Source organism: Mesocricetus auratus, unplaced genomic scaffold (assembly GCF_017639785.1).
Source record: "Mesocricetus auratus isolate SY011 unplaced genomic scaffold, BCM_Maur_2.0 Super-Scaffold_100691, whole genome shotgun sequence".
Lineage (NCBI taxonomy): Eukaryota > Metazoa > Chordata > Mammalia > Rodentia > Cricetidae > Mesocricetus > Mesocricetus auratus.
Window position 1 is genome coordinate 14907109 of NW_024429267.1, and position 69573 is coordinate 14976681.

Here is a 69573-nt window from a genome sequence, read left to right on the forward strand (position 1 = left end):
GGACTTTGTGATGGACGGAGTGCAAACTGATGAAAAGTCACAGTGAATTCTCACCCACGTCTTTTCACGCTTCAATCATTGTCAGTTTATGGCCAATCTCATACTGATTGTACTTCACTCCCCATTTCCTACATAAGCAGCCCAGCCTCTGAATAGACAGAAGTACACGTGGTGGCCTTCCACGGCTTCCTTATTGCTGGTGTGACCGGGCGTGTTGGGTTCACCCTGTAAATCTGTGACCCAGAGGAGAATCAGTCACTGTCTTTAGATGGGAAAGAAACCTGGCCTCTTGAGTTCTGGGGGCTGTTTTGAGGTCACAGGCCCGCCTTGGAGTTCCCAAGCACTCCCGGCCTTTGAAGATTCTTAAATGCAGTAACCGTCATTTGGTCTTGACTTCACTTAGAAGAACAGGAATGTAGCACGCCAGCCAGAGCACTCAGCTTTTATTTAGCCCTTTAGCCCACTGCCCTTAAGGCACAATGAGCAAAAGCAGAAGGGAAGGCCCAGGGTAGGTAGAAGGCGACCAGTGCTGTAAAAAAGGAAACCCACCGGGTGGGGAGGCAGACACAGTGAGGGCTGGTCCTACCTCTGCGTGGCACAAGCTAGCGTCATTTGGGAAGAGGGGTCTTAACTGAGAAAATGCCCCTACTAGATTAGCCTGTGGGCGAGCCGATTTTCTTGATTGACGGCTGATGTGGGTGGGCCATGCTCACTATGGGTGGAGTCAACCCTAGGAAGGTGGTCCTAAGTAGTGTAAGAAAGCAAACAGCACCCCTCCGTGGTCTCTGCTCCAGGTCCTGCCTCCAGATTCCTGCCCTGACTTCCCTCCCTCAGTGATAGAGTGGGACCTGAGAGTTGTAAAACAAAGCTAATCCTTTTCCTTGATTTCTTTATGGTTATGGTGCTTTATCACAGCAATAGAAGCCCTATAAAAAGACAGGTGAAGGCGGGTGTCAGACTAACTAGGGCAGCGGGTTTCCAGGCCATAGGCTCAGTCACCACATGGAGAAGTGACCTCAACTTTAAATTTGCAGATTAATACAAATTTTAACTAAATTAACCTACAATATTAGCTACAAACCTGTGTGTTTATAATAGATATTGCTTGTATATTTCCTGTATTTTCTTTTAAGAATATTTTATTGAGTACATTTCAAGAGGATGGTGGGCTGCAATAACTAGACTAGTGTACAGCCAACTTCTGTGTCTTCATAGAAAAAATGCTAAGGGGTTGGAGTAGGAACTCAGGAAAGTGCTGGCCTTGCAAACAGAGCACCTGAGTGTGCATGTTTGTCATCTCAGCCCTGAGGAGATGGGAGACAGAGGATCTCTGAGGCTTGCAGCCAGTCAGTCTAGCTGAATGAGCCAGCTCCAGATTCTGTGAGAACCTGCCTTAAAAAAACCAGGTGGGGCCGGGCGGTGGTGGCAGACGCCTTTAATCCCAGCACTCAGGTGGCAGAGGCAGGCAGATTGCTATGAGTTCAAGGTCAGCCTGATCTACAGAGTGAGTTTTCAGGACAGCCAAGGCTACACAAGGAAACACTGTCTGGAAAAAACAAACAAACCCCCCCAAAAAACAAACAACAAAAAACAGGTGAAGAGTGCAAGGAAGTCATGTGACCTCTATCTCTAGCCTACACACACACACATGCATGCACACACATATGCACATACAGATTAACACAAACATACATATACACAGAATGACACACACAGAGACATACACACACATACATGCACACACATATACACACATAGATTTAACACAAACACATACATATACACAGAAAGACACACTCAGACACACACACACACACATACGAAGAAAGGAAAGAACTTGGGAAAAATACACCAAAAATACTACCTTTTGGAGGACGGGAATTATGGTGACTTTTTTCTTGACCCTTTATTAGAGTTCAGTACAATTGTTAAATTTTATGAGTAGGCACAGTTTTAATATCAGGAATAATATATATTATTACATTACACAACTTAAACAGTAATCTGCTCTGTGATCCCACTGCAGGGCACCATGAAGTTTGTCTGGTGTTTGGCTTTTCAGAAGAGACTCTGTGCTTCCACCAGGGGGCGCCTAGCCTTCAAGTGAGGGACTGGCGCCTCAGGGTTGAGGGGAACGGTCCAGTGTGAGTGGTAAATCTTACATAATTGCTGGACACACCTAAGAACCTTACTCAGAATGCTTTGGAAGCTTTTGACATTGGAATGCCCATCTCCTTGGTTACTAAGAATATAAAAGTCCATTTGTCCTGAAACCAGTAAAAAAAAAAAGTAGACTACAGCAAGACTTGGGCTTAGCTAGCCAGGGAGAAAGCACCTGCCTGCCTTTGTAAGGTTGACAATCTGACCAAAGAATCCAGTCACAGTTACCCTTCTCCATGTGAGCACCTGAGAGATGGGGAAACAAGGGAGGGACCTGATACAGGGTTACCTCAGGGGAGACGCGGAGGCCAGGGTATTGCACTACTGTCAAGCTTGGCCTACATAAGGCCAAAAGAGATGCCTTGGGCTCATGGCTCGACACTTGGCTTGTCAGTATCTATGTATGTGGGCAGAGACTGGGTACACCCCACCAACTATGTAGCAACAGTTATCTTTTTTGCAGTTGTGCAAGAAAAATGGAGTAAGATCTGACCAGAGGACTGGGGATATCCAAGCTTACACCAACACAAAGATGCCATGGGAAGATAGGGAGGAGCCACCCGGCCCAGAGTGTCAGGGAGGACTTCCTGAGGGAAGATAGGGAGGAGCCACCCGGCCCAGAGTGTCAGGGAGGACTTCCTGAGGGAAGATAGGGAGGAGCCACCCGGCCCAGAGTGTCAGGGAGGACTTCCTGAGGGAAGATAGGGAGGAGCCACCCGGCTCAGAGTGTCAGGGAGGACTTCCTGAGGGAGGTGGAAATTGAGCTTAGGCAGGGCCGAGGGGAGCCTGGAAGGTGAGAAGCCAGGCAGAGAGCACACACACACACACACACACACACACACACAGTCCAAGAGAAAACATGGCTTCTATCTGTGAAATCCTCCTGCATGGGTGGAGCCAGGGCTGAGTGTGTGGGCGTGCAGCTCTTGAGAGATTTTTTCTTTTTTTTTTCTTTTTCCTTTTTCTTTTTTCTTTTTTTCTTTTTTTGGTTTTTTGAGACAGGGTTTCTCTGTATTGTGTTGGAGGCTGTCCTGGAACTCGCTCTGTAGACCAGGCTGAACTCGAACTCACAGAGATCCGCCTGCCTCTGCCTCCCGAGTGCTGGGATTAAAGGCATTCGGCACCAACGCCCAGCTCTTGAGGGATTTCTACATTGAAGTACCTTCCAACCATGGACGTAGACATTCAATGAAGTCACTGTTGTGATCTTTATGTGGTCAGGTTGTTCTGCTTAGTTTTTTGTCAACTTGATACAAGCTAGAGAAAATGCCTCCATCAAATTAGCCTGTAGGCAAGTCTATGGGGCACTTTCTTGATGAACCTAATGCTAAGTCACACCCCTGTCTGTGCCTCCTCAGGTCTTTGCATGCAGGCGCTCTGTGTGGCTACCCTGGTCCCTTTTCAGCATTCCCGCTTGCTCTCATGCATTCCCATGGCTTTGGATGCTTCTGTCCTACTCAGTAGTGACAAGGGAGAAGGGGTGCTTCGGGGGCGAGCAGAGGATCACATCTCCTGGGTGTGGAGGCCAGGGGAGGCACATCCAGACCGTATCAGGAGCAACTGTGGGAGGATCAGAACATATTGTTCAGGGATAAGCGGAGACATGAAGTAGAGGGCTAAGAGCGCTGACAGAATAATGTCCTGGATCATTGTGAGGTTCAGAACTCACTGTCCTCAAGGGCTCAGGGATAGTCTCTAAAGTAAGGTCAAGTCCAAGGTCTGAGAACACAGTGAATTCAGGGAGAGGCAGGAAACACAGATAGGCCCAGTGGGGCAAGGGAGACTCCAAAGTCTGGAGAGTCACCAGAGGTAAGAATCCAGGCCATAGAGCTGGGTGTGGCTTCTGGCCCGGCTTGGCTCCCTAAGCCATGTGGGCATCAAGTGTCCAAGGATGTATGCAGGTCATGTTCAGCGCTCACCACAACACAAGCGATGATGGTAGGAAAGTCACAGTCTCTGCCCCAGTCCCGTTTCCAAACCACATCCCAAGAGGACAAAGAATTTCTTTTTTTGTTTTTAGTTTTGTTGTTGTTGTTGTTTGGAGACTGTCCTGGAACTCTCTTTGAAGACCAGGCTGGCCTTGAACATGCAGAGATCCGCTGGCCTCTACCTCCCGAGTACTGGGATTAAAGGTGTGTGACACCACCGCCGCCGAGCTGACAAAGAATTTCTTAAGGCTATAACATGCAGACCACTAATAAAGTCACAGGCAAAAACACCAAGATATTTTCACATTTACAATGGGTAGGAAGAGCTAAATATTGCAGTGTTAAGACAATTGGCTACCCCCCTTAGAAACAAACCATGTCATGAGTCTGTTTCAGCATCACACACACACAAAAGTAACCTGCTAATAATTGGTTTTAAAACTTTCCACAAAAAGGCAGACCCTGGCCACTGAGATGGCTCAGAGGTTAAAAGCTGCTGCCAAGAGCCAGGCGTTGGTGGCACACACCTTCAATCCCAGCATTCGGGAGGCAGAGGCAGGTGGATCTCTGTGAGTTCCAAGCCAGCCTGGTCTACAGAGCGAGTTCCAGGACAGCCTCCAAAACCCTGTCTCGAAAAAAAAAAAAAAAAAACCAAACCAAACAAAAAAAAAGCTGCTATCAAGCTTGAAGACCTGAGCTTGGCAGCCTGAAACCACATAGTAAAAGAAGAAAACCAACTCCCCAAAGTTGTCCTCTGGGTTCCACACACATGCTATAGCACGCACACAGCATAAATAAATTTTTAAAAATAAGTGTAATATTTTTTTTAAAGCTAGGCCTAGGTGGTTTTCCTAAGGAACTCCACTAAACATTCACAGAACTAATAAAAGTCCTTCACAAACTCTTCCAAAAGTATAAGAGAGATTTCTTAATCCATCCTATGGAAAGATTCCCTACCAAAGATGGGATGTTTACAAATCATACACCTAATAAGAGATCTGTTATTAAAATATGAATTTTTAGGCATGATAATAAGGCAATTTAATTGCAGAGTGAAGGAGCTAGAGAGACCATTCTCCCAAAGATAATGCATAAATGGCCGATTAGCATGGGAGTTCTCACCCTCATTAGTCACCAGGGAAGTAGGAATCAAGGCCACGGTTCATTCAGTGAGATGGCTGTAGCTAGGAAGAATGTGGAGAAACTGAAACCCTTCTTCCAATGCAGTCTATGTCCAAAAGGGTGTAGCACTTATTTCCTGAAACATTATCAAGGGACCTAGCAATGCCATGCTTCAGCATACACACAAGAGAATTGAGCACATGCTTCCAACAGACGCTCTTCACCAATATATACTTATAGCATCATCAATGCTAGCCAGAAAACACAAGTCATGAACAGGCAAACAAAGCCATAATGTCCACTCAGCAAAGTGTTTCTTGGGGGGGGGAGGGGGTGAAGTAATGATAGCAGAGGTAGCACCAAAGAACTGAGACCTTCTGTTGTGCATGAGTGTGGACCATGAAGCTAGAGAGGGGGGTCAATGAAGACGTGAAGTTGCTGTTTAGGGAGGGAGCGAGAGAGTAATGGTATGCATGTGATAAGAAACCAGAGCGGTTATCTGGAAGGAAGTAGTTGGAGAGAGGACAGGTGTGGTGGGTGAATAAGAATGCCCCCAGAGGCTCATGCATTTGAATGGCTGATCACCAGGGAGTGGCACTATTCTACAGGGATTGGGAGGTGTGGCTTTGTCAGAGGAAATGTGTCACTGGGGGGGGGGGGTGGACTTTGAGATTTCAAGGACCCAAGTCAGGCTCTCCTTCTTGTTGCCTGTGGATCAGGATGTAGAACTCTCAACTCCTTCTCCGGCAGGCACCATGTCTGCCTGCCTACCTTCCTGCTTCCTGCCATGCCGATAAACCTCAGAGCCTGTAAGGCAGCCCCAGTTAAATGCTTTCCTTTCTAAGAGCTGCTGTGGTCACATTGTTTCTTCACATCAATAAAACACTGACTAAGACAGCAGGGAACAGGGGAAAGGGCATGGATTACAGGGAAGCATGATTCTTAGTATGAAAATACCGGGAAGCCCGTTGCTTTGCATTCTAACCAAAGAAATTTAACTACATTTATTTTATCACATAATGCTTATTTCTGTGTGTGTGTGAATGAGAGAGACACACAGAGAGAGTATATGTTAAGACAGACAGACAGACAGGAAAGGGAGGGAGAGTGTGTGTACAGGCACACACATGCTTGGGTGATTATGTGGAGGTCATAAAACAGCTTACAGGATGTACAGGATGTGTGTGTGTGTGTGTGTGTGTGTGTGTGTGTGTGTGAGAGAGAGAGAGAGAGAGAAGACAGACAGACAGACAGATGGGAAAGAAGGGAAGGAGAGTGTGTGTGTACAGGCTAGGGTGACTGTGTAGAGGTCAGAGGACAGCTTACAGAGGTCAGTTTTCTTCTTCCACTGTCCTTGGGTACTGAACTCAAATCGTCAGGCTTGGCAGTAAGTGCCTGTACCCACCTAGCCATCTTGCAGGCCCAAACCAAAAAAGTTTAAGATTACATTTTATTATATATATATATTTATTATATATGTGTTATCTTAAAATTATGTTTGAAGAAAGAATAACCTCAGTGAACCTTGACAACATTAAGGTAACTAAAAGCCCTTCCTGAAAACCATGTGCTTTGTGAATCCATTAAGAGATATAATGAAGCCGGGCGTTGGTGGCGCATGCCTTTAATCCCAGCACTCAGGAGGCAGAGGCAGGTGGATCTTTGTGAGTTCGAGACCAGCCTGGTCTGCAGCGCTAGTTCCGGGATAGCCTCCAAGACAATACAGAGAAACCCTGTCTCGAGAAACCAAATAAATAAATAAATAAATAAATAAATAAAGAGACCTAATGAGCCCATCTACAGAGAAAGGAGGTACACTCATGGTGGCCGGGATATCGGAGGGAAGGGTGTGCACTAAAGCGTGACTATAACTGTCCTGAATTTAGAATTTGCTGACAGCTGCAAAGCCTATGCCAGACTGATGGTGCACACCTGTAATCTCAGCACGAGGAGGTTGAAGCAAGAAGTTCAGAAGTTCTAGCTCATCCTCCTGTGTATAGAGCAAGCCTAGGATATGTAAAATCCTGTCAAAAACAAAAACAACAGAAAAATATCAAAAGCACCACAGAACTAGGTAGCCTGGAATCTTAATTTCACTACCACTAGAACTTGGGCAGGCTGCTTAATTACTGAACTTTCCCAGTTTTGCATCACAGACGGAAATATGACCTACTGGGGTGGTTAACCTCATAGGGGAAAGTGAAATTCACGTCAAATGTCTTTTTTTTTTTTAAGATTTATTTATGTATTACATATACACCAGATTGAATTGTAGATGGTTGTGAGCCACCATGTGGTTGCTGGGAATTGAACTCAAGACCTCTGGAAGAACAGTCAGTGCTCTTAACCTCTGAGCCATCTCTCCAGCTCCTCATGTCAAGTTTCTAATATCAAAATGTGCCCTAGTGTCAAGGGGCTGTGACAGAAACAGCTATTCATTGTCCTGATGAACATAGCAGAGAGAAGTCAGTGACATCCATACCTGGAGGAACCCAGTGTGCCCAGTTAGAGAAGCCCTGCCCTGCAGAACAGCTAGTTAGATGTGCGATAAAAAAGAGCACTCGGGCCGGGCATTGGTGGCGCACACCTTTAATCCCAGCACCCAGGAGGCAGAGGCAGGCGGATCTCTGTGAGTTCGAGGCCGGGCTAGTCCGACAGCCTCCAAAATAATACAGAGAAACCCTGTCTCGTTAAAAAAAAAAAAAAAAAAAAAAAGAGCAATTGGGAGCCTGAGACTAGAGGAGGACCACAAGTTCAAGGTCAACCTGGGTACACATGAGACAGGAAAAGCAAAGCTACGTCACACACTGTTGAATGCTACAGGCACATTTGGTGACAATCAGCCACAAACAACCCTTCTGCCTGCCTTGCTCTCCCCATCAAGGCGAGGTGGACTTTCCCTTCCACCCTCCCATCCCGCTGACAGACAGACAGACAGACAGACAGACAGACAGACAGACAGACAGACAGACAGAGGGGTGGATGGACAACAAGATTCTAATGAGCTGGAAGGATCCTATCTGTAGAACTATGGGCAGCAGTCAGCTGTCTGCATCAGGAAACCTCTGGCTGAAAGCAAAGACAGCAGAGGGGAGAATCGCAGCTGGTGCCCCTCCCCCAGCCTGGTTCTGATTCTGCCTGAGACTGGGTTGAAGGCCCCTAAGAGCCATCTTGATCATAGAAATGTGCCCTTTTGGAAAGGGTAACCTGGGTGGTCTGCTACCAAAGGTCCTTGGCTAATCGTGTGACAGGGAGACGGTGCACAGGGATAGCACAAGACATTTGGAAACAATCTGTACTGCACCATCTTAACTAGGTCAGGGACATATTGTGCAACCTTAACAGGTACAGTCATCTGCTAGGAGCCGGGCAAACTGTGGAGCAGCTGACTCAAGAGCAGCGAAAATGCTAACCTGAGCTGCACCCACATTTGAAAATGCAATTAAGGGTAATAAACCAGCCAGAGCAGGCTGACGTTTTCCCAGAATTTCTAACTGCTTCTGAGACTGCGACCCAGAGCTTACTCTTCAACAGAGTCACATCTAAATAGCCCCAAAACCTCTGCGCCACCGACACATTAGAAAATCGAGAACTATGAATACTATAAGATGTCCCTCCAACAAGCAAGCCCCAAAACCGTCAGTAAAGCATCACCGACTAAGAAGGAATGCGGGACTCTTCTTCATGCCTTCAGCTAGCAAATGCCACGGGTTCATGTGCCTGACACTGCTAGGCAGTGAGGAGATAGTAAACAAAGCCCTGCGTCAGGGGCTTATTCTCCAATTAGGAGGGCGATGGTCTGTAACTGTGCTGCAGCAGTGGCTGTGGGCTAGCAAGGACGGTCATGAGGAGCCTGTGCATACACTGACAGGCTGGGCTGCAGTGAGAACAGACCTTTTCTTAATTAAATATGGTTGCATCATTTCCCCTTCCCTTTCCTTCCTCCGGCCCTCTCATGGCCCTCCCTTTCAAATTCATGGCCTCTCTCTCTCTCTCTCTCTCTCTCTCTCTCTCTCTCTATATATATATATATATATATATATGTGTGTGTGTGTGTAATATATAGATGTAGTTTATATATTTTGTTACATATTTACATTTAACAATATTTTTACATATTATATAACACATAGTAGAAATATATTACACACCAAAAAACCATAAATATACAAGTATAACCTGCTGTGACTGTTGTTTGTACATTTATGACTGCAGAGCTAATCACTTACTATTGGATAACCAATTAGGGGATTCATCCCCGGGAAGGGCTAAATTCTTCCTCTCTCAGAAGTCTTTGGTTGCCTAGGGCTGGGGCCCCTTGAGATCTCTGCCTCCCAAGTCAGTATACATACTGGCACGGTCCTTGATCAGGTCTAGTTTAGACAGCCATACTGTTGCTATATCATGGGTGTGGCTCCCTTGTCATTTTTAGGAGACACAATCTCACGACAGACTTTTATTCCTCTGGCTCTTAAAATATTTCTACCCTCTCTTTCATAACGTTTCTTGGGCTGAGTTTCAGGAGTTGTTTTGCAGAAGTAGCCCCTGGGGCTGGGCAGCCCAAGGTCAGTTGTTCTCCGCATTTTGACCAGTTGGGTTTTCCTGTAATGGTCTCTGTCTGCTGCAGAGAGAGGCTTCTTTGATGAGGGTGAGAGCTACGCTTGTCTGTGGATGTAAGGATAGGTATGTAGAATGCAGATAGGGAGTATGCTGGTCTAGTAACGTAGAGGTTGAAGGTTCTCCCCGGCGATCCATGACATCACTAGCCCCAGGTAGCTAGCTAGACCTTTAATAGCAGACATGCTTTCCCTCCTGTTGAGTGGGCCTTCAGTCCAAATAAGCTACCCGTTATCACCAAGATATAAGTGACACGTTGTACCTTTAGTGATATATCAGGCTGGCCACTGATGGGGTTCACAGGTGTCACCAACTGGGTGGGGTTATTGGTTGCTTCCCTCCCTTCGCAGGTTGCAAAATCTTGTGGTACTGTGAAAACTAGTCCTCAGGGAGGAGGCTTTGTGGTTTGAGCCCAGCTTGAATCCTCCAAGTCCTGTGTCCAAAGTGCGTGATGTCCTCAACAATAGGGACTCACCTTCAACCTCTGGGAGCCAACCAAAGGCAATAACCTACATCGTTTTAGGAGTCTCTTGGACACACCTAGACAACAACTTTAAAGGGAGTTTCTCATGCCTGGTACTCAAGTTTTTCCTAGATAGTCTCTGCCTCTTGTGGGGAGCATTGTCAGCCCAAGTGACTTAACTTCATTAAAATGTGTGTGTGTGTGTGTGTGTGTGTACATATATGCATGTACTGTATGTGACATCTTAGGATAGCATGATTCCTTACAGTCTTTCAAACATCCCTAGTGTTACCCTTCCCTCCTCCACCTCACATCTGCCCTGGTCCCCCTCCTTTCTATCCAATTAACACCCTACCGCCATGTTACCCATTTCCCCTCCTATCACTGTATCCTGCTATTCTCTTCTCTAGCATTCCCCCCCCCCCGCCTCCACTGCCCCTTTTAACTTCCCTGGATTCTGCAGTTACTCAGGGCTGCATCTGAGGATTTGGAGCTAGGGACCACAGATGAGAGAGAACACGAGTCATTTGTCCATCTCTGTCTGGGTGTCCTCCCTCGATATAATCTTTTCTGGTTCCACTCATGCTCCTTCAGATTCCATGATTTCATTTTTCCGTACAGCTGAATAGTGTACCATTGTGTATACGTTTTCATTATCCGTTCATCGGTTGAAAGACATTTATTTCCGTTCCCTAACAATGGTGAATAGGGTGGCTATGAACCTGGCTGAGCCAGTACCTGTGGAGTTGGATGTCAAGTCCTCTGGTCAAACGCTAGGGAGTGGGATAGCTGGGTCATAGGTCAATTTATTTTTAGTTTTTGAACGCTCATGACACCGATTTCCAGAGTGGCTGTGCCAGTTTGTAGTTTCCCCAACAGTGAATGAGTGTTCCCCTTCCTCCCCTTCTTCCCCAGCATTTGATGTCAGTTGCTTTGTTGGTCTTAGCCATTCTGACTGTGGTGAGATGAAACTTGAAAGTCACTTTCATATGTATTCTTCTATTTGCTGAGGATAATGAAATTTTTTTAAAGGTTTGTAGCCATTTTTATTTATTTTTTTGTTTTTGTTTTTGTTTTTTTTTCGAGACAGGGTTTCTCTGTATTGTTTTGGAGCCTGTCCTGGAACTCACTCGGTAGACCAGGCTTGGTCTGGAATTCACAGAGATCCACCTGCCTCTGTCTCCAGAGTGCTGGGATTAAAGGCGTGCACCACCACTCCCTGGCTATTTCTTCTTTTGAGAACTCTCTGTTCAGCTCAGTGGTTTATTTTTTTGAATGAGCAGTTTGTTTTCTTGACTCTGTTGAGTTCTTTATATATTATGGATCTCCACCCTCTGGCAGATCTACAGCATGGATGCACTCTTGTTTTGTAGACCAGGCTGGCCTTGAACTCACAGAGATCTGCCTGTCTCTGCCTCCCAAGTGCTGGGATTAAAGGCATGTGCCACCAACACCCAGCGAGTTTTAAAGTTTTTATAATAGAGGTATTCTCCCCTCCTTAGTTTAATTTATTCCTATTTTAATTTCTTTGAGACTATTGTGAACGAAAATGTATTCACAATCTCTTTCTCCACATGTCTTTTGTTGTTGTATAGAAAAGCTATTGATTTTTCCAAGTTGATTCTGAATCCTGCCACTTTAGTTAAATTACTTATTGTTTCTAGAAGTTTCCTGGTAAAAGTTTTGACATCTCTTATGTGCATTATCACATCATTTGTGTGCTGGCTAGTTTTATGTCTCTTGACTGAGACGTCATCTGAGAAGAGGGAGGCTCAATTGAGAAACATGCATACGTAAGATCAGATCGGGCTGCAGGCAAGCCAGTAGAGCATTTTCTTAACTTGTGATTGGTGGGGGAGGGCCCAGCCCATTGTGGGTGGTGCCACCCTGGACAAGTGGTCCTGGGTTCTATAAGAAAGCAGGCTGAGCAGTCTGTAAAAGGAAGCTTTTCCTTGAGAGAAGCCTTCCCGCCAGCCTGGTTCTAGAGCCTCATCAGTCCCAAATAAACACACAGGAGGCTATATTAATTATGAAGCTGTTGGCCTTACTTGTTTGTTACTGGCTAGCTCTGACTTAAGTAATTACCCCATAATTGTTAATCTAAGTATGCCTCTTACCGGAGAAGTTTCCGGGCTTCCTACCCCATGGCGTTACATCTCGACTCCCTGTGTTTCTCCTTCCCAGAGTCCTCCTGGACTCCTAGTCCCACCTATCTAGATTCCTATTGGCTCAACAGTGCTTTATTGGCATAAGACTTCCCCAACAGCAGTCCACAAGGAGCAAACTAGTAAGCAGCATCCCTCCATGGCCTCTGCATCAGCTCCCATCTCCAGGTTCCTCTTTAGTTTGAGTTCCTGCCTGGGCATCAATGGACTGTGATTCATGATGGGTAAGGGTTTATTTAACCCTTTCCTCCCCAAGGTTGCCTTTGGTCGTGGTGTTTATCACCCCAACTAAGAAATTGGTACTAGGTTCTGTGACCGACCTGAGTGTGTTTCAGGGAGGGTTGCAGAAGGACTTTGGAATTCCAGGCTAGAAAAGCCTTTGAGTGTTCAAATTGGTGAGCTGTTGTGAGAGCCTGGAAGATTAGAGGATAATGCTGTGAGCAGTGTAAATGACGAAGGCCTGGTTTGTGAAATTTCAGAGGGGAGCAGACTCTTACCAGGGCCATTGCAGATTTTGAATTAATCTGCAGTTTGGGTCATCTGGAGCTGAGACATTACTGGTGATTAAGAAGGGATCAGCACTGGGGCTGGAGAGACAGCTTGGGGGTTCACAGTACTTACTGTTCTTCCAGAGGGGTCTGGGTTCAGTTCCAAGCACCACATTAGGTGGCTCAACATTGTCTGTAACTCCAGTTTCAGGGGATCTGAATCCCTCTGACCTCCACCAGCACCTGCATGAGAGCAGCTGGAGTCCCTAAAGAGAGCCCAGGAGAAACAACTGATGAGAGTGCAGCCCAGTTGCAGCAGAAGACCCCATAATTTTGGAGATGCCAGAACATCAGTGGCCTCAGAGTAGAGCCAGCCCGAGCCTAGGAGACAGTCGGTGTGTGCTGTAGTTGGTGGAGCTGGAGAAATGGCCCAGACTCTTTGGAAGAGCTCAGGAAACCATGAATCACAGACACTGGACACTTGAGTAATTCACACTGTCTCTGCCTCCTGAATGCTGGAACTGAGGTTGCGCAGCACCACCCCCAGCCATTAATTTGTTTAAACTAGGCTGCTATATATCTCCCTCATAGGTCTGCTTAGGGTGTCCCAGAGTTTTGTTTTCATTTTCATTAAGGTCTATCTAGGAATTTTTTCTTGATTTATACATCATAATGATTTAATTTCCATGACTTTGTATGTTTACCAGAGATTTGTTTTTTGTTGATTTTAAACTTTATTGCATTATGTTCAGGTAGGAAACACTGAGTTACTTCAATTTCTCTGAATTTGGTAAAATTTGTGTCCCAGGATGTGGCATACTTAAAAGCAGCTCCTAGGAGCTGCTGAATAGAATATTGTTTGATGTTTGAGTAGAATATTCTGTAGAGATCTGTTAAGTCCGTTGGGTGTGGGTGGGATGTCATTTAATTCTTATTTTTCTGTTTATTTTTATTCAGTCTGTCTGTCTATTGGAAAAAGTGGGGTGTTGACATTATCTACTATGTCTTTAATTCTAGTAGTGCACTTTTCTCTTTTAAAACAATTTCTTTTACTTATGGGCATCAGTTTTGCCTGTCTGCTTTGGTCCCCTGGAACAGGAGTTACAGAGAGCTGTGAGCTGCCATGTGGGTGCTCTTAACTGCCAAGCTCTCTTCCCCAGCAGTGCACTTTTAGGAAACTGGGTACATCAGAGTTTGGTGCATGCATGTTTAGGATTGCAATGTCTTTTGAATTGTCCCCTCGATTAAAGCTTCTTTCCTTATCTTATGATTAGTTTCAATGTGAAGCCGTTTTGTCAGATATTTGGATAGTAATGCCTGCTTGCTTCCTGGCTCATTTGATTAGAGTGTTTTCCTATGTTTAAGGTGATGCCTATTTTAAAGCATATAATGTGTTTATTTTTAGACAGCAGAAAGATGGATTTCTTTTTTTTTAAAAGAAGTTTATTTTGGAGACAAGGTCTATGTAGACCTGGCTGTCCTAGAATTCATTCTGTAGAAGACCAGGTTAGCCTCAAAACCAGAGATCTACCTGCCTCTGCCTCTGCCTCCCAGGTACTTGGTCCAAAGGCACAGGCCATCATTTTCTTGTATATGTGTCTGTATACCACATGTGTGCAGTGTCCATGGATGCATCAGACCCCTTGGAACTGGAGTTACAGTTGTTAGCCGTCATGTGGGTATGTGGGTGCAGGGAATTGAACCCGGGTCCTCTGAAGAGCAAGCAGTCAATGCTCTTACCCACAGAGCCATCTCTCCAGCCCCAGATTTTTTTCTTTTCTTTTTTTTTATTTTTTTTTTATTTTTTTTATTTTTATTTTTTTGAGACAGGGTTTCTCTGTGGCTTTAGAGGCTGTCCTGGAACTAGCTCTTGTAGACCAGGCTGGTCTCGAACTCAGAGATCCGCCTGCCTCTGCCTCCTGAGTGCTGGAATTAAAGGCATGTGCAGTACCGGGAGAATTCTTTTAACATTGTATCAAAAATTTTTATTTCATTTTCAGCTATGGCAGTTTTGCTGGGCGGAGCAGTCCAGATTAGCAGTTGTGGTCTCTTAGACTGTGGCGTGCATTGCCCCAGTATCTTCTAGATTTCAAAGTTTCCATTAAATCAGATATTGCCAGGCAGTGGTGGTGCACGTACGTCTTTGATCCCAGCACTTGGAAGGCAGAGGCAGGCAGATATCTGTGAGTTCAAGGCCATCCTGGTTTACAGAGCTAGTCCCAGGACAGCTAGGACTACACAGAGAAACTGTCTTGAAAAAAAAAAATCAGATATTATTCCTTCATATGTGACTTGTTTTTTCTCTTGCTGTTTTCATACTCTGATGTATAGTGTTTTAACTATGATATGCTATGGGGAGTTTTTCTGGTTCTGTATTTGCTGTTCTATGTGCTTACATCAGTATGGGTGTGTCTTCCCTTAGTTTGGGGAAGTCTTCTATAGGCCTGTTGAAGATCTGGTCTGTCATTAACCTAGAACCCTTCTTCATCTATGCCTTTAATTTGAAGGTTTTGTCTTTTCATGGTATTCCAGAGTTCCTCTATACCACCCGCCCCATACCTCTGTGTGTGTGTGTGTGTGTGTGTTTCATATTCTTTGCTTGTATAGTCTAGTTCTTCTTGATTTTCAGGTCCTAATATTCTATCTTCTACTTGATCCATCCTACTTGTGAGACTTTTCCCTGAGTTTTCTTTCTTTTTTCCCTGAATTTTCTAGTTGGGTTATTCCAATTCCATCTTCATTCCAGCTTGTGTGCTCGTCAATATTTTTATTGAATTTTTAAAATTTTAGATTGTCATTTCATTCAGCATTGTTTGTGTTTCCTTGGGCATCATTCCAATGTTTATTCTTTTATTACATTTTCTTAAGTTCATTGAGCTGTTCATCTTTAAACTCTTTCAGTTCTTTGAAGTGTGTGAGTGTTCTTTTAAGTTCTGTGTTCTGACACCCATCCAGGTAATTCTACAGTAGAATTGAAGGACATACTTTTTTTTTTTTTGAGGCAATTTCTCTGTGACTTTGGAGGCTGTCCTGAACTTGCTCTGTAGACCAGGCTGGTCTCAAACTCACAGAGATCTGCTTGCCTCTGCCTCCCGAGTGCTGGGATTAAAGGTGTGTGCCACCACCACCCGGCTGGAACATAGTCTTATCTTTCATACTGTTTGTGTTTTTGCAATGAACCTGGGCATGTGGACTTCTATTGTTACTTCTGTGTCAGATGTGGAGTCACTAGGCTGGGCTGTAGAGTAAGATGTGTTGGGGCCCTGTTGGGCCTGGAGGTTGGATGTGGTACAAGCAAAAGTCATGTGATAAGTGGGCTGGGCTGGACTAGGCTGTCAAGCAGGTGGTGGGTCATGGCCAAAACCTAACCAGATTAGGCCAGGGCCCTAGATGTGGGACCCAGGCTAGATCTGGGGATTGGAGTTTGTGTACATAATATAGTCACACTTATCAGGCTGGACCCTGGATCCAGATGTGGATCTGAAGACTGAATATGCCATGGAGGGATGAAGCCAGGTGATAGGAGGCAAGCCTGTGCTGGCCCATACAATACGTCCTGGTCAAAGTCTGAATACTGGGGATTGACTAGGCCAGGGCACTATATCTGGGGGTGGGGATGGTGTGTGGGAAGGGAGATCGGGAGGTGATCTCACCAGCCTGGCCCTGTTGCAAGACTGAATAGACTTCTAGTAAAAAGCAGAGGGGCAGTGGCACAACTATACCTAGAGCTTCCAGGCAATGGGTGAAGTCAGGAAATAAGTCTGGTCTAGCGGGCTGGAGCCATGCGATGTAGACCGAGGAGTAGGAGGAGAGAGGGATGTGTGCCTCACGGGCCTCCACAGTGAGGGGAGAGTCATTTAGACTCGCAGGTAGCCCGAGGAGTGACACAGTCTGTTTTATAGTTTAGGTTGTGAGTGTAGCCTTTAATGGTTGAGCCATCTCTCCAGCCCCAGTCTAACCGTTTCAAAGGATCAAACTGTGGGTTGCAGAGATGATTCCAGTTTAAAAGCGCTTACAGAGGACCTGGGTTCAATTTCCAACAACCACATCAGGTGGTTCATAACCGCCTGATGCTCCAGCTGCAGGGGATGCGATGCTGCTTTTGGTCTCTGTGCATACACACTCTCACAAACACTGTCTCTCTCTCTCTGTGCATACACACTCTCACAAACACTGTCTCTCTCTCTCTGTGCATACACACTCTCACAAACACTGTCTCTCTCTCTCTGTGCATACACACTCTCACAAACACTGTCTCTCTCTCTCTCTGTGCATACACACTCTCACAAACACTGTCTCTCTCTCTCTGTGCATACACACTCTCACAAACACCCTCTCTCTCTCTCTCTGTGCACACTCTCACACACACTCTCCCCCCCCTCTCCTTCTCTCTCTCTCTGTGCATACACACTGTCCTCTCTCTCCTCTCTCTCTCAATAGTTTTTTAAAACTAAAAAAAAGGCTCCATCAGGTTGAGTACGGTGGTTCATGCCTATAACCGTAGTACCAGTGAGGCAGAAGCAGAACTGCTGTATTAGACGAGGCTGGGTAACAGAGTAAGATCACATCTCAAACTACCCAAAAGCAAACAAACTGATTACAAATATATAAGTGGCCTGTTTTAGTTGTGACCAGGGAATAAGCTGTAGATCAAGGCAGCAACAGGGAACCTGTCAGGACGCTATTCCAAACCCTGATGGTGGCCTCCATCTTATGGTAGCCAGGGCCAGGAGGTGATGAGAGGTTAATTCTTGATATTGTCACTGGACCCACTGATGGGTAAGGCACGGATTCCCCGAAAAGGAATGTAATATTTACCCAAGGCCTTTTCCCCTTCAAAAGTTATTAGCATTAAATTCTAGGCAGCAGATAAAGCAGACTGCTTGGGGCAAACCTGGAAAGTGGGGGTGAATCAGACAGGCCTTTAGGGACACAGGGCTGCCCACACTCTGTTTCAAGCGAGTCTGGGTTGGTGAGAAAGGATGAAAACCGAGCCCCGGGCTAAAACAAGAAGCCCTGACCATCAAGGTGAGAGTTTTAATGTGGAGCAATGACTTACTAACAGCAGTTAGTCAGTTTTCTTTGTTGCCACCTGATCTAGGAAGAATTAACAGTCCTGGCAGGATACAGTTTTCTAATGATATATTTGTGCCACACACCCCCCCATGAGACTATGAAAATGATGGACTCCCTGAAATTGGAATTTCCTGAGTTGTCTCCTGCTAGGAAAGGCTGGTACCAGTTGGGGGTGGGGGTGGGGGTGGGTGGTTGTCCTGGAAACAGATTTACAGCTTGTCAGACTATCTTAAAGGAGAGACTGGAGTCTAAGCAATGACGAAGGTGGGACCACACCTTGACTGGGGCTCTATTTCTGCACACCTCTGGCCCCTTACTTAAACCAGAAAGAGCCTCATGTTAGACCCAGAAGATGGATTTGGGAGGGAGGCTGGGGAAGGGGGTGTCACTGGACCTCGATTTGTTTTTGTTCATCTTCCAAATCTATCCCTTTTCTGCTTTTTAGTATTAATTTGTCCCTTCAGCAGGCTTACTGAAGGCAAATGGCTGAGCCTGGACTGCTGGGGGACTGCCAGGGGCTAAGCTGACCCTAACTAGTGTAACAATTGAAATTATACAAATAGGACAAATCCTATAAAAAATCTCACTAAGGGGGAATCAGATAGATGGTTCAGTGGTTAAGAGCATGCACTGCTCGAACTGGGTTCGGTTTCCAGTGCCCAGGAGAAGCTAACAGCTGCCAGTAATTCTAGCTCCAGGGTGATCTAATAGTCCTGACTCAGAGGTTAAGAGCAGGGACAGCTCTTCTAGAGGTCCTGGGTTTGAATCCCAGCATCCACATGGTGGCTAACAACTTCTGGCACCTCCAGTTTGAGGGGATCCAACACCTCTCCTGACCTCTGAACGTTAGGCACACCTGTGATACAGGCAGGCAGGCAAAACTCATATACATGAAAACTAAATGTGTACAAAGTATGAAGCATCACGCTAAATAGCTTTGTTCATGGTGTTCACTTAATTCTTACAACAACCTATAAATTGCATTATCAATGGCCCTGTTTTATGAACAAGAAACTCATGCAAGGACAGAGCTGATAAGCTGTAGGACAAAGCTTGATGCTTAGACTGGACTAATAATACTGCCCAGTGTCCCATGCAAGGACAGAGCTGATAAGCTGTAGGACAAAGCTTGAGGCTTAGACTGGACTAATAATACTGCCCACTGTCCCATCTAAGTTGCAGCTGGAGTTAGGGAGAGAGAGGTCTCGGTGAGGCAGGTGTGGGGTTGTGAGACCAGGCGGGGGTGGTCTAAATGTACAGACATCGATATGTGTTGCTAGACATGAAAGGGGGACTTGGGATGGAATTTAAAACAGAAGGGCAGGTGTAGTATGACAGATTCCCACCACCTGGTCTACAGCACAGAAAGCAGCCAGGCCCTCCAGGTGCTGACAACTTGCACACCGGGTCATGTCTGCTTGGTAAGGTTAGTGGCACCAGGACACATCATGGCACACTCTGTCCTGCAACGGAGACAGTGCTGTCCAGTGGTGATGAAGCCCCATCTCCTTCCACAGGAGTCCCTATTACTACCAGATGTGGGAAGAGCACCCAAATAGCCACTCTTGGCCTATTTAAGGAGACCACCTCAGGCCTTGTGAGCAAGGAGCTTGGCAAGTAAACCTCAGGATTCCAATACTTTGTTTTTATCAATCAGCAAGTACTGGTGTACAGAATGAGTAACTTCCCAGTGTGTCCCAAAGGTTGAGTCTACCCCAATCCAGACATAGCAGAACCTGAGCACAGTGAGGGCTTTTGTGATGTCATATTAAGGCATGAAGAGTCTTCTTCTTGGAGCTATTTAGACCAGTACTGAGCCTAAATGTGAATTCTCTATTTCTCTTTATGTGTCTGTCTCCCATCCGTCTGTGGTTTGTGGCCTGTCTGTTTGAAGTCTGTCTGTCCCTAACAAAAGGTTTTACTTTGTATTTATTGAACATCACAGAAAACATGGTATGGGAAAAGAACAAAAAATCCTTTTACAGAAATCTTTAATGGGGGTGGGGCCTGGAGAGATGGCTCAGGGTTTGACTAGTCAGTGATGTTCTGAAGAACCAGGGTTCAATTCCCAGCACCCACATGGTGGCCCCAACCATCTGTAACTCCAGTATAAGGGGATCTGATCACCTCTTCTGGCCTCTACAGGCATCAAACACACATGTGGTATACATACACAGAGGTAGCCAAAACACATAATTCTTTTAATTAAAAGAAATCTTTAACAGTTTTACGAGAGGAAGTTACTGAACCAGAATAGCAAACTATATCCACATGTTACTTCCAATATTCATGGTGGATATTTGTTTTAAATTTGCTTTCAGGGACTGAAGTTAAGAGCACTGGCTGCTATTCCACACATGTTCAATTTCCAGGCATCCCTGTGGAAGCTCACTGCCACTTGAAACTCCAGTTCCAGGAAGCCCTCTTCTGTCCTCAGTGGGCACTAGGCACCCACATGGTGCACAGACATACATGCAGTCCAAACACCCATTCACATGTTTTTAATTATAAAAAAGCTTACTTATGTCTGTGTTTATGCCACATGTGTGCAATACCTACAAAAGCCAGAAGAGGGTGTCGGGTTTCCTGGAGCTGGAGTTGCAGGTGGCTATGAGCTGGGGTGGGTGCTGGTCCTCTGGATGAGCAGCAAGTTCTCTGCTGAGCCCATGTCTCCAGCCCCTAAAATTACTCTTGCTGCTGTGGTGGCACATGCCTTTAATTCCAGCACGTGGGAGGCAGAAACAGTTAGAGCTGTGTTAGTTTGAGGCCAGCCTGGTCTACACAGTTGAGTTCTAGGACAGCCAGGGCTATGTAGAGACCCTGGCAAAATAGTTAAAGAGTTGCTTTCAACCGATTGGTTGTTTTCAAATAATTACCACACACACACACATACTCTTTTCTCTCTCTGGATCAGGATCTTGGAAAAACAAACGGTTTAAGATTAAAGCCATGCATTTAGCTTAGGTTGCAAAAGCTGACTGCATGGTACATAAAGTTGGTTATAGTCTCTTAAAAGCACGTTAGACTTACCCAGGCTGGAGGTCCAGCAAGAGTCCAGTCTCTGACAGGGTCCATCACTGGAGAAGCTGACCCTCAAGGACTGCTGCTTGTGCTATCACAACTGAACACACTGTCCCAGTCATTGTGTCCAGGTCACTGATTGTCAGGTCAGATGCTTTGCATCTCCAAGTTAAAAAGGAATGTTGAGCTAGGTGTGGCAGTGCACATCTTAGAAAGCAGGAGTTTCTTGTAGGCTAGGCTAGGCTACGAAGACATTGTCTCAGAGAAGAACAAATATGGGTCCACAGAGATCGACGACCAAGTGACAGAGTCAGTGATAAAGAGAATCCAGAACTCAGACCTCTCTATTCCAAGTTCAGCTGTCTCCACTCAGACTTGAATGCAAAGCAATTGGAGCATACAGGGGAAATGACTGAAATGAATTACTGGAGAGGGGGGTAGTTTACATTGGTTTTGACTCTAACAGTAAGTGGGAACTGAGATGAAATGAAGACATGAACAGTTTAGCCTACTTGATGACTAGAATCAGCTATGTTCTGTATACTATACCACAGCATCTGAGTTTAGAGTATCAATGTAAAGAGTGGTACTGGGCAGCTTTTAACTTAGAAGGGACAGCTAAGTTGGTCTACTTATTGTTTTTCAAACATCATCTGATTCACAGTCCTCTTTCATTACTTAAACAATGGGCCACAGTGGAAATTACATGGCAAACGTTGCCTAATGCCTGTGTTCTGAGAATCCACACCGCTGATTTCAAAACCGTGTACTTACAGAACTACCTAGGAAAGGCCAATCACTTACCGTCACCTCTTAGTGCAACCAAGAACTAGGGAAATAAGCCGTATAAGGCAGCTGCCAACAGTGCTGTTACATTTCTAAACTAAGTACAGGGTGGCGGGCAAACCAGTAACTAGCCATATGAAGGTGGGCTTGGCTTTTTCCTCATGTATGAGTGTTTTGCCTGTATGTATGTCTGTGCAATCCTTGCGTGCTTGGTGCCCACACAGGCCAGAATTGGCCATTAGACGCTTGAAACTGGAATTAGAGTGCTGTGAGCCATGAAGTGGGTGCTGGGAACCAAATCCAGGCCTACAAGAGCAGCAGCCAGGTCTCTTAACCACTCATCTTCCCAGTCAACACCTAAAACAAACAAAAAACTAAAGTGTGTGTGTGCATGTGTGTGCGCCTACGTGTATGTGTACAGCACAGGTACCCTCTCAAGGCCAAAAGTGGGCATCAGAGCCCCTGAAATTGTGGTTGTGAGCTAGGATGAGAACCTCTGCAATAGCAGCCAGTACTTACACCCTGAGCCATCTCTCTAGCCCCCAATTTGTTATCTTTTTATATTTCATGTGCATTACCAGTCTGTGGGCTGGCATGGTGACACCTGCCCACACCCCTTGTACTCAGGTAGACACAGGAGGACTGCGGATTTGAGGCCAGCTGGGCTATTTACTGAGACCATGACTCACAGAATTCAATGGCAGGGAGATGGCTCAGAATGAAGAGCAATGGACACTCTTCCACAGGGACCCAGGCGTGGTGCCCGGCACCAATGGTGGTTCACCATCGTCTCTGACTCCAATCTCAGGGGATCTGGCACTGTCTTCTGGCATCCTCAAGCTCCAGGCATGCATGTGACACACAAACACACATGCAGGCAAAACACCCATACACATAAAAACAAACTTTAATTACAATTAAAAATATAGAGAAAATTTTTAACTTTGCTAACACAGGGACAGATGTGAAGTAGGTTCTGCACATGCCTGACATTGTTATCAGTTTAAAAGAGTGTTACCACCAATGTTTTATACAACTCCTATGGTAACTGAAAAGAAAATGCCTACAGAAAGACATTCAGGAGCAAGCTTCCCAGGAAGAAAGAAACTCTTGGCTTCCCTCAGATGGAAGCATTTTACTTATTTACAGGAAGAACACCCCACCACACACACACACACACACACAAAAATCAGTAAAACAGGGGAAGTAGAGAAAATACAAGGTATAAAACATTATAGATAACATGCCTGATATTGTTATCAGTTTAAAAGAGTGTTACCACCAATGTTTTATACAACTCCTATGGTAACTGAAAAGAAAATGTCTACAGAAAGACATTCAGGAGCAAGCATCCCAGGAAGAAAGAAACTCTTGGCTTCCTTCAGATGGAAGCATTTTACTTATTTACAGAAAGAACACCCCACCACACACACACACACACAAATCAATAAAACAGGGGAAGTAGAGAAAATACAAGGAATAAAACATTATAGATAAACTAAGATTCCTGACTAAATGACAATGAGTTCTTTAAAAATCTAATTATATTCTATATATAAGATTCATGTAGCCGGGCTGTGGTGGTGCACGCCTTTAATCCCAGCACTCGGGAGGCAGAGGCAAGCGGATCTCTGTGAGTTCGAGGCTGGGCTGGACTGACAGCCTCCAAAACAATACAGAGAAACCCTGTCTTGTAAAACCAAAAAGAAAAAAAAAGATTTATGTATATGTCTATCTAGATCCATGTTAGCATGTAGCCTAAGAGGCCAGTAACTCACTCTGTAGATCAGGATGGTTTTGAACTTGAGGCAATCCTCCTGCCTCTGCTTTCCAAGTGATAAAATTAAAGACAGGTCCACCACCATGCCTAGCATGCCAAGATTTTAAATATAAGGGCTGGGTTGGGGGGTGTAGTTCAAATGGTACTTGCTTCGTATGCACAGGCCCTGGGTTCACTTCTCAGTATTACCTAAAATAGGCATGGTGGCTCATGCCTGGAACCCCAACACGTGGGAGGCAGAGGGAAGAAGATCAGAAGTTCTCTCTGGCCTTAGGATTGTAGGCTGGCACTCCCCAGATCTATGTCTAAAATCCATATATGAGAGAGTACATGCCATGTTTCTCTTTTTGTGACTGGGTTACCTCACTCAGGATGGTTTCTTCTAGTATCATCCATTTGCCTGCGAATCTCATGATTCCATTGTTTTTTTCTGCTGAATAGTACTCCATTGTGTAGATGTACCACATTTTCTCTATCCACTCTTCGGTTGAGGGACATCTAGGTTGCTTCCAAGTTCTGGCTATTACAAATAAAGCTGCTATGAACATAGTGGAACAGACATCTTTGTTGTATGAATGGGCATCTTTTGGATATATGCCTAAGAGTGGAGTTGCTGGGTCTTGTGGTAGGTTTATTCCCATTTTTCTGAGGAATCTCCATACTGATTTCCAAAGTGGCTGAACCAGTTGGCACTCCCACCAGCAATGGAGGAGTGTCCCCCTTTCACCACATCCTCTCCAGCATAAATTGTCATTGGTGTTTTTGGTTTTAGCCATTCCTACAGGAGATGGTATCTAAGAGTTGTTTTGATTTGCATTTCCCGGATGGCTAAGGATGTTGAGCACTTTCTCAAGTGCCTCTCAGCCATTTTAGACTCCTCTATTGAAAACTCTCTATTTAGTTCTGCAGCCCACTTTTTAATTGGGTCCTTTGATGTTTTGGAGACTTGCTTCTTGAGTTCTTTGTAAATTTTAGAGATCAACCCTCTGTCAGATGTGGGATTAGTGAATATTTTTTTCCCATTCTGTGGGCTGCCTTTTTGTCTTGCTGACTGTGTCCTTTGCCTTACAGAAGCTTCTCAGTTTCAGTAGGTCCCATTTATTAATTGTTGATCTTACTGTCTGTGCTACTGGTGTTATGTTCAGGAAGCTGTCTCCTGTACCAGTTCGTTCAAGGGTACTACCCACTTTCTCTTCTAAGAGGTTCAGTGTGGCTGGATTTATGTTGAGGTCTTTGATCCATTTGGACTTAAGTTTTGTGCATGGCGATAAACATGGATCGATCCGCATTCTTCTACATGCCAGTCTCCAGTTATGCCAGCACCATTTGTTGAAGATGCTTTCTTTATTCCATTGTATATTTTTGGCTTCTTTGTCAAAGATCAGATGTTCGTACGTGTGTGGGTTAATATCTGGGTTTTCAATTCGATTCCATTGGTCTACCTGTCAATACCAAGCTGTTTTCAGGACTATAGCTCTATAATAGAGCTTGAGGTCAGGGATGGTGATGCCTCCGGACGTTGCCTTGTTGAACAGGGTTGTTTTTGCTATCCTGGGTCTTTTGTTTATATTTTTGGCTTCTTTGTCAAAGATCAGATGTTCGTACGTGTGTGGGTTAATATCTGGGTTTTCAATTCGATTCCATTGGTCTACCTGTGCCAATACCAAGCTGTTTTCAGGACTATAGCTCTATAATAGAGCTTGAGGTCAGGGATGGTGATGCCTCCGGACGTTGCCTTGTTGAACAGGGTTGTTTTGGCTATCCTGGGTCTTTTGTTTTTCCATACAAAATTGATTATTGTTCTTTCAAGGTCTGTGAAGAATTGTGCTGGGATTTTAATGGGGATTGCATTGAATCTGTAGATTGCTTTTGGCAGGATTGCCATTTTTACCACATTGATCCTACCTATCCAAGAGCATGGGAGATCTTTCCATTTTCTGAGGGCTTCTTTAATTTCTTTCTTTAAAGATTCAAAGTTCTTACGATACAGGTCTTTCACTTGTTTGGTTAGCGTTACCCTAAGGTATTTTATGTTGTTTGTGGCAATTGTAAAGGGTGGTGTTTCTCTGATTTCTTTTTCAGCCCTTTTATCATCTGTATATAGTAGGGCTACTGATTTTCTTGAGTTGATCTTGTAGCCTGCCACTTTGCTGAAGGTGTTAATCAGCTGTAAGAGTTCCCTGGTAGAGTTCTTTGGGTCATTGATGTAAACTATCATATCGTCTGCAGTGAAAGTTTGACCTCTTCCTTCCCAATTTGTATCCCCTTGATCCCCCTTTGTTGTCGTATGGCAATAGCTAGAACTTCAAGTACCATGTTGAAAAGGTATGGAGAGAGTGAACAGCCTTGTTTTGTTCCTGATTTTAAAGGAATTGCGTTGAGTTTCTGTCCATTTAGTTTGATGTTGGCTGTTGGTTTACTGTATACAGCTTTTATTATGTTTAAGTATGTCTCTGTTATCCCAGATCTCTCCAAGACCTTTATCATGAAGGGGTGTTGGATTTTGTCAAAGGCTTTTTCAGCATCTAGTGAGATGATCATGTGATTTTTTTCAGCTTGTTTATATGGTGGATTACATTGATGGATTTTCGTATGTTGAACCATCCCTGCATCCCTGGGATGAAACCTACTTGATCGTGGTGAATGATTGTTTTGATGTGTTCTTGGATCCGATTTGCCAGTATTTTATTGAGTATTTTTGCATCAATGTTCATGAGGGATATTGGTCTGAAGTTCTCTTTCTTAGTTGTATCTTTGTGTGGCTTGGGGATCAAGGTTATTGAAGCCTCATAGAAAGAGTTTGGCAAAGACCCTTCTGCTTCTATTGTGTGGAACACTTTGAGAAGAATTGGTATAAGCTGTTCTTTGAATTTCTGGTAGAATTCTGCACTGAGGCCATCTGGACCTGGACTTTTTTTGGTTGGGAGACTTTTGATGACTGCTTCTATTTCCATAGGGGTTATAGGTCTATTTAAATTGCTTATCTGTTCTTGATTTAGTTTTGGCAAGTGATAGCTATCCAGGAAGTCATCTATTTCCTTTAAATTTTCGAATTTTGTGGAGTACAGGTTTTCAAAGTATGACCTAATGATTCTCTGGATTTCCTCAGTGTCTGTTGTTATGTCCCCCTTTTCATTTCTGATTTTGTTAATTTGCATGTTCACTCTCTGCTGTTTGGTAAGTTTGGACAAAGGTTTGTCTATCTTGATTTTCTCAAAGAAACAGAAACTTCATTTAGTGGCTGATCGAAGAAGAGGCAGACTCCCTCGGGTAAGTACTGAGCTGAACTCCAGAAAGCCAGTAACAGAGAGGGAGGACTGATGATCAAAGGGATTAAGACTGGGCTGGCTTAACCCCCAGAAACAGCTGACCAGACAAAGGTTAACTCTTGAATCCCAGGCATCAGCCTGGGAATCCAGCATGGGACTGATCAAGACCCCCTGAATCTGGGTGTCAGTGAGAAGGCCTAGGTAATCTATTGAGCCTTGGGCAGCAGATCAGTACCCATCCCAAGTATACACATGGACTTTGGACTCCCATAGAACAATGTGAGGTGCACTCTCACCCTGAACTCTTGGGGGAGGGTCTAGGCCCTGCCCTATATGAAATGACAGACTATGGACACCCCCATGGAGGGCCTCACCCTCCCTGGGGGAATGAGGGGATAACGGGGGGGGGGGGGGGGTTGGAGGGAGGGCATGGGAGGAGGGGAGGGAAAGGGAGAGGGACCTGGAACTGACTTGTGAAGCAACCTTGTTTCTTATCTAAATTTAAACTGGAAAATAAAATAAAATAAAAAAGAAGATCAGAAGTTCAAGGGCAACCCAGTCTGGATCCCCACAACGCAAGCATGTTTTACACAGTTTCCAAGTTGTTATCTACCATCCTCTTCATCTGATGGCTATAAAACAGGCCAAATCGTTCATGAAAATCCAACCACAAACTTCCCAGGAAGAAAGAGACCCTTGGCTTCCCTCAGATGAAGCATTTTACTTATTTACAGACATGTGCTCGTGAGAGTCAGGCATATAGCATCATGCCCAGCTTCCAGGATCAATTCTTAAAGGGAAGGTGATCTACTGAGAGCAGATATATGCAGGTTTCTCTGCACAGTTCAACGTTTTACCAGGCTGTAAGCAGCTTTGAGATACATAAAGGTTTATCCCATTTGAATGTGAATGAATGGCCTCTTAGAGTATTTCCGTTAAGGATGACTAAGCTTTTGACCCTGCAATATTATCTTCTATAAATGTTGGACACGGGCAGCAGAATGGACACACCTGGTGTTAACTTCCCTTGTGAAGAGTAAAACAGGAGCCCTACCTGCTGGTCATCTTGTCTTTTTCCGTCAAACAGGATAACCAAAGAGACAGACAGGATTCAGCAAAATAAAGCAGATGAAACAAACTCTAAAAGACTGAGAAGTGACATGCTACATTTAACCTAATTTTATTCATGCTTGCCTAGGGATGGGGAATAGATCATTCAATAAAAACATACAGTAAAAATGGGGAGGGGGAGGCTTATCATGTACAATGTTTAAACTACAATAATGATGTACCTTAATTACTTCCATGCACACAAGTCTAACATTACAAGTTTTTAAAAAATAAACACAATTAAGACTTCTAGGAGCATTTTATAATAAATTCCTAATTTTTCTTTGTAGATAGATCAAGCACCTCCAAAATACAGATTCCTATACACAGTGAGTACTTTACTTAACGTACATGGACAGCTCAGGACAAGCCGACATCAAGTCATCAGCTTGGCAGGCAACAAACCACAGAGCCAAATGGAAAAAGGGCAGTTGCAAATAAACTTAAAACTAAGTTAACTTTTATAATTAAATACAGAAAATATACTGATTTGCTAAAAATAAATAAGATGTGATGTATTTAACACTTCACTATAAAGAATGAATACCAGGACATTTATAAATGGTGAATGAGTCTCAATAGTTTACTACGATAAACGCTGGCTAGATAGAAGTGCATATGCCGTGGAGCACTATGGGTGGTTTATGTTTCGCCACATACTTTTGTTACCTTGAGGTAGATAACACATGTGTACCAAATTCGGCATTCGTTTTCAGTTGCTGCTGGTATCATGTGTCTTAAGAAATGTGTACAGTATGAAAAACTTGAAAATACTAATGAATGAAAAATGTTTCAGGAAAAAAATAGATCTTTTCATGCAATTATGTACAGTCTCACTGTGTAAGTTTCAAGGCAAGGTTTTGTTTCCTGTAAAGCAGGCCAGCGGTCTTGAGAATGTCTATTCACCCTAGCGCATCTTGTCTCCTCCTGTACTACATTGTTTTGCTCTATTCTTTGTGTATGTGTGCAAATGACATGCCAGTTCAAATGAAAACTAACTCACATGTAGGAAAAAAGTCTGCATTTTACAAACTGAGAACCAAGAAAAAAATCCTTGCAAATTAATGACACCTTCTGATTCAAGTAAAAAAAATGACTTAAAACATTAGTGATAAAAAAGACACAACACATTTCATGAAGAACAAAGAGAAATGTCTGCTGAGTGTTTAGTTCAGATGTTTCAGAATGCTGCTGTATGTCTTGTGAGGGATTTGAGGGGAAGATTTCATAGTGGAAGGTGTTAACGTGGCCTGGATAGACCTGAGTGGGGACCCCACTGGACTGTGGAACTGCGGGGTGCCTGTGGACTCTAGCTGCTTGTTCAGGAGGATCTCCCCATTGCCGTTCAGAAGCCCTGCCTCACGTCCTCTCTCCCCACGCTTCCCTTCCTCGACTGGCTCAGTTCCTAGCATTTCAGAATCTTCCTTCCTGCTAAAGAACTTGTCCAAATAGCTGGTGTATGTGCTCTCCTTCTCCACGTGCTCATCCTTCCTGACCTCACAACAGAACTGACTGATGAGGAAACACTCCTCTCCACCGCTCACAAACTGGCTGTCCCAAGAAGACTGATACAAGGCTTCCAACTGAGCCAAATTAGCCATTCCCTTTTCTTGCTTCTCCCGGCTCACTGACTTGGATATCAAGCTTTTCAAGTCTAGCTGGGACACTGAGCTATTCAAGTCATTTAACTTGTCAACAACGTCAGTAGGCTCATGCTGGGAACTAAGCTGAATAGTTCCTGCAATGAAAGAGTCAAAATCAAAACCCTGGCTCTTCTCCCTTTCCTTCTCTGCCAGTTGCTGGGACGCTTCCTCCAGCGCTATCTGCGCTTTGACCAATCCGTTCCTCTCACACTTTGACTTGCCTTTCTTATCGGATTTTTCTTTACTTTGTTCTTTCCAGTTGGAAAGATCTATAATAAGTTTGGGCTCATAGTAATGGTTAACTTCACTCTCCCTCCACACCAAGTTATCTAAGTATGACGATGACCTTGTTTTGTAGTTACAGGTGTGGCTACACTCCAGATCACAGTACTTGTTCTCGTGGTGATCCGGGTACTGCCAGCAAGGCTCGGCAGAATAGCTAGTGTCAAAGGCGGGATCCTCCAGATACTTCTCTCGGTCTCCATCCAAGTATTTTCGAGGATCAACTTGAACTTCTTCTTCATCGGTGACATCAGACAGAGCTCTTGGGTCAAGCTGAACCTCATCGATATCAAAGTTGTTATGAATAGGCCAGTCATGCTCTGAGAACTGACAATCATGATACCTGAAGAAAACAGACATTACTCCATGTGATTTGATTTTCAAATGCACAGTGTACTCTCTGTGGAAGGACTGAGTGCTTTTCGTTTGGCTTAGTTTTTAAGAGAGTCCCACTATATAGCCAGGTTAACCTCACACGCATGATCATCCTGTCTCAACCTCCCAGTACCAAACCAGATCAGAGGTGGATGCTGCCTCATCCAGCTGAGTGTAAAAGCTGTGCAGGGTTTGTGGCAGTAACAGAAGAGAAGGCGAGGAGCAGTCCCTCCTGCCAGAATTTATCATCACCATCTGGAAGCTGTGCTACTAATTAAAACACCAGAAGGCAGCATGTGGTGATTGCCAGCAGAGTACCAAATTTCAAAAGGAAGTCGGGTCTTCCATTTTTAAGCAAGATGGGTTGCCACTTCCCCCTCACCTCCTTTGCTCTCCATTCTATTCTAGTCTCACGCACAGGTAACTTTCTAGGAGACTGGCACATCTGTAATTTAATTCCTCCAGTTTCATATTAACACTTTATGCCCAAAATCTGTATATCTAACTGTGGGCAGGTATTTTCCCAATCTTGGTTCCACTGGTAATAAGGTAGCTGATAATGGAGACAGCTTTCTGGAATCTATCATCATCGGAGTGTGCTGTTTCTGCTTACTGACACAGCACAGCAAGGCAACTAGACTACACCCAAAGGGAAGCAGACTGACACACTGACAGAGGTTGGAGAACAGAAGGAGTCAAAGGAGACTTAAGTGTACTTAGGAGAATGCACAGGTCAGAAAATAGCAGGGTAAATGAGAACTGTATTTGGGGGACAGATTAAATACTTCTGGCATCGCCCTACAGCCAGGGCAGCTCTACCTCTCCAGCCTCCAGGCAGGTGCCACTAGGTTCAGCTTAACTGTTTCTTTCAAAACACAGAAACATCTCAGTCCTGGATACACACCACATTCCTGAAGACCTTGACTCTGCTGGGTGGTATAAGCTAGCAGGGTTGCACAGCTATACCCCCCCACACACCCCCAGAAAGTTAGAAATACAGAGGCGGCTGAAGAAAGCTGTGCCTCACTTAGTCAATGTGACCACTCTGTTCACAGCTTGTAGCTCAGACATGCCCTTCACTGAACCTAGTCTAAGCTTTTATTCATTTGGAAAACAAATTCAACTGTCACACGCACAGGAAGGAATCAAAGAAACTTTCTACTCCAACACGGAGTCACCTTAACAGGTAAGGTTTGGCCTTGAGATGCAGGGAAAAGTTCATGTTTATCACCAACGCCTTGGGTTTTATCCTCAAGATGAGAAACATTAGGTGTGTGATGAAAATTATTTTTAGAAAATGACTTTATAAAATTAGTTTTAAATCATTCAGATTTTCAACCATCTTAAATTTTTAATTAGCATGCCTTACCGACTGCTTAAGACAGCACTGCTCTCCTCATTTCCTCACCAGTACCTCAGGCTGAATTCCACACAAGCCAGTCAAAGACAGTGACTTAGCATAAACCCCAAAGGCATCACTATTAAAATGTTAAGACGTCTATAAACATAAGCCTACAGCATACAACATATGGTCCACTGAAATTCAATAAATGTTTTTCTAACTGAGGATGAATTTACCTTTCCCAGTTATAAATGTGACTATGTGTTTCATCCATAAGCAAAATATCGTCAACTTCATCTTCTATGTGAAAAGGATGGTTTGAAATTGGCTCATCCGTTGGAAAAGAATAAATGCTCATGTAGGGATGGGAAAGCGCTTCCTCTGCTGTCAGCCGGTCCATGGGGCTGAACGTCAGAATCTGTTCCAGGAAATCCAGTGCTAAAGGAAAGAGGGAAGGTTTACAGTCTGTTCACCTGAAGAAAAACTGAAAAGGCTAGTTTCTTTTAATACAATGTGTCTAATGGTGGTGCACATTTTTTTTTAGGGGGGAGGCTTTTTTGAGACAGGGTTTCTCTGTGTAGCCCTGGGTGTCCTAGAACTAAGAAATCCACTTGCCTCTGCCTCTCAAGTGCTGGGATTAAAGGTGAGAGTCTGACTACATGATTCTGACACTTTGATGTATGTTACCATCGTGTGCATATACAGAAGTGTACATACTCAGTATTATGCTGGAGGTCATGCTGAGCATGCTAGGCAATTGGTCTATTACTGAGCCAAACACTCAGGTCTAAGTATTTCTCCCTTTTCTTGAGAAAAGGTTACCTTATTAGAGAGAACTATGAAAGTTGAAGACTTTTGACCAAGCACGTCACTCCACTGAGATGAGAAATGAACTATCTTAGTAGTTGATGTAAAAACTTCAATATTCAAGACTGCACAAACTCTTTCCCAATACGAATCCACAAACTCTTACATGTTTTGCTCATTTGGATTAATACATGGGCAAGCACTATTTTTGCTTGCATTTTGCTCTCTTCCTTGCCATGAAGATCTCTGCCTTCTGATGCAATTCTTTTTCCTATCTAAATTTTAGCCAGTGGGATGGCTCAGGGGGGTAAAGATGCTTGCTGCTAAGCCCACCAACCCAAGCTTGGTCCCCTGGAGTGCTTTGGTGAAAGCTGACTACCTATTCTTGCAAACTGTCCTCTGACCTCTACATGTGCACCTCTGCATTCAAGTGCTGGCTTGCTTTTATTTTAGAATATGGATGTCTGTGTGTGGCGTGCATGCCTGATGCCCATGGAAGTCAGAAGAAAAGGCATCAGGTCTCTTGAAACTGATGTTACTGACAGTTATGAGCCACCATGTGTGGGTGCTAGAAATTGAACCTGGATCCTCTGGGAGAACAGCCAGTGCTATTAACCAGTAACTCATCTCTACAGGCCCATAAAATTATTTTAATACAGAAAATTATGAGTCATTCATAAGCATACCTGATTAGTGTCTAACACTCACAGACCTCCACTGTAGCTAATTGAGAACCAGATATTTGGTATGCTTACCCACAGTATGTGGGAAGATAAACTGGAAAATAGGATTAGAATCAAGATGGGGTATGTTTTCCAAACTCTAGGAAAGCAAAGAAATAGACTATAGTTCAGGGACCAGGGCAAGAGGGAAATGCCAGAGTTAAAGGACTGAGTTTACCTGAAATCCTACAGACTCTTGGAAAAGAACACAAACCTCAAGATGGAAACAGGCCCAAGCCTCCACACTCCACAGAGATTGACAGCTACTGTCAAGTCACGATACCTTCTCGACTAATTCCCGGAAGCAGCTGAGTTAGCGGTTTGTGTGGCTCAGTCATGTCATTTCTAATGTAAACTGGAATCACACTGAGAAGCTCCTGACGATCCTCCTCATGCACAACAGGAATAGATTCTAAGATCAGCTGCATCTGTTCAAGTTCATGTGCACCTGAGTGAAATCCAGACACCAGAGTGTAAACAAATCACCGCCCACAGTGCCCATTGCCCAGCAATAAGTCCATCTACAGATTCTTCGATTGCCTTCCTTTCAAGAAGTCAACACTATTCTGCACTGAGTCTGAGTTGTCCCTGGTGACCTGCTTTTAAGCATGAGGCTGAAACGACAGTGTACAAGTTCTGAGGAAATTCACAAGGTAGTTCATGTTGATGGTCAGCTCATTTTTTTTTTTTTTTTACGATAAAGGTGTCTTAGCATTCACTTCATAAATAAAAACCTCACAACTGGACATCCACAAGCAAAGTTATGAAATTGGACCCCTTCCCTCATATCACACACACAATCAACCCCAAACAAACCCTTATCTAAATATAAAAAGCTAAAACTATAAAATGTTTCAAGAAAGACATGGGAGTAAATATTGTGACCTTAAAGTAGAGAACGGTTTCTCAGATACGCTATGCTAACAAAAGACAGATCAGCTGGCCTTCAACAGAACTAAATGTTCTATGCTTCAAAAGACAGTTATAAAAGGAAAAGACACACTGCACACAGTATGGGAGAAAACATAAATTATGTCTGATAGATTCCATGTCCACAGTGTATAAAAAATTCTTTAAAATACAAAAGGCAATCCAATTTAAAGTAAACAAAGGACCTGGATGTCCTATAAAGAATTAAAAAGGCCAACAAGAGACTGGGCATTGTGGCTGACACTTGTAATTCTAGCAGCTGGAAGACTGAGGCAGGAAGTCTACCTCATGAGTTCAAGGCTAACCTGAGCTACGGTGTAAGATCCTATACTTACAAACAAGAGGTCGGTAAGCACACCGAGATACCCCCCTTTCATTTGTTTTCACATCCGCCAGGATGATCACACACTCAACAAACAACACTTTAAAGTGCTGGTGACAATGTAAACAGAACCTTCATCCATCCTCGGTTAACTGGAGAATGTACAACACATCTGCTTTAGAAAACGGTCTTGCCTCCAAAAATTCAACCTAGGTTACCATGTATCACATGGTACATTCACAGCAGTATTGTTCATAAGAGCCAAAAAGTAAAAACCCAACCATGGAAAAACAAAATATGGCCTGTATCATACAGGGAATATCTGGCATATGCCGAGTGAAATACAGGTATAGCATGATTAAACCTCTAAAATACTGCCATGAAAAAGCAGCCTGTCACAAGAGCCAGATACGTGGTTTCATCCACGTGGAATGTCCAATCCACAGACAGAAAGTGGATGAGTGGATGCAGGAGCTGGGGAAAGGGAAATAACTACTGTCAGAGGGTTATCTTCAGAAAACGGAGAAGTTCTAGAATCAGACATAACCCCATATATTTATAAACACACCAACTACACACTTCATTTTCTGCAGTGCTGGGTTTTGACCCAGAGGTCCATGAATGCTAGGCAGGTACGCTAACACTGAGCCACATCTTAGTGTGTGATTTTTTCCCTCGTCTTTTAAGGGATACTGTGAAGACACCCCCACTGTCCAAAGGAAACCTGGAGAAGGGGACAACAGAAATCTGTAGGATTTTCAACAGTTAAGTTTACCAGGAAATGACTGATGCAATGCAGACATAACCTAACACAGATCGCTGACAAAGAGTCTGGATCCACAAACACTCAAGTTTAGAAATAAGCTGGCATATAATAAAACACCAGAGTTCTAACTAAACGCTAGAGCTATTTAATGACTATGTGAATACATTTTCTCATTTCTTAAGTAATATAAACACTGTTTTATCTTGCATTTGAATATTCCAGACTATATTAAGTTCTCTGAAATCTTACATAACCTTGCCTTAGAGAGAAACGCAAAATGACTTCTGGTATGATTTTCCCCACATAACACTGACCTGCAAAGAGGGTTTTACCAGTCAGCATTTCAGCAAAGATGCAGCCCGCAGCCCACATGTCAATGGCTTTAGTATAATTATTAGGAGAAAGTAAAAGTCGTGGAGATCTGTACCATTTGGTAACCAATCCTTCAGAAAGATGACCCTGGAAAAGAAACACCAAACAGATTTCAACAACAACACACTCATCCTCCAAAACCTGTAAAATTTTCAATTATTGTTGATTTCTAAGCCCATTTTCAAGGCTCTTACCATCCAGAGGCCACAACATTCCCTTAAGAGATGACTGTCACCATAAGGTCTTAATGCCAACTCTAGGCCAAATTCAACTTGTTTCAGAAGAGAATTAAGTTCTCATTCCAAGCTTTCATATAACTAAGGAGCAGAGGGAAAGGTGGGGGAGAGAGAGCTGTAGCTCCCTGTTATCCAGCAATTCTCCCCATCACATCCCACTCCTAACCAGTGTCCACATGGCCTTGCCCCCCCTCTCACAATACAGACACTGTACTGGTGGATACTGTTTTGCAGGTCAGAGAACTGGACAGACCATGAGTCTGCCTAAGGACACACCTAGGTGATTCCAGGGATGTCAAGGAAAGGTGTAGGTGTGGCTCCTTCCAGTGCTCTGTCCATGCCTCACTGTGCTCAGCAGGGACTTGACCTCTACCTTAAAAGTTGTTTATTAATCTATGTGGGTGAGGGAGGAGGAGGGGAGCCAGCAACCACACACCACAGTGGAAGTGCCGAGGTCAGAGAACAGCTTGGAAGAATCCATTCTTTTCTACAGTGTGGGTTCCAAGGACTGAACTAGGTTATCATGCTTGCTGCAAGGCCTTTTTGCTGAGCCGTCTCAATTGCTCCCCCTCTCCTTTTTGTGCCCGGAGTGAAGATAACCAGTACGACAACATGCCTGGATGAAGATTTGTTTGTTTCAGACATTGGCTGTGAAATGCCTAGTAATAGAACTTGCTTTCAGGGGCTCTTTGTCACCAAATCAGTTCTACTTTAACATTTTACTTATTTTACTGAAACAGAGTCTTACTGTATAGCCCTAGCTGGACTGATTTACCCATCTCTGCCTCCTGAGCACTGGAATTAAAGGTATGTACAACCATGCCCAGATCTCTTTTGTATTTTAACTTTTATATTTTAAACATCAAGATTCTACCCAAGATTTCAATTTAGAATCAAAAGGTCTGAGTTCTCCTGGAAAGACACTATTAAGTTCTTATATAAAACAAAGTTGTTTATAAAGGGAACTTGTATGAAGTGAATCCTTTTGTCTGCACTTAATTGCCAGATGTTCATGAAAATTTAAATTTCAAACTAAATTCCATTTAAATGAGGTATAACTATAGTACAGTATAAGAGTAGTATAGCCTCATCAAAAGGACAAGATAATTTAAAAGTTGAGAAAGCTTCTCCTCTCACCTTCAAACAGGACACCAGACCCAAACATAAAAATATATTTTACTTTGAAATAACTAAATAAGAATTTCAATTACAGTAAGTAACTCTACAGGGCAGCACATGCTTGGAATCCCAGTAAGGCTGTAGATACTGAGTTTGAGGTTAGCCTAAACAATACACTAGAGTCCTGGGCAGCCTGATTACATAGCTAGACCCAGTGTCAAAAAACAAAAAAGGCCAGGCCGTGGTGGCACACACCTTTAGTCCCTGCACACAGAAGGCAAAGAAGGTGGATCTCTTTTGAGTTCAAGGCTAGCCTTGTCTACTGAGCTAGTTCCAGGTTAGCCAAAACTACACAAATCCTATCTCAAAAAACTAAAAAATAACTAAAAAAAAAAAGTTGTACACTTCAAAACTTTACTACTAACACAGCCATCCACTCTGAGGGAACTGCGTATAACTAGGATTCCTCTTCGCCTGCAGTTCAAACTCTGGAGGTTGTAAACGCAAGCAGACCTGCATCAGTCAGAAAAAGACACCGGTTTAGAGGTTGGGCAGAGACAGCTTTCCACATACCTTGTGGGAATAATGAGGATCCATGATCCGTGCCAGACCAAAGTCACCTATCTTCAGCACCAAGTCTTCAGTGTTAATGAAAAGATTAGCTGGCTTGAGATCTCTGTGCAGTACGTTTGCAGAATGGATATACTTGAGCCCTCGTAGCAGCTGATACATGAAAAGCCTGGCATGCTCTTCCAGTAAAGGGCCCTGCTCCAGCACGTTTGCCAAGTCCGTCTCCATGTACTCCTGAACAATGTAGACACTGTTTAGCTCAGTGAGAGAGCCCACATCGTCTGTTAACTGGCTTCCACTGGGACCAAGAATCTCAAACACTTTCACAATGTTATCATGGTCAAGTCTTCTAATAATTTTGATTTCACGGAGAGCATGTTTGACGCTCTGGGGATCGGTGAGGACAATTTTCTTGATGGCTACTCTTTTGTCACAGTCATTGTCTACAGCAGAAAAAACCAAGCCATTGCCTCCACAGCCCAATGGTTTTAAGTCCATGTACCTAGAGCCTAGATCAAAACCATGAATGTTCATGAGACTTTCAAATTTCTCTGCCATTTTGAAACCCTTACAGTAATTGCCTTTTCCTTTCAAACTGTTGAACTTGTGTAAACAAGGAAGAAAACTGGCATCAAAAGGAAAGATCTCTCAAAAAGGGAGAAAAACAATTCCGTTTCCACAGCACGATGGTTTCTTGATGTTCATTGCAGACGCCAACCAGGCCCGCTGAGTTCCCCTCAGACTTAAAGCTCAAAAATCTCTATTCATACTGAGAATTAGAAAGATTGCAGTGCTCATAGTTCAAGAAAGGGCAGCAACTCTGCAGACATTTAAAGAAAACACTCAAGAAACTCAAACGGAATGAAATGACATACTATGCACTCAGATCTACTATGCTAACCGACTTAACATGGGACAAAACTGTGAATAAATATGCACTCGGCAGGCCTCCGTGGACATCCTCTCACAGTGCAGATACATTCAGTGTTGGACTGGTCCTGAGCAGCATCCTAAGGCGCTGGGAAGCACTGGTTCCCTTTGCTTCCTCTCTTCCTTTGTTGCTGTGTTTCAACAGGAAGCCCTGGTGATGGTGGCTGACAGTATCTTTTGTTAGTGATCAGGTGGCTCCAGCTCACCACAGTCACAATCAAAGCTACCGTCCATCTTACTCTGATACAACCTGAGCGGAAAGACAGGAGGAGAGAAGTCACCAGAGAGGAAACACTTTGCATCTGTACAAGGCAGTAGAGGACTACAGCAGGCATGGTGGCACACGCCTGTAATCTGGAGAGGCTGAGGTAAGAGGATTGTTGGGAGTTCAGGACAGCCTGGGCCGCGAAGTATCTCTGTATCTGTCTGTCTGTCTCCCACACTTGGTCAAGTAATTCAGAACTCACAGCACTAAATTCTCTGAAACAGGCTCATCAGGTTGGCATTTCTGTGAGTAAGGGGCTCGATATGCAAACACTGAGACCTAAGTTCAAATCCCCAGGCCTCACCTAGAACGCTTGTAACCCAGCATTGTGTACAGTGGGTCAGGAGGACCACTGGACCCTGTTTCAGGGATATAAGTCTAAGAATGATAGAGCAGGATACCTAGCATCCTCTTCTGGCCTCGGCACTCACACAGGCATGTGCCACCAAAGTCTAGCAGCACAGGATGAACTTGAAAAACACACTCTTAAGCTGGTGAAAGAGTAAGTGCCGGCAGCTCACTCAGGAGACTGAACCACTGACTGCCAGGGAAATCCAACTATCTTCACATTTCCAACCAGAAACACTTTGGGTGGGGGTCGCCTGCACACATCTATGCATAGTATATGCCGCCATGCCTGCCTTTTACACGGGTCTGAGGGTGAGTTAGCTTCCCATGCTTACACTTTACTTACACGATCTCCACAGGCCTGAAAAAATACTTTAATTTTCCATTCACATTATGTGTGAGGAGGAATGCAAAAAAAGAAAAAACAACACAATATTGATATAGTACTGGCAGAAGTTTAAAGTAGTAACAGAAAGCAGGGCATGGTAGTTCACACTTGTAATCCCAACACTCAGGAGACAGAGGCAGATGGATCTCTTCAGAGTTCAAAGCCAGCCTCGTTTAAACAGCAAGTTCAGTCCATCCAGGGCTACTGTAAAGTGAGACTGTCTCAGAAAGTAAAAATTAAATAAATACAATTTTATTTAAAAGAACTTTAAAGTAACACGGCATAAACACATGAAGGAAGGAACGAAAAGGTAACATATCCTTGGACCCAACTATTCTTCCTTCAGGCAAACTCCTAGAGAAATGCTTGCTAACAAACACACTAATGCTTTCTCTTTATGTTGATGGGTTTTTGTTTATTTGGGGTTGGGGGAGGGGTGATGCCCCCATTCTATAGAAACTGGATATTCTGTTCTAACTGGCCTGGACTGTATCAGAAAGAACTTAGTGTGAAAGTTTCCATCTGAGCTAATAGCCTTAAAGGCAGAGGTAGTGCACACTCACACCGTCTTGCAAGCACACTGCAGCTTCTCAGGGTGAAGTGCCCATCCAGCCCATCCAGCCTGTTCACACACAGCCTGAAAGGCTCTTCTTACTCACTTGGCTCTTCTCCAGAGTCAGGTGAGTAGTCTGGGTTAACTGGAACTCAGCCAGCTGCTTTGGGAAGGGACAGGTTGAGTTCTACTCTGTACCCTAAGCCTGGCACAATTGTGCTGTTATCAAACTCACTCTTGTCTGTGACCATACCTCAGACTTTCTGTTCCCAGGGCACAGAAGGCCACTTTAGCTAGCTGCCCACAGGCACTTTGCTTCTCAGGTAGGGGGCCCTTTCAGGATCTAGACCTCAAGAAGGCCAGTGGTGCAACCCAATACTGGGTGAATCATCTCAGGAAGCCGAGAAAAAAAACAACATATAAATGCCAAGGCCTAAGAGCCTCGTTTCATACATTCATATCAGTAACTACTTAGCTACCCTTCATTCCATCATCCTTCTTTCTGGCCAGGACTTCTTGGGGATGGGGAATAGAAAGCCTCATTATGTAGCTCTGCTGTCCTGGAACTCACTATGTATACCAGGCTGGCTTTGAACTCACAGAGTGCTGGAATTAAAGTTCTGTACCACCACACCTGACTCAAGACTGTTTCTAAGATGCCACATTGACCTAACATTAAAGAAACACCAGAAGGAACAGGACTGTGGAACATTTGAGCACTCTTCTCCAGAAACCTCTGGATGTCTAAGGATCCCCACCAGATTTCTACAGCAGTCAGGATAGGCCAGATAATTCCCAAAACCGGGTGACTTACTCTAAGTCACAAGAGTTGTTCTCTAAGCTGGTGAAGACATCACCTTTACCACTAATACTCGTGTACAGAAGGATCTACGCTAGCATCTACAGCCTTCCTGTTCCCACGACACATTTACCGACCTATTACAGGCAGGTCAGTCTCACAGACACATCCAAAGGAATTGAGGAAGTGCTACCCCAACCAGGACCCAGAAGCACAGAGAACCAAGACATTAACAGTTCTAAGAGTCTGTGTCTGCTCTTATTTCATCAGACACATGTGTCAGGCACTGTCTTGAGGCATTAAGGTATCATGGAAACAAGAGTAACAATCTGGTTTCAGTCCTGACTCAGTCTGGAGTCTGAGCACTTCCCTCCTGCTCACTGTTTCCTACTTCATTTCTCTTCTCTTACAGCGTTCTTATTTTCCCCAAGGTTATTCTTCTCATCCTCTATTCTGCCTCTCCCATGACACCATCCCTCTCCACTTACGGTGGCTGTCTGCTTTAAATCAAAAGGTTTGAGACTAAGCAGTTAATACTAGCATTTTCTGGGCACAGAATCTGGCTGTTACTAGGTGCTCTATTAAATGATACAGAATGAATAAAACAGCAGTCAGACCTCCACACATGGTGATCCGAGCAGGGTCTATGGCACTGAGGCCACACTCCACAAACTACAGGTGAGACTGTCCACTGCTGGCCTGTAGCTAAGCCTGATCGGGATATAGGACCTCACAAGCTTGTACTCCCAGCTACTCAGGAGGCCGAGGCTCAGTAGTTCAAGGCCAGTTTGAGCAAGAAAACCTGTCTGAAAAAGTTTTAAAAAACAGTGAAGTATGGTTCTGTAGCAGAGCCCTTGTCAAGCACTCAGGAAGTCCTAAAGTTGATTCCTATCCTTAACTTCAGTCCCAGGGGATCTAACACATTCTTCTCACCTCCAGCCACCATGTACATACATTCAAGAAAAAAGGCTCATACATATAAGTAAATAAAAATCTTTAAAAAAAATCCATTAAGACATCAAATCTCGCCAGGTGGTGGTGCACGCCTTTAATCCTTTAATCCCGGCAAAAGCAGGTGGATCTCTGTGAGTTTGAGGCCAACCTGGTCTACAGATCGAGTTCCAGGACAGGCAGAGCTAGAGAGAGAAACCCTGTCTCAAAAATAAGAAAGAAAATGCCAATCCCTTCAGAAGAGAAGATACCATGCCTGCTCTTGTGCCTGGCAACAGAGCAGAGAACACGGAATTCCACTGACAGGGTTAAGGAGGACTCAAACTTCTAAGAACAGTGTCAGGGCTGCATGTGAAGCCCTGAAGGCTTCCTGCACATCCCGCTCACCGGCCCTTTTCTAGTGGTCTCTAGTGAGTACAAAGACGGGCAAGTCAGCGGTGGTGCCACACTCACCTCTATCTAATTCCCGACCTCAACGAGGCACAAAAGGATGACAGCTGTAAGTGACACCACCAGGGCTACACATGGAGACTGCAAAATAGAAGAGCTAGAAACCCGCCATTCCCAAGGCAGCTGCCCCCTGAAAGTGGGGCCAAGACAGGAAGCTACGATAAATGCCTCTGCAGGATTCCACATCTTCACAGCAACAATGCATGTTCTCCTATGAGCCAAGAAAACACCGGACTGCACTGGAAAGCCGGGAGCCAGGCTGAAGCAAAGACCTCCAAGGTTTGGTAAACTAAGGGGACTTCAGAAATACACATCAGGACATTTTCAAAATCAATTAAAACAACACAAAAGCAAAACAAAACCATCAACCCTCTCTCTCTCCAGACCAGCTTTTAAAGCCAATCAGAAGAAAGAAACGAAGTATGTCTCAGGGAAGAAAAGAAGACTGAGGTCATCACTAGGAAGGAAACCAGCAGTCTGAAGAAAGGCAGAGAAGCAAGGCTGTTACCAGAGAAGAGTGTCAAAGACTTAAAGCATACTACAGTTCACAGGATTTTCCGTGATGATCTACCCAGATACTGCCCCACATGGTAGCTATAAGCCACAGACGGTGATCGAGTAACTAAAATATGACTGACTCCACTGAAAAATTCATCATTCATTCACTCACTCATTAACTCACTTATTTTTATGGTTCTAGAGATTGAACTCAAAGCTTTGTACATGCCAAGCATTTCATCACAGAGCTACACCCCTGTCCCCAACAATTAAAGGGGAATGGCTTTAATCCCAGTATGGGGTGGCAGACACAGGTGGATTTCTCTGAATTCCAGGCCTGGTTTACATAGTGACTTCCAGAACATCAAGGACAACATGAAGAGACCTTGTCTCAAAAATAACAAAGTTATTTTTTGGCTATAGGTACAGCTCAAAGATAAACTACTTAACCATGCACAAGGCCTTGGCTTCAACTTCTATAACCAAAATTTAAAAAAATTATTTAAATGCCTACATGTGGCCACCATATTGGACAATTCTACAGCACATTGGCATATTTAAAAAACAACCTAACAAAAAGATGAAACTCATGATGCAGGTAATAAAGAAGCCTTAGGAATCAGAGGCACAGAAATGTGGGGAGGCGGATATGGATGGATATGATGGAGAACGGGTAGATCGTGCATTTAGCCTGGTGAGAACCAAAACTCACAAGAATACAGGAGCCAAGCAGAAGGAAGGAACATTAACTCATAATTCACTCTGTATTTATCACATGCCAGGCATTTTCTAAGTGACAAACAGCTCATCTTACAAAGAACACCAATGCTTCCAAAGGTGAGGTCATCTCATTAGGTCACATGGACAGTAAAGTCTGATTCTGGAATCTGAATCTTCCCATTGCACATGATTTGTGTAACGTTTGCAGAGCAATGACCAAAATCCCCCAGAACAAGCTAAAGGAGGAATTATTTATTTTGACTCAATTTCAAAATATCATTCCAAGCCACGGCAGAGCAGGTGACTCATGGAGTGTAGTCTGGAGCCAGGGCAAAGAGTAACATCAAGGCTGTGCCCTTGATGACCTACTTCCTTCAAAGATGCCACCTCCCACTTTTAACCAGCTCCCAAAAATGCCACCAAATTGTAAGCCAATCAAGGGATTAAGTCACTGATCAAATCAGAATCCTCATGAACGTATCAGATGTATGCTTTAGTGATCTCCTGGCATCTCCTACTCTAGCTGAATTGCCAAGACCGACGACACATCTCTGATGAGAGCTTAAGACCTCTCAATTTCTGCACCTGCAAATAAGTACATGGCAGGTCCACCTACAGAACCAACAAACCGAGAAGGACTAGGCCAAGGGCAAGACTAGCAACCCTGACCGTAAAGTAACTCCGAAAACTTAATTCCTTTGTATTATTTTTGATCTAAGTAAAAGAAATAGTAAGAAATGTGCATGCATTCTTGCAACTTTCCAGCAGTCATTAAAAGAATATTCAGGCATAAAATAAGTTAGTTAAATACCTACCATCTCTTCAAATTTTACATGAGGGAAGAATTACCAAACTGAGACCCATTATTAAGTCGAGGATTAGCTAATTTCAAATTTAATAAAAATACCCAGGAATATAGTTCTGTTGGTAGACCATATGTCTAACACACAGGAAGCCCCAGTCTCAGTCCCAGCAACACAGAAAACCACACCTGTAATCGCAGATGGAAGCAGGGGACTGAGGCCAGCCAGAGCAACAGGGTGACTCTGAGGCCACTTGGACTATAACCTAAGGCTCTGTCACAAAAAAATGAAAACAAAGTGACTTCAAATCCTTTTTTTTTGTTTGTTTGTTTTTTTTTTGTTTTGTTTTGTTTTTCAAGACAGGGTTTCTCTGTATTGTTTTGGAGGCTGTCCTGGAACTCGATCAGTAGACCAGACTTGGTCTCAAACTCACAGAGATCCACCTGCCAAGTGGATTAAAGGTGTGCGCCACCACCGCTCGGCCTTCAAATACTTTTAATCCCAGCACTTGGGAGGCGGAGGCAGGTGGATCTCTGTGAGTTCCAGGCCAGTCTGGTCTACAGATCTAGTTCCTGGGCAGCGAAGACTATCTAGAGAAACCCTGCCTCAATAAACAAACAAGCAAAAAAATAAATTCTGTTTCTTAGGGGCATTGTCACTTGTCAAATACTTCATCTTCATCACTCTGGCTCACTGAGACCTCATTGGTCAGCAAAAAACAGAGTACTCCCTCATCACACAAGCTCTACCTAACAGTGATTATTTTCTCAACTTTACATTCACATTTTTCAGGAGGGCCAGGAGAAAACAATTCATAAGTCCTGGGTTTGCCAAACCATTCCCTGACTAGCTGAGGCCATTCATGTCTCTCTCAGCCAAATGGATGTGCATTCAAGTCACAATATTGCTAATTCGTAGCTTCCAATTCACTGGGTATGGATGAGCCAAGGGTCAGAACCTTTAACCAGTTCCCAAGTGATATGCCCTTAGAGCCTCAATTTACCTAACTGTCAAACTTTGTAGCTGGAGCAAAATGTTCATGCCACCCTTTCAAACACTCACATGCAGTTTTATGGTTGTAGACGTGGATTTCCTTGAAGTAAGTGTTGAGGTTCTTACATCCTAAAACCTTTTTATTTACTCCTTTTGTGTATATGACCGGCACATGTGAGTGCATTGGCCGTGGCATGCACGCAGAGGTCAGAGGACAACTCTGGATCAGTTTTCTCCTTTCCTCCTCACATGAAACTACTGCGATCCATCTCAGGTCCACCGGCTCACACAGCAAGCACCTTAACCTGCTGGGCCACCTCACCAAAGCAACATTCTAACAATTCTTTTTCTTTCCCTGTTTTTCTTTTCTTTATGTTTCTTGAGACAGTTTCTCTGTGAGGCAACCCTGGCTGGTCTAGAACTCACTCTATAGACCAGACTGGCCTTGAACTCATGGAGATCTGCCTGCCTCTGCTTCCCGGGTGCTGAGGTTAAAGGCGTGCACCACCACTTAAAAACAAAACACAGCCGGGCGTTGGTGGCACACTTTAATCCCAGCACTCGGGAGGCAGAGGCAGGCGGATCTCTGTGAGTTCGAGACCAGCCTGGACTACCAATCGAGTTCCAGGACAGCCTCCAAAGCCACAGAGAAACACTGTCTCAAAAAACCAAAACAAACAAACAAACAAACAAACAAAAACAAAACAAAACACAGACACACAACACAACAAACTCTAGCAGCCAAACCTAGTGTCACATGCCTGTAATTTCATGAGGCTAAACCAGAGGGATTAAGACATTTGCGGCAAGCCTGGGCTATGTAGGGAACCGTCTCAGCAAACAAAATTGGGAGGGGTACCTTTCAGGAAGACATACTACATTTTCCAAACACAATTCATGGAGCCTCTGGCATCAGCCCACAGGAGCAGCTCCCTGGCAATAAGCCATGGGTACAGTGACATCATTTTTATGTTTATAAAGTCTGAGTACTAAGCAATAAAACTGACCAAGACCCTGGTACTGCAGGCAGGTTATAGTGCAAGAGTCCACAAAACAGCGTGCTGGAGCCAGGAGAGGACTGTCAACAATGTCACAGAGAAGTGACTTTATAGGCATCTTCCTGGTTTCACAGGAGCCCTGAAGTAACACAGGCTGGCAGGAGCAGTGCAAATAAGGAACTGCCCACCTCACAAAGCAACACCTTAGAGAAAGCTTGTTAACACCTGAATTACGTACACCAGTTAATAACCTGCATTTAAAAAGCCCACATGCTCAATTTCTAATATGATGCTTTGAAAATCTCAATCCTTTTACATTTGTATGTTTGTGTCTCCTTTAGTGGATGATATTAAGTATGAATTAATCTAGGATACAATTTCAAAATGTCTCCAAAGATTCAATTCAAAGTAACACATTTTACTGCCCAGAAAACTTCCCAAGAAACTTTGAGAGAACGAATAGTCTGTAAGTAACAAATGAGGGAGGAGATTTTTATTTATGTACTCACTTTAGAAAACAGTATCTTCTATCTGTCTTGTTTCCCCTCAAAACGTTTTAGGCAGGTCTCACTATATAGCTCTGGCTGGGCTGGAAACCCTCCATGTAAACTGGCCTATCCTAAACTCACAGTCCTGCTGGTGAGTACACCTCCCCCCCATTCTTTCAATCATATTTTAAGCCAGTTAAATGATGGCCACGAAATATGTCCAAATATCTATTTTATCACCAAGCTTCAGCTTAAGTCCTAATTTGGAACTATTTATTCATTCAGTTTATCTCTTTAAAAACTACTGATTAAAAACAGTGCTAACAATGCTGGTTTCAACTTGTCTTCATTAAAATAGAAAATTCCCGGGGCTAGATCGATGGATGGCTCATCAGTTACAAGCACAGGCTACACTGGCTGCTCTTCCAGAAGACCCAGGTTTGATTCCTAGCACCCACACGGTAGCTCATAACCCTCTGAAACTCCAGTGCCAGGAGATCCTATGCCTTCTTCGGGCTTCTCTGAGGACACCAGGCAAATGGTTCATAGACATGCATACAAGCAAAACATCCATACCAATACAATAACTTTAAAATACAGAAAATGCACAAATATCACAAGAAAACACTAGGTATGTTTAACAGCTCCTACTAAATTCTGGTAGTATTTGTACAACACTCAAACCAGTATCTTCTAGATATTATAAAAATGACTTGTATATAATCAATAAAAACCAGTCCATTTCCAACAAGACTATAATGTACTGTCTGTCCTTTATAAATAACTTGCTAACAAATATCTTAATAGTAGTCAAAGACCTGTTAGTATCAAAAATTTCATTTCGGCAACTAACCAGCAACTGACTTTATCTTTTCTTTCAACAAATTTATACAATTGTTATCTGTAAGGTACTGGATATTCTTTTAAAAGGCAACTTAAGAAGCCATTACTTTAGGAGGGGGGGGACTATTCAGAGAAAAGAGAACTATGATATGATCAGAAACACTTTAGCCTATCCTGTTTTAAAAAGAAAGAAAAAGAAGCAAGTAAGCCACGTAGTAGCGGCAGTGGGCAGGGTGAATCATCACCCAGCTCGAAACTTGTAGCAGCACTTCTGAGCCTCCCCGCCCCCCCCCCCCCCGACCCCCAACCCCTTCACAAGGCACTGAGTCAGCCAGCCTTCCTATTTGGTCAGTCATGAATCCTCACGATGCCTACTGAACTTATGTACAATGCTATTTGGTCAGTCATGAGTTCTCGCGATGCCTACAGAACTTAGGTACAGTGCTGCAGCGTTCTCAGCGCCCCCACTTCTTTAAAACGGTCGCCTTAGAACAGCAAAATTAAATGTTCAAGTCAGTCTTCTCCAGATTCTTTTTTAATCTCCGAAAGTGGGCAGGCTACTTTTAATCCTCTTTTTGCAAATGACTAGATTCCAAAATACCCTCACATAGAAGGCTGATTTTAAACATTTTTTTCATCTTCAGTAATACTGAAGTGACAAAAGAGTCTGCTCAAACCTGCAAGCTTCGGAGATGACAATTACTGATTGGGACATCAGTAGGCAAGGCTTATGATCGAATTAGATTAACTAATACAACATATATGTTCAAGTACCCTACAAACAGGCTTTTAACTACAAAGCTAAAGATATTTTTCTTCCACCCAATTCAAAACTATTCCCAAACACCAAAACCTGCCCTTTCTAAGAAAACGCTACCGCCGGGGATAAAGGTGCACACGTGTTAAGCCTAGCAGGAAGCTGAGGCAGGAGAATCGTTTCTCAAAGCCTAGCTGAGACTACGTGGCAGCGTGGCGGGCGAGACCGTATCAACAAACAAACAACAAAAACCCTTTGAGGGCCGGATCCTCTTTAGTCCCTACATTCTTCTCTACTCAAATCATTCTTTCCAACTCAGTTCTCCAACGTTAAAGAGACAGAACGTGAAAAAACAGAATTTTACCAAAAGAAACACGCTAGAATAATCAACAACCAGACAATTAGTCTGAAGCTAGTTGCTCTTCGTTTGATGGCCTGTGAATGTTGTTCCCCCCGACAATCATCTGTAGCCATAAAAAGTTAATACTGCGACTGCCTCGGGACTCTTAGCAACGAACATGGGCTGTTCAAATACAGTAAAGAGACCTCCTAACTCCCCCTTACCAGGTCCCTCCGCTCGATCTTTCCAAACTTTCAAACCACAAAAAGGTAAAACACGGAAGCAATCTAAGGGAGCCTGCTGCACGCAGCTTCCCCAGGCACCTGAGCCGGAGAGTCCACGCCAGGCAGGAACAAAAGGCGACCGAAAGCCCTCGGCTCCACACAACTCCCAAGTCGGATTATAACAAGCTCCAAGTGAAGAGGCCTGTAACCGGTAACGTACGTTTTCATCTGGGTTGTTTTTCCGGATCACACCTTAACGTCCGGAAAGGTGACAGGAACCCTGTCTCAGGCCGGCCGCCGGCACCTCGTGGACCGCCAAGACACAAACTTGGGCGGACTTAGGGGCTGGAGCAGAGCGCCACGCAACGTGCCGGAGACTTTGCCCGGCCCGAGTCAGCTGAGGCCGAGTCACCCGGGCGGGCTGGGGGAGGAGACAGGAGAGCGTTAGGGAGGCAGCGAGCCAGGAAGGCAAACCTCCGCTGCCTCAAGCACTCCTGGACCACCGCCCTCGCCTGCGCGCTGGCGGGGGGACTCGAACCCGCGGAGCCGGGCGCGGGCGGCAGGGACTCGAACCCGCGCAACACAGCCTGGCGCAGGCAGCGGGGCCGGCCTGCCAAGCCCGCGGCCGGCTGCCCATCGAGGGGCGTGCCGGGTGGGAGGGGCGCGCCGGCCGCGCCGCCAGCCCCACGCGGGGACCCGGCCCTCGCAGCCGGCCGCGCCGCCCGGGCCGAGCGGGCACACGGAACAAAAGCGCCTTTGTTGAGCGGCGGCCGCCCGGAGGGTCACACACAATGGACGCGGGAGCCGGCGCCGCCGCCGGGCCCTCCCGCCGTTCCCTCCCGCGCCGGCCCGCACACGGGCACACACGCACACACAGAGACACTCACGGGACTCCTCCGACTCATCGAGAGAGTGCGGGGCCCGCGGACAGCCCCCAGGGTCGGCTCAGGTCTCCGGCTGTGCTGGCGGCAGCGGCGTCTCCGAGGCTCTCGCTTTGCCGCAGTCGCCGCCATGTAACCCCGACCCGCGAGAGAGGGCGCGGAGAGGAGGCGGGGCCTGGCGAAGGCACGCCCCCTCACGTCACAGGCTCACTCCACGGCGGCCCCGCCCCCTCCGGCCGGGGTTAGCACGCGCCGGAATTTCCAACGCCCGTGACTACGCGCGCCGCGGGGGCGGCGGGAGCTGCGGGAGCTGCACGCGGCCTGCTGGCGGGGATGCCCCGGCCTCAGCTGAACCACCGCGCAGAGGTGTCGCAACAAGTGACCCGGCAGGGCGAGGCTGTGAGCGGCAGCTGGGCCCCCGTCTGCTGGGACGAAGAGGCCGAGAGCAAACATGCTAGGCCAGGTGCTGCTGAGCAGATCAGCCCCGGGTGGTGTCGGGAGGCTCCTGGGATCGGTCCCCTGAGGGCTGTCTGGTGCTTCCGAAGCATCCGCTGTAACCCAGGAGGTGACTAGGTGAAGGGGCCTGAGAGAAGTGTGAGCAAAGACCCAGGCAGGAGAGTGGCTGGCTTGTTGAGGGAGCTGGGACCTGGCTTGTTAGCCCTAGGTAGTGAGAAAGATGGATCGCTGCCCTTCCAGTGCTTTGGGAAAATGTAAGTGTTTTGGAAGTTAGAGATGAAAAAACACAGGGCTTGCCTAGGAGCGGAGGCTCATGCAGGAGTTTCTCTGTGAGTTCGAGACCAGCCTACATAGTGAGTGCCAGAACAGGCTAGGCTACAAAATAGACCCTGTCTCAAGAAGAAAAAAAAAAAAAAAGGAGTTTGTTAGTGTACCCCTGAACTCCGGAGTGGACACGAGAAAGGTCAAGAGATGCAGATAATCCTTGTCTGCATAATGAGTTCAAAGCCAGCCCGGACTCACTGTCTCACAAAAAGAAAACGAGAAATTAGAAATTTGTTTAGCCCTTTTTATCAGTAATAATTGACCATCCTAAAGAAAGTCTGACACACAGCAGTCCATTTATCCACTGTTTGCAGCAAACCCCCTCAGAGATGAACAGTCACTTAGAGTTAAGAGCTTGAGATGAGCCTCCATATTTTCTAATACAGAGATACATTAAAATAATATACTTTATGAGACAGCGTCCCACTATAAAGCCCAGCCTGCCCTGGCACACCTAATCCTTCTGCCTTAGCTTCCCAGTGCTCGGCTTACAGGCTTAGGCTGCTGAGCCCTGCTCTATTATACTTAAAGCAGTACCATCTGAATGCCAGGTGTGTAAAGGAGAGGGCGAGTGATGCCGAGAGGACAAAGGTTTCCAGCACTGCGCTGTTCAATTCCACAGGCCCCGCCCCCCCACCCCCATTCTTCAGGGATGCCCCACTCCATCTTCCTATAATGTCTGGGCCCCTGTGGGTGGTGAGAATAAATAGCAAGCAGTATGCCTTCCCACACAAAAAGTTTATAATGTATCTTTTTTATTAAAGACCAAAATAAGTTACCGGTCAGGCAAAGACAAACTTACTGTTTTATAGCAGTCAAGGGAGTTCATGAAGTTAGGGTTTTGTAGCATCTTAAGAGAGGTCTGGGTGAGCTAGTTATAAGATTTGGGGGATTTGGTTTAAGGCAGTCTTTCAGCAAGGAGACTTAACAGGGAATGAGTGATGTAGCAGTTTAGGATGGGAAAGGGAAGAGTTTTGAAAGAGGCCTAGGAGAGTGTAATGTTGGGTAAACCCAGTAATCTTGCTGAGGAGGGAGGGGGCTGTTTACCTGGATGAGTTTGGTCGTTGTTGTAGCCTTTCAAAAAAAAAAAAGGCTTTGAGGAAGTCCCTGCCTGAAAGTGCAATAAAACATTTGCAAATTCATCTTCCTGGATGAGAATTTCTTGAAATTTGTCATGCGTACAAACCAGGTGTGGTGAACGCTTGCTATCGCAGCACTCTGCAGGCTGAGACAGGAGAATGTTGAGGTGAGGTCAACCTTGGGGTTCATAAGACTAGTCTGCAAGGCAGACAATCAGGCAAAGAGAGGATGGGGAGTGAAAATGACCAAAAGTCGTTGTATACATGAGTGAAACTGTCAAAGAATTTTTAGATGAAGATCATGTTTATATGCACAGCTGAATTGCATTCATGTTAATACAGCTGGGCTTAGTTCTTAATCCTGTTGTATGAGTGTAAACAGTCCAGTTCCACTAAGGTTTTGTTTTGAAGGGGTTGTTTTGAAACCATATCTGTCTGGGAGGCCCCAACTGGCCTCAAGTTGTTGATGTTCCACCTCAACCTCCCCGGTGCTCCTCCACACCTCCACACACAGCTGGTCCTTTCATGAATAGGGAAATCATTTTTGTGGGTCATGACCAGCAGATTTGATTACCAGAACGGCAAAAAACTGAAGAAGAGAATATCCCCTACAACAAAAAGGGTAACAGTGAGGCTTTCGGCTCTGTGTTACATTTCAGCAACTCAAAATACACCAAACATGAGTCAAGCCATCATTTTATATACTGCTGAGAATGGTAAAAACTAGGACCTGAGGGCTGGAGAGATGGCTTAGTGGTAAAGAGCGAGCCCTGTGTGCTCTTCCAGAGGATCCAGATTCAATTCCTGGCACCCACGTGGCAGCTCACAACCATCTGTACCTCTAGTTCCAAAGGATCTGACACTCTCTTCAGGCACATAGTGCACAGACACATGCAGAAAGAATACCTATTTACATAAAGTTAAAAAATCTCGCTGGGCATCTATGGTGCACACCTTTAACCCCAGCATTGGAGAGGCAAGAGGATCTCTGATCTGTACAGAGAAACCCTGTCTCAAAAAATGTTTAAAGTTAAAAAAAATTCTCAAAAGATAATTTAAAAGAGAAAAATAGCATTAGGAATTTTGAATAAAGTTTCAAGGTAGTCAAAAAGAAATCAGGGCAATAGAGAGAAATAGTTCAGAGGTTAAGAGCACAGGATGCTTTTCCGGAGGACCAGGGTTTGATTCCTAGGACCTGCATGGGCATTCACAGCCATCCATAACTCCATAACTCCAGCTCCAGGGGTTGTATCATCCTCCTTTGTTCACCACGGGCACCAGGAATGTATACGGTGCACAGACATACATGCAGCCAAAACATCCTTACACGTTTTTTTTTTAAACAATGGTATCAAGCCAGGCGGTGGTGGCCCACGCCTTTAATCCCAGCACTGGGGAGGCAGAGGCAGGCGGATCTCTGAGTTCGAGGCTGGGCTGGACTGACAGCCTCCAAAACAATACAGAGAAACCCTGTCTCATAAAAACCAAAGTGGTATCAAAGCTAGACAGACCTTTAATTCCAACGCCAGCTAAGCAGAAGCAGGAGGATTTCCCTGAGTTCTAGGCCAGCCTGGTCTACATAGCAAGTTGCAGGGCAGCCAAGGCTACCCTGCCTCAAAAAAGCAATAATAAAATCTTAACAGAATTTCTCATTTCTATGTTCTGATTTGAGAGCTGTTAAATAGAGGAAGAACGCAACATTGAACAGAAGGCATATACAGGCGTGTATATTGGATCACAGCAGGAAATGAATTTCTGTCTTTTGCTCACTATTGCCAGGAAAGTTTGAAAGCCATGGTTGTGGTGGAGGTGTGCGGGACATGAGCACAAGGTGAGCTGTGATGGAAGGAGCAGGTAGTGAGAGCTGGGGACATCAGGGGAAGCTCAACTTCAGGAGAGCATTTTACCCGGCCTCAACTTGATCAGGCAGTAGCAGAACAAAAGACATCCCAATGAAAGAACAGAATGTAAGAAGGTGTGCGTCTGCGGGCCACACTGTGGAGAACTAAAGGGCAGCAGACCTGAGGCAGCTGGCACCAGATGGAGACGAAGGCTTTGATCACCCTGCCAACGGTTCTAGAGTTCATGATGATGACATCAGGCCAGGATTATCAGTGATGGTGACCAGGACAGTGCATGTGTGGTGCTGCCCATAGAACCCAAGGTTTCTCAATACTAAGCAGGCCCTCTGCTACTAAACTACAGCCCCAGCCCGCACCTCATTGTTTGAATTGAAATGGTTGACATCCATAAGACCCTGAAAGGGTAGGAGAATCTATTGTTTCTGCCCAACTTACCCTATTCTGCTAATAATGGATGCTCAGAAAAGCCACACACAACTTAATTCTCTGCCATCCTGGCTTTCCTAGTAATTCCTGTTTGGAAGTCCAGCTGGTGAGATAAAGGAGCATGGGGTGAACACGGGGTAGAGACCGTACATGCACTGTATCTTACCACTCCCCTCATTAGAGCATTCTCCAGACCCACAAGCACTGATTTCTGGTGGAACCACAGCTATCATTCACAGCTGTGAGTTCGAGGGAATTGTACTGTCTGCAGATGAGTGAGTTGGGAGCTGACAGCTCCCAGAGGCCGTGTTTTCCAGTAAAACCAGAACTTGAAACACAAGCCATGCACTCTGCGATTCACAAGACTGAAATGTGGCGACATAGCCACTCTTGCTTTGTTCCCTGTGTTGAGGACACTTCTACCCAGTCCCTCCTTACACTTCAGAGACTCTTGGTAGAATGTCTGTATCAAGAGACAAAACAAAGCCGGGCGTTGGTGGCGCATGCCTTTAATCCCAGCACTCGGGAGGCAGAGGCAGGCGGATCTCTGTGAGATCGAGGCCAGGCTGGACCGACAACCTCCAAAACAGGGAAACTGTCTCGTAAAAACCAAAAAAAAAAAAAAAAAACCAAAAAAAAAAAACCAAAAAAAAAAAAAAAAAGAGAGAGAGAGAGAGAGAGACAAAACAATGAGGTCAAGTAAGTTTATGCAGGTTTCTGGCTTCCCTGGTCAGAGCAAAGCATAAATATTGAGCCCTGAGACAGAAACTGGGACACTTTGGTGGGCACATGCAGGAGTTAAGTGCTTGTGGTTACATGTCACCTTTTTCTTCAGCATCCCATTAGCAGATGGAAACAAAAGGAAGCGTTTTATATTGACTACCTCTTCTATCTTTTTTCCCCTTTCATTACAAACCTTAACTACCACATCCAGTTTAGTGTCTCTTTTTATGCTTTCTGAACAACGGGCTTCAGAAATTACCAGCATTGCTAGGAAACCACCCCCATGACATCTCCCCAGCCTTTGAAGAGGTGGGTCAAAGAATGACTGCTCATTTACTGGCATTCCCCTTACTTCCTGAGCAAGCCAGAAGAGACTACTTCTGCTCTCTCCCGAGGATACAAGGCTGCCTGCAAGCTAGCTGCCCTTGAGACACACTCCCTGTAGTGAGCACACTTGAGGCACACTTCCTGTAGTGAGCACACTGAGACACACTCCCTGTAGTGAGCACAGTGAGACACACCCCCTGTAGTGAGCACACTGAGACACACTCCCTGTAGTGAGCACACTGAGACACACTCCCTGTAGTGAGCACACTGAGACATACTCCCTGTAGTGAGCACACTTGAGACATACTCCCTGTAGTGAGCACACTGAGACACACTCCCTGTAGTGAGCACACTGAGACACACTCCCTGTAGTGAGCACACTGAGACACACTCCCTGTAGTGAGCACACTGAGACACACTCCCTGTAGTGAGCACACTGAGGCACACTCCCTGTAGGGAGCACACTGAGACACACTCCCTGTAGTGAGCACACTTGAGGCACACTTTCTGTAGTGATCACACTGAGACACATTCCCTGTAGTGAGCACAGTGAGACACACCCCCTGTAGTGAGCACACTGAGACACACTCCCTGTAGTGAGCACACTGAGGCACACTCCCTGTAGGGAGCACACTGAGACACACTCCCTGTAGTGAGCACACTTGAGGCACACTTTCTGTAGTGATCACACTGAGACACACTCCCTGTAGTGAGCACAGTGAGACACACCCCCTGTAGTGAGCACACTGAGACACACTCCCTGTAGTGAGCACACTGAGACACACTCCCTGTAGTGAGCACACTTGAGACATACTCCCTGTAGTGAGCACACTGAGACACACTCCCTGTAGTGAGCACACTGAGACACACTCCCTGTAGTGAGCACACTGAGGCACACTTCCTGTAGTGAGCACACTGAGACACACTTCCTGTAGTGAGCACACTGAGACACACTTCCTGTAGTGAGCACACTTGAGGCACACTCCCTGTAGTGAGCACACTAAGACACACTTCCTGTAGTGAGCACACTGAGACATACTTCCTGTAGTGAGCACACTGAGACACACTCCCTGTAGTGAGCACACTGAGACACACTCCCTGTAGTGAGCACACTGAGACACACTCCCTGTAGTGAGCACACTGAGACATACTCCCTGTAGTGAGCACACTGAGGCACACTTCCTGTAGTGAGCACACTGAGACACACTTCCTGTAGTGAGCACACTGAGACACACTCCCTGTAGTGAGCACACTTGAGACACACTCCCTGTAGTGAGCACACTGAGACAAACTCCCTGTAGTGAGCACACTGAGACACACTCCCTGTAGTGAGCACACTGAGACATACTCCCTGTAGTGAGCACACTGAGACACACTCCCTGTAGTGAGCACACTTGAGACATACTCCCTGTAGTGAGCACACTGAGACACACTTCCTGTAGTGAGCACACTGAGACATACTTCCTGTAGTGGGCACACTGAGACACACTTCCTGTAGTGAGCACACTGAGACACACTCCCTGTAGTGAGCACACTTGAGACACACTCCCTGTAGTGAGCACACTGAGACACACTTCCTGTAGTGAGCACACTGAGACACACTTCCTGTAGTGAGCACACTTGAGGCACACTCCCTGTAGTGAGCACACTAAGACACACTTCCTGTAGTGAGCACACTGAGACATACTTCCTGTAGTGAGCACACTTGAGACACACTCCCTGTAGTGAGCACACTTGAGGCACATTTCCTGTAGTGAGCACACTGAGGCACACTTCCTGTAGTGATCACACTTGAGGCACACTTCCTGTAGTGATCACACTTGAGGCACACTCCCTGTAGTGAGCACACTGAGGCACACTCCCTGTAGTGAGCACACTGAGACACACTCCCTGTAGTGAGCACACTGAGACACACTCCCTGTAGTGAGCACACTGAGACATACTCCCTGTAATGAGCACACTGAGACACTCTTCCTGTAGTGATCACACTGAGACACACTCCCTGTAGTGATCACACTGAGGCACACTTCCTGTAGTGAGCACACTGAGGCACACTTCCTGTAGTGAGCACACTGAGACACACTTCCTGTAGTGATCACACTGAGACACACTCCCTGTAGTGAGCACACTGAGGCACACTCCCTGTAGTGAGCACACTTGAGGCACACTCCCTGTAGTGAGCACACTGAGACACACTCCCTGTAGTGAGCACACTGAGGCACACTCCCTGTAGGGAGCACACTGAGACACACTCCCTGTAGTGAGCACACTTGAGGCACACTTTCTGTAGTGATCACACTGAGACACATTCCCTGTAGTGAGCACACTGAGACATACTTCCTGTAGTGAGCACACTTGAGGCACACTTCCTGTAGTTATCATACTTGAGGCACACTTCCTGTAGTTAGCACACTTGGGCTTCATTATTCAAGGAGTGAGGTGGGGAGGAAGAAAACAATTGATACGTATAACATGGTGTCTGTGGGGGACACAAACTAGAAATGAACCCTTAAGAACCCATCTCAGTCACAGACAAGGACTGTCTTCCAAGTTCAGAAAAACCAGCACCATCAAGAAGGATGCAAAACTGGGGCAGATACATGTTAACACAAAGTTCTTAACAGTGATAACCTCACTGTGTCCCCTGGGAGAAGTCTGGCTCTCTGGAGTTGCAGCTTAAAGAACCTGCTGTTCCCTAGGTGGACGGTCTCTGGAGACCAGTACTGGCAAGGCCGTGGTTGACTAAACAGATGGTAATCCAGGAAGGACACACAGATGACTGTGCTGAGCTGAACCCAAGATTCAGCCTGTCTGGTATTCTCTGGTTGTGTGCATAAAACTTGGGTTTGCCTCACTGATGCTGGTGTTGGCTGTGGTAGTCATTTGGTAAGTATTGAAAATCAAGTATTTTGAATATTACCCTTGTGGTGCCACTTCCGTCCTCATCGGCCTATGCCTTCCGACTAGACCCCCAGTGCCATCTAATAAGTTTTGCTCCCTCAGTGGGTAACTCTGTGTTGACATCAGAACCCTCGGGGTCTAGTCACATTCCAAAAGCCTGCAGCACATGAACCTTGGGAACATTCACCTTCCACATCGTTGTGGGGATCTGCCTGGTTATTTCCTCACCCTGGGGAATTGTCAGACCCTCTCAAGGTTTCCCAGAAGAACCCAGTACGTGAGTGTGAATAATGCTTCAAGTATTGTCTTGGACAAAAGAATGCTTTCAGCTGTGCTCTGCCTTCTTAGGAAAGAGGCTGCCGTGTGGCTTCAGCGAACAGTCAACTCTAACTCGGGTTCTCTTCTTGGAACAAAGCAAGACTTCCAGCTCATCCGGCTCACGCTTCACACTAACGGCCTAAACGAATTGTGGTGCAAAATGAAACTCGTTTGCCGTCGTCCTGCCCACTCACACGGCTTTGTGCAATTTACCTTTTCTTCAGTGTAGATGCATCTGCTTGGAGTTTATTATTGTGCTGCGAGCTGCAGGACATTTTCAGCCCGGTGGCTTGTCCTATACACGCTCATTTTCAGTCTCTGAGAGTCCCATGCCCTCCAGGAGCAGTGGTTCATGAGAGCTCCACTCAGAAAGCACTAGGTGTCCATCTGGTGTCCTGATACCAACAGCCTTCACCAGCCCGGGGATTGGCTGCACTTCTGCCCCGTAGCTGTTTGACTCCAGGCAAGTAATTTCATCTCAGGACAGAAAGAGCACACACCTCTCTTCTCCTGCAGAGTCATTCTGAGGGTTTCCTAAGCTGCTGTGTGGAAGGGATCCTGAAGACATGGGAGGGATATACAGGGTGTTCAAGTCTCCAACCAGAAGCCTGTTCTCTCCACATGGCTTCCTGAAGTTGGCCTGGTCTCCCTCCACTCGCTGCATTCATTCAACAGTTACTCTTTGAGTGCCTACTTTATCTGAGGCAGAACATTTTCCCAGAGCTGAGCATTCAGTTCCGTGACCTAGCATCTGCCTGACATACATGTCGTCTGGGTTGGACGCCCAGCAACAGGAAGGGCAGATAGAACTCTCTCCAAAGCTTCTGGTTAACTTAGTTGGGAAGTTGTTGTTTGGAATGCATGTCTAATGCATCAATTGATAGAAACAGTTTTAAAGTGTGGAATGCATTGTTTTGCACTTAATTGCTTCTCAATGGCATGATGAAGTAGTGAGGCCTGACACATGCCCAAGTGCATTGCTCAGGGACAAAGGGCCAAGCAGTTACCTGTATCTCTCCCTGAAAGAAGGTATGCTTTCTGCTCCCTGGGAAGCAAGTATGCCTTCTGCTTTTGGCCGGGAGAGATTGAGGAAAGGTCAGCACCGATAGGGCTAAGAAGACCAGGAGAAGTGCACAAGGGTGATACCAAGGTGACTGGCAACTGTGTCATCCCCAGCATCCAGTACCATCACACATATGTTCATTTGTACAAAAGCAGCTTTCATGCTCTGTAGTTTAGCCTGAGGTCAGTTCAAGCAAAGAAAAGTTAATTTCTTCTACGTTTAGGAGCCTTTGTTGAAGGATTACAGATTGCACTTCTGAAGCAAAGACAGAAGGCTAAATATCCTTGGGGGGGGGGGGAGAGAAAGGAAACATTTAAAAAATGACTTAGCCAGACAGCAGGGCATGCAAGAATGAGAAGGAAGAAAATAAATGGCTCCTTCCTGCCTCCCTCTGTGACTTAGAGATAACCCCTAAAAATAGTCACCATCCCAGAGTGGGGAAGCTGAGGAAGACTCATCTTCGCAAGTTCCATGATGGCCCGAGGAAGGGAAGGAACCAGAGGAAGGAGGTGGGAACTAATTTTGATTTTTTTTTTCCAGCAGAGGGGTGGTGGTGTATTTTTGAGAGAAGACCTCAGTATGTGGCCTAGAACTTCAGATGCTCCTGCCTCACCTCTACAGTGCAGGGGTGGCACTGCACCCCTACCTGGGAAACAGCAACTGTGCATGCCAAGCGAGGGCGCTCCCACCCGACTGCACCCTAGCCTGCCTTTTCCTTTTAAACAGGTTTCTAAGTTTCCCAGGCTAGCCTTTAACCTGTGCCTACCCCTTCTTCAGCCTCCACAGTAAATGAGATTCCAGGCCAGAGTCTCTCGGCCCAGTGGAAACAGTGTTTGTGGTATAGGGGGAGGAACCCTGACCTCACTCATGGTGGGCAAGAGCTCTTACCACTGAGCATCACTTCAGCTCAGGACCAGTAGTGCAGTGTGCAAATTCAAAAGATCAACATGCTCCGAGGCAGGCACAACTGAAGACCCATCTAGTGAAATCGGTGTTCCTACTCTTGCCTCATTATTTTTTAAAATATGTATATGAGGGCCTGGAGAGATGACTCAGAGGTTATGAGCACTGGCTGCTCTTCCAGAGGTCCTGAGTTCAATTCCCAGCAAACACATGGTGGCTCACGATCATCTATAATGAGATCTGGTGCCCTCTTCTGACCTGCAGGCACACATGGGAGCAGAACACTATACATAATACACAAATAATAAATATGTATATGAATGTTTGGCCTGCATATATATCTGTCTACCACATTTAGGCAGTGGCCAAAAAAGGGTGTTGCATCCTTTGGAACTGAGATTATTGACAGTTGTGAGCCACTATATGGGTGCAAAGAATCTATGCTGACTGGTTTTATGTCAACTTGACACAAGCTAGTCACTGGAGAGGAGGGAGCCTCAATTGAGAAAATGCCTCAATAAGATTGGGCTATAGGCAGGCCTTAGGGCATTTCTTAATTAGTGATTGATGGGGGAGGACCCCTTGTGGGTGGTATAATCCTGGGCTAGTGGTCCTAGGTTTTATAACAGTAGTTCTTAACCTTCCTAATACAATCCTTTAATACAGTTCTTCATGTTGTGGTAACCCCCAACCATAAAATTGTTTTCATTGCTACTTCATAACTATACTTTTGCTACATTTATGAATCATAATATATCTGTGTTTTCTGATGGTCTTAGGTGATCCCTGTGGAAGGGTTGTTTGACCCAAAAGGGTCACAGCACACAGGTTGAGAACCACAGTTGTATAAGAAAGCAGGTTGAGCACACCATGGGGAGTAAGTCAATAAGCAGCTCCCCTCTGTGGTCTCTGCATCATCAGGAGCTGCTACCTCCAGGTTCCTGCCATGCTTGAGCTCCTGTCCTTTCTTTGATGATGAACAGTTTTGTAGAAGCATAAGCCAAAGAAACCCTTTCCTCCCCAAATTGCTTTCGGTTGTATTGTTACATCACAGTAATAGAAACCATAACTAAGAATTAAACCCAAGCCCGCTAGATAAGCAGCCAGTGCTCCTAACCCCTGAGCCATTTCTCCAACCGTTCACCCCATTTTTTAAGACTTACATTTTATTGCCTTAGGAAGGATGAAGCTCAACTTACTGTTTCAGGCTTGTGTCCCACTGAATCTCCTAGAGATCCATGATTTACAAACGTAAATGGATTTTTTATCTTTTCAACTTTGTTATGTCTCTTCAGTTATTCAGTATTCTTTTGGGGAAAGCTTTATATTTTTAATATTTCAGACTGAAGAAAAGTTGTACATCTGGGCTAGGGATGTTACTTACTAGTGGAGTATTTGCCTAGCACAGGAGAAGTCCTGGATTCAATTCATACTATTGTGAAACACAGAAAGGACTTGGGCAGTGGTGACGCACGCCTTTAAAAGATCCCAGCACTCAGGAGGCAGAGGCAGGCAGATCTCTCTCTGTGTGTTCAGGCCAGCCTGCTCTACAGAGAAAGTTCCAGGATTGGCTCCACAGCTACTGAGAAACTCAGTCCTGAAAAAGAAAAGACAAAAAGGGGCAGGGGGCCTGGAGAGATGGTTTAGTCAGTAAGAGCACTGGCTGCTCCTGCAGAAGAACAGGATTTGGTTCCCATCCCCCATGTGGTAGGTCATAACCATCCATAAGTCCAGTTTCTGGGGAATCGGACACCCTCTTCTGACAATGCCTGTACCAGGCATGCACAGAGTACACATACATATGCAGAAAAAACAATGATGAAAATAAAATTAAGTATAAAAATAAACAAGGAAAAACTGTCCACACATAGCATAATGACTTCTTTCCCTCTGTGTTTAAGACAGAACCCAGGTTTCACTCTGCTCTTTACAACAGTAAGGTCTATGCTGCCTCTGTGAGATATATGTCAAAAAGAATAGCAGGACCATGTTCTGCCTTTGAGGTCTCATGGCCTTGTTGGGAGAGGAGACAAGGTCTTGGAGACAGTACAAGTTATTAACCAGTGTGAAAAGTGTGTTTCCTGGAGATCAGCTCATTATGGAAATAAACACTGCCCTTAAGCATGAAAAAAAAGATAGGACCCAGATTTATGTAAGTGCCCCATTGCTTAGCTCCCAGTCAAACATACCAATTTCCACCCAAACAATTAGAGAGTAAGCTGCCAACAAGACACTTGCTGTGGACATTCAGACCACTGGCTAACTCTTTCTTTGAGAAAGAACTTGGTGCTTAGCCTTTGGGACTGTGGTTGCACATGGCTGTCAATCATTTCCTTCAGGATTTGTCTAATCTACAGAGAGCATCCTTACTCAGGGAAATAAACCTTTCCCCAGTGGCCCAAATCCATTGACAGTCAAAGCAACACCAGAAAGAGCCAAGTACATAGGGTCATGCTGTAGGCCTTTTCTGTGTAAGTGCTCCCTGGTGGGGCTAACTCAGTCCATCAGTGTGCATCTCACTTCAGCTCCTCCTTCTGCCCAGCCTGTTTCCTTCCCCTCCTATCCACAGATGTTGATCCCAACCTCTCTCTCTAATAAATATCCTGAGCATTGAGTCTGTCTGAGTCTGCTTCCTGAAAAATCCTGCAGCTGGAGCCAGGGGAGTTCTGAGAAGTCAGAGGTCAGACAGGGTTTGGAGCTGGTCCATTCACCACTGGCAAGACAGACCACAGGTACCATGAGTGAAAGACGGAGCCAGACAAGCAATTAAAAATACTTTGAAAGTATCTTCTTATTCACTTAAAAATATTTATTGTATTTGTGTGTGTGTCTGTGTGTGTGTGTGTGTGTGTGTGTGTGTGTGTGTGTGTGTGTGTGTGTACCCTCTGCAGGTATATGCATGTGAATTCTGGTGCCCATACAGGCCAGGTATCAGGTCCTCCACCTGATGTGGGTGCTAGAAATCAAACTCACTCAGGTTCTTGCAAGAGCAGCAAGCACTCTTAATTGCTAAACCATATCTTCAGCTTCCTCACTTTTTTTTTAAAGACAAAGTTTCAAGTAGTTCAGGCTGGCTTCAAACTTCCTATATAGCAAAAGTCAATATTGAACTCCTGATGCTCCTGCCTCCACTTCCTGGGCACTGAGATTATAGGCCTATATTACAATACCCATCTTAAAAAGAATTTTTTCAACACAAAATGAAGGACTAGAGAGACAAAACATACATAAGGACTAGAAAAATGGTAGATATTAATCCCTCATGTAAAATGACTCAGCCAGGTGAGTCAGCCTTTGTCATCAACCACATCATGGCTGGCACAACATGCTTGAGTTAAGTGACCCTGTGGCAGAATGAGACTCTTCAGAGCCCAATGGCCCAGGTTCTCACTTCCCAGGACTTATTATTTCCTCTACCAGTGTCCAACCTGACAGCAAAAGAGACCTGTGAAGCCCCCCAAGAAACCATCTAGTGACAGACGCTGGACACTTGGAATCCTTTTTTGGTGAATGATTCATTCTAACAAGAATGGACAAGTATTTGGGTGAGTGTTTTGATTGTCTCATCCCTCAGGCATCACTCTGATGTTCTGGAATATTCCATTAGCATAGAATCTCACAGAGCATTGCATCAGACTGGGGGACTCAACTTGCAACGAAGAAGTGAGGGTGGTGGATAGCTGACCTGGAATCTATTGTCTCTTGCTCACCAGCTGCAACAGTGCCTGCTTGACTGCCTCACTCTACAGAGATGGAATGCCCAAGCACAGAGAACATTTTTCCCTTTTTTATTATGGTTCTGTGTCTCTATATGTGGACCTGGGAAGCAAACTTGCTATCACTCCTCTGGGTCCCAGATCTACTTCTGCTGTTTTGATTCTGTAGGGCTAAGGAACCTGGTTCCTATAATGGGACTCTTTCCACCAGGTGACACAGCAGAAATCCCTTTGAATAACTAGTAGTAGCTGCTGCCCGAGTACTTTGTGTGTCTGGTATTCAAGGACAAGGGGAACTCTCATCATCAGGACCCCTCCCATATCCAATAGCCTTTCAAAGTATGGTTCTAGACTCAGACCTGGATCAGGGAAATGGCTCAGTTGGTAAAGTTCTTGCTTTCTGGGTTTGAGCTCAGAATCCATGTAAAAAGCCAACTGTGGCAGCATGTGCTTGTTATGGCCGGCTTGTTGACTTCCAAGCCAGTGAGAGACCCTATCTCAAAAAGCAAGCTAGATGGCTCCTGAAGGACGACCCTGAGGTTGTCCTCCTGGTTCCAGGCTCCTCATGGGTCATTTAAGGCTGCTGGTCATCCGTATAGCTTGTGTTTCCTTCCTCTACGCTGGCTTCCTTCTCTTCCCTTCCCTTCTCCAGGTGTCAGTTTCAAAGGCACTCCCTAATAAACATCCTGGATGCTAAACTGTGACTCAGAGGCTTCTTCCTGTGGAGTCAAAGCTATGAAGACACCCTGTTGCCCCTAGAACTGTAATGTGTTTTCCTCACTAATGAGAACACTCACAGCATTTTAGCTAAATCATCTAAATCAGGATTTAACAAGTTTGCCTCTGATCTCTAGATTCCACTGAAATTGTCAAAGATCTGGGTGGGAGGGAGAACTGTGATTGGAATGTAAAATGAAATAAAAAAATAAGAATGAGATATTGTCAAAGTTCTCAATAGTATCTTATGTGCTTGTTCATGTGTGTGTGTGTATGTGTGTGTGTGTGGTTGTTTTAGTTAAATGATTATCGACGTGTGTATGCAAGTATACGTGGAGTGCATGAGGACAACTCTGGGGAATTATGGGAGACATCTTCTCCTTCCATCTCTGTGTGGGTTTTGGAGATTGCATTATGAGCAACATTATCCACTGAGCTATCTCACCAGCCCCTCTGGTCTTTTTCTACATTGAATAGTTTCTTAGTCATTCTTTCACTTTATATAATACTCACATATGCAGTGTTATGTAATACTCACATATGCAGCAGCCCAGGCTGGCTTCAGACTTCTGCCTCTACTTCCCAAGTGCCACAGTGTGCACCACCATGGTGGCTTTCCTTTGACTTTTCAAGACTATAGGACACTTCTTTTTGTAGAATGTTTTTCAATTTAAGCTTATCATGCAACAAAGAAACTGTGCAGGAGATCTGTGGCAATGACTCCACTGGCTGTGTCATCCACCACACCTCCACAGTTGGCTCTATGTCCGTTCAGGTGCCATGCTCTGCAGGCAAGGATTGCTATCTTCCCGGGAACAGAAAGACAGGATCAAAAACTGGAGTTTTATCACAATTAGATTCAGGTTATGCACCTTTGGGAAAACTATCAGAGAAGCCACATCTCATCACATCCTAGTGGGTGACACATGACACCAATTTGTTTTATCACATATGTGGGTAACTGTGATCATTCAATTAGGTGGTGACTGCCAGAATTTCTCACCTTTTTCCTTTTAACTAAGTGTTTTGTGGGGACATACATTAAAACTATGAGTAAATAAAATAAAGAGTAAATATTCTACTCTTCATCATTCCTTCATGTCTGCTTCATTCAGTAAATTATAATCCATAGCTTCATTAGCTTATTTTGTTGTTGTTTTTTTTTTGAGACAAGGTCTACCTACATAATAGCCCTAACTGTTCTGGAACTCTCTGTGTAGATCAGGTTGGTCTTGAACTCACAGAGATCCACCTGCTTCTGCCTTTTGACTGATGGGATTAAATATGTGAGACAGCCATTGTTTTACTTTTCCAGAGTTTCCACTTGTGGCCAGTAGGAGCCTGTGCAAATTGGCCTCTTTATACTTCAGCTGACTTCATTGGTCTTTGGTACTTCCTTGTTCACTGTGCAAGACACTCCAAGTGTACTCAGTATCTCCCATGCCCCAGCCCTTCAGCCATTCTCTTAGAAGCCAAGATCTGGGCCTTCTGACTGTTCTTGGGCTCATTGACACTTACAGCTAGGGAATATAGGAAATATTCACATGCATGTACATGTGTACTTATAAATAATAATGCACACATTTAGAGCTATAGCTATTTCTAGACTCATCTGTGTATATCTTACCTCTGATTCTAGCCTAACCTGACAAGCTTCAGTCTTCTCATTTCCTATGTAAGCAATAACTATCTCTACTGGTGAAAAGCTCGGGTCCCTGTGACTTATCTAATCAGTCATTCTGTGTTAACAACCTCCCCAGACAGCCTGTAATATTGTGTAATGCAGATTCGGCCTTTACAGAGAGATCCACAAACCTTTGTAATTTCCTGAGTAACAATGGCTGCTAGGAGAATTTTTTTTTTCTAATTTTGGTCATTGACCCTGGTTCCTGACTCAGAGATCTTTAGACCTGTGTAATTTATTGAGTTATTGCCACATCTAACTCAGGGCCTGTAAGGTCCTGGAATTTCCTGAGCTAGGTGCATCCTCTGTTGTACCAAGACAACTCTTGACATGTTCCTGGATAACCTCAAGATGGAGCTGGTTGCCATGGGAACCAGCCATGTGATCAAATGGGGCAAGAGCTGCTGAAGGTGAATCTGAACATGAATGGCCAGTTCTGAAAGCAATTCTGCTTCCTCTTAGTGCTTTTTAAAAATTATTTTAAAATTTTTTTTCGAGACAGGGTTTCTCTGTGTAACAGTTCTAGCTGTCTTAGAACTCACTTTGTAAATCAGGCTGGCCTCAAACTCAGAGATCTGCCTGCCTCTGCCTCCCAAGTGCTGGGATGCACCGCCACCACCACCACCACCTGGCTGCAATACTGCTTCCTAATGAAACCTCCATAAAACTTCCAGGGACAAGGTGTGCCGAGCTTCCAGGTCACCAACTGAGGAGGGGCACTCCGAGGGCCCTGCGTCCCTGCAGCCCCCCTCCATCTTTCGCCTAGCCATCAACTGCATCTCCTGTACTAGACTTTTCTAATATGTGGGTGAACATCAGCAAAGTGTTTCCCTGAGCTTACGAGCTGCCCGGGTAGACTAAGCAAACCTAAGAAGGGCTGTAGAAACTCAGATCTACAACTTATGTCTAAAGCAACCCTGAGATGGCTTGAGAAGTGGGGGCAGTCTTATGGCACCACACCCTCAATCCATTCGTTCTGCCTCTTCTAGGTGGAAACTATCAGAATTGAATTGTAGGAGGCCCAGTCTGTGTGCATCGAGGAACCTTGTGAAAGAAGTGTTGAGTGTGTGACTGAGTCGGAAGGACACAGTTCTTTCTCCTATGGCTTGTACTGTCCCCCTGCCCTCCATTACGACCTTCCTCCTCAACTGCCCGGCAGGTGCCATGACCTTGCTTAGACCCAGTCCTGAGTCTCCTCAGGCAGTTTGACCAATGCACCCTGCAGGCTGCCTCTTCTTTCCCCACCCTTTGCGCCATGTGTTTACTTTCCTTGGCTTCCAAGCCTGACACCTGGCCGCCTCTCTAAAGGGACTCCATTCTCCCTTGTCCCAGAATTCTCCACTGGTGTCCCTTCCTTGTAGGGGTGCCCTCTCTCTGCCAGCAAAGTCACCCTCTGCACAGAATCCTTCTTGTCCCTCTTGACTTTAGCCTCCTTTTCAAGACCAATTTCCCACCCAAACTCTAGACTACTATGGCCCCGAAACCTCCACCTCGCTCGGCTCATTAAAGAAACAAGATATTTAATTAACTCACCATTCTGGAGACCGATACCCTAAGATCAGATGGTTCCTGGCGAGGAACTCCTCGGCTACATCACACCATGCCAGATGGCATCATGGCAGGAATACAACACAGAGAGAAGCCAGGCAGCAGAGAGGCCTTTTTATAACAGCAGCGCATCCTCTTGAAAACAAACTCCCCAATTCTTTCCAAGGGCAAAACCTCTGATGATTTAATGAGTGCCTTCAACTCTAGCTCTTAAAGGTCCCATACCTCCCAACATCACCCCAGTGATGACCAAGCTTCCCCCAATGAAGACGCAGGCAAACCACAACAGCCCTGCACATGGTTTGATTTGTGGAGGAAGGGGAGGGAGGGACAGAGAGGAAATTAAAAGAAGTGACACACCATTGATCACTTTTCAAGCTTTATTTTTTGGGGACAAAGTCTCATGTAGTCCAGGCTGGCTTCCAACTTACTACATAGCTGAGAATGACACTGAACTTCTGATTTTCTTGTCTGTACTTCTTGAGGGCTGGCATTGCAAGTGAGCACCATGCCTGGCTCACACAGTGCTGGGGTCGAACCCGGGACCTCCTGCACACCAGGCAAGCACTCTACCATTGGGCCACACCCCCCTTCCTCAGGCTCACTTGATGACCTTGAGATTCATCTCCATTTTGGCTTTTGTCTGTATCTACTTGTTATCACATCTGTTAAATTTATATTTGCCTGGGGAGCCAAAACTGCCTGCCCAACTCCTTTTTTTAGTTTTTGTCTTTGTTCTTTTGAGACAGGGCCTTGCTATGTAGCCCAGGCTAGCCTCCAACTCTTGGTGTTCCTCCTGCCTCAGTTTCCCAGGTGCAGCAATTATAATCACAGGCCACCATATCACTTCCACCCACTTTTTATAATGCCACACACTCTTATAGCAGAGCCTCCACAGCTCATGCAGGGCAGCAGATAACAGCTGACCCTGAAATTCCCTCTCACCATTTCTGTCAGCAGATGCATCAGGATAACAGAGAGGGGCGTGGGCAGCTGCTTTAACCACTTTGAGCCCCCTGCCTTCTGTTCTCCTATTTCCCACTAGAATGTTTGCTAATCTTTCTAGATTCTGTGTGTGTGTGTGTGTGTGTGAGAGAGAGAGAGAGAGACAGAGAGACAGAGACACAGAGACACAGAGAGACAGAGGGGGGGAGGGACGGACAGAATGGGCCCATGTGTGTCTCTGTAGACCTATGTTTCTATATTGGATGTTTTCTTTTATTGGTTTCCACCTCTTTTCCCCACTTCTTTTTGTTTTCCTTCCTTCCTTCCTACCTCCTTCCTAGCTCTCCCTCCTTCCCTTCCTTTTTTTTTTGTTTTTGTTTTGTTTTGTTTTGTTTTTCGAGACAGGGTTTCTCTGTATTGTTTTGGAGGCTGTCCTGGAACTCACAGAGATCCGCCTGCCTCTGCCTCCCGAGTGCTGGGATTAAAGGCGTGCGCTACCAACGCCCGGCTCCCTTCTGTTCTTTTTCAGACAGGCTCTCTCACTAAAACTGAAGCTTGCTATTTTGGCTAGGCTGGTCTGGGAGTCCCCAAGTTCACTGTCGCTGTGCACCACTTCTGGGGTTCCAGATGTGAACCACCACATCTGTCTTATGGTGGCACAGGTGTGGAGGTCAGAGGACAAGGTCAGAGGATAACATTCAGGAGTTATCTTTCTCCTTTCACCGTATGGGTCTGGAGATCAAGTGCAGTCAGGCTGGGCAGCAAGCTCATTTGAGCCATCTCTACCCATAAATTTGTGCTAGATTTTTCCCCTTATGCAGGGTATTTCAAATGTCCTAATGCTAGGCAGACCAGGATCGCTTTTCCTCATGTACACCCCA

The 69573-nt window shown here is 45.1% G+C and overlaps 1 protein-coding gene across 2 annotated transcripts; it reads right to left on the reverse strand.

Annotated features, from left to right (window-relative positions):
• Nucleotides 1-28039: 28039 nt before the first annotated feature.
• Mapk6 (mitogen-activated protein kinase 6) lies at nucleotides 28040-49864 on the reverse strand. 2 transcript variants are annotated; one of them, XM_005073726.4, is made up of 6 exons: nucleotides 49707-49864; nucleotides 37475-38651; nucleotides 35489-35633; nucleotides 33440-33604; nucleotides 31864-32065; nucleotides 28040-30253 (listed from the first exon to the last, which is right to left on the reverse strand). In XM_005073726.4, exons 2-6 carry the CDS (start codon nucleotides 38027-38029, stop codon nucleotides 29152-29154), a joined length of 2169 nt encoding a protein of 722 aa, XP_005073783.2. In that variant the 5' UTR covers nucleotides 38030-38651; nucleotides 49707-49864; the 3' UTR covers nucleotides 28040-29151. The 2 variants fall into 2 exon arrangements, with proteins under 2 accessions (XP_005073783.2, XP_005073784.2); XM_005073727.4 differs by lacking the exon at nucleotides 49707-49864 and adding an exon at nucleotides 49040-49439.
• Nucleotides 49865-69573: the final 19709 nt, after the last annotated feature.

Bases quoted from the DNA above. Each gene is read 5' to 3' on its own strand.
- Mapk6 (XM_005073726.4), bottom strand. From the start codon at position 38,029: ATGGCAGAGAAATTTGAAAGTCTCATGAACATTCATGGTTTTGATCTA. The intron at 35,634-37,474 runs GTATGTGGAAAG...TTTCTTTTCCAG, and splicing joins ATCCTCATTATTCCCACAAG to GGTCATCTTTCTGAAGGATT. The intron at 30,254-31,863 runs GTAAATTCATCC...TGTTTTCTTCAG, and splicing joins CACATTTATAACTGGGAAAG to GTATCATGATTGTCAGTTCT.